The 72,089-nt window shown below is 31.1% G+C and overlaps 1 protein-coding gene across 2 annotated transcripts; it reads right to left on the bottom strand.

Annotated features, from left to right (window-relative positions):
• Nucleotides 1-25,599: 25,599 nt before the first annotated feature.
• Nucleotides 25,600-27,491, bottom strand: LOC118074716 (probable serine hydrolase). 2 transcript variants are annotated; one of them, XM_035096154.1, is made up of 3 exons: nucleotides 27,353-27,491; nucleotides 26,582-26,748; nucleotides 25,600-26,498 (listed from the first exon to the last, which is right to left on the bottom strand). In XM_035096154.1, exons 2-3 carry the CDS (start codon nucleotides 26,724-26,726, stop codon nucleotides 25,660-25,662), a joined length of 984 nt encoding a protein of 327 aa, XP_034952045.1. In that variant the 5' UTR covers nucleotides 26,727-26,748; nucleotides 27,353-27,491; the 3' UTR covers nucleotides 25,600-25,659. The 2 variants fall into 2 exon arrangements, with proteins under 2 accessions (XP_034952045.1, XP_034952047.1); XM_035096156.1 differs by lacking the exon at nucleotides 27,353-27,491 and adding an exon at nucleotides 26,993-27,214.
• Between the last annotated feature and the right edge of the window lie 44,598 nt (nucleotides 27,492-72,089).

Consider the following 72,089-nt stretch of genomic DNA (forward strand, 5'->3'; position numbering starts at 1 on the left):
GAAATAGTTATTTAAATCTTAATCTAGTATAAATATAACAATAGTTTGGAGAATAACATTGAGAATGAATATGAAAATGGATGAAAATGTGTACAGCAGAGATAAAAAAGTATACTAGCAAGTGTATCAAGGAGGAATGCACTAGTGAACTGTGTACCGTGGGGAGCCACAGACTACGAAATATATTATATTACGTAGCAGACGGGTCAGCGCAATGAAAACTAAGTGCATATGAGAATCCATGGGTTATAAGGGGATGCTTAAAGTCGTATATAATGGTCAAGGCATGCCAACAAACGAAACTTTTTTGCTGTCCACTTTTTCTAGTTTATTTCATCCTTAATCTGCAAAGTATAATTTTCTATTTTCCACCAACTTTCTCACGTGAATTATTAAAATATATCAAGCCAGTTATTTTATTCGTAATCCCTAAAACAGCTACTTTTAATGCCAGGACATTTGGAAAGATGAATATCACAAGCTGATTTTTGTAAATGTCTGTATGCGTGAGTTTGGATAAAGTTGGGCGGTGAATTTAAAACGAACTGATAATATCTTTAAAGCGAATGTCGAGGAATGGGGAAAGAAGAGGGTGAGGTAGAACGGCAAAAGAAGGAAGACAACAAATGCAGCAAAGAAAGAAAAATAGAGTAAGAGTGAGTAGACATTGAGGGTTTTGCGTGTGTTCACAAAGTATTAGCGCCTTATGGCACGTGTTTATATTTGTGGCAAGCACATGTAGTTATGAGGGTTCATAGAGCGACAGGAAGTGCTTCGATCCAGACTAAACTATGGCATAGTCTTGATGGTAATTTCAGTAGATTCAAGGAACACAAATCCATACACGATGTTGTGTAACGTATCACGCCAAGTCAGAGTTTATATCAATACTTGGAATACTCCTAGAATCAATTCAAGTATTATCCTTATCTAAAAAGTGATGATCCCACATAACTAGAGGAACAGAAACCTTTGATCCGTCAAGGTCTGGTCGGTCGTGATTGCGGGCTCTTTGTCTTCTCTTATAATTGATATTGGCTAAAGGATGGTGAGAGAGCCAACAAAGTTGTCGTAAAGGGGGCTCTGGTCAGGAAGTAAAGCTTCTCTAATGTTCGATAGAAGAGTAAGAGCAAGATAAAGATGGAAGCAGAAATAGTACAGAGAAACAGTAGAGGGTGAATGAAGAACCAGAGGGAATAGAAGCACAAGGTAGCTCTAATCCCGAATGGCCTCGTCTTTGGAATAGTTGGTAATCCTACTGGATAGTTGGAGATCACCAAGTTACCGGACACTCGAGTGCACGCGGACTTGAGAGAAAGCTAGCTTACCAACCTCTATATTGCTCCAGCTTCAAGATATCACTGGCTTCATTCTATGTCTCTAGGACTTTAGAGTTGGAGAAACTCCAGTTAGCCATCCAGGAATCGAATGTAATGATCATTTGAAGGTGAGCTAACTCTTTATCAATGTTACAGGTATGTATAGTGAATTTCAATCTAGGGTTTATCTGAATCTCATAACAAGTCCTAACTGATCTTAAGCCCTCGACTCAATTCCATTAACTTACGTCTAGTATCTCTTGCCAAACAATTTTTCTATTTTTGGTACTTAAGTTATCTTTAAGATCATCATAAACTAATTGATAGTTTTGATATACATAAATTCTCCTTTATTAGTCATTTATAATATAAGCTTTTTATCAGTTAAATAATTACATCCTTGTTAATTTTATTTGAATTTAAGTTATAAATTATTAAATAATGAATATGCTATGGTAAATTTAGAAATAGAAACTCAAGTTTTTATTAGTATCTGTCCAAATGTCAATCTCTTCAACGTGTAATAAAGATCCTAATTATAATCTTGAACTTTTAATTTATTCTATTAAATTAATTTAATATACCTGTATTATTAATTAAGAATAAATTTTTCGATAATTTTTAATGAATTAATAATCTCCAATAAAACATAACTTGAATGATTGCCCAATTCTCGGTTGATCATCATTGATATTCTTGCTGATGTAAACTAAGTACGTAGATTTTTTGAGTATTATTGATAATTGTAGTTACGATTCTAACTGTAAAATTATGAGAGTGAGGTATTTTTTTCGAAAATTGGCCTGTCACAACTTGAATGTTTAAGTGACTTCAAGTTGGGAATAATTTATATTGTATGGCCACTGGTTTACGTCCATCAACGTTCCATCACGTTATAAACGACATATTTTGTAAAATTAACATTTTAACATCCATTATATGAACTACGTGCTTTGCTCACCGATTCTGTGAGAAGTGGAATATCTGATTCCATTGTCTGCTGAAAATTTTTGAGTGATTTCATAGTATATTCTTATTCAGAAATATACTTGAATTCATCACGTCAACATGTGGTCACCAATATTTCGAAGTATGTGTGAAAAAAGCCTCAACATAAAGAGAAAGAATGGTCTCAAGAGTCCAACTTACTCTCAGAGCTTTCAATATTTCATCTGACATTCATCCCCATAGCCTGATATTCTTTTCCACGCTTGAGATCGCGTTTCGTTTGAATGCTTCATAAAGTTATGTTCTTGAAAAAAAGCTTTTCAATCGAAACCAGGAATTGGCGACGATCAACATGAATTTTGAAGTGTATCTGATAGCAAGTACGTTGCTTACTAAATATTAAATGAAACATTCGAACCGCAATATGAACCCCTAGTATTTCCACCAACACATACCATCACATTTTCTGTAATCCCAGCAGCTGTACCTTACTACATCTACCAAGTTTGCCATTACCTTGATACATTGCCTCTCTCTTTCACTTATTCCATATACCTGTTCAGTTACACGATAGATTTATGCGTAATATATGACAGATTTTGTACATTATTCATGTTCTAAGATGTATTTATTACTACAAAAACTGAATTTAAGGTAATTTTTTTGATCATAAATTTGCTATGTTTTTTTAGATAAATCATTAAAAGTCTATTTTTTTTTTTTAATTCTCATGTACACTAGATTTAATTAGCAAAAAAGAATTGATAGAAATATTTCTACTGGTTTAGAAGTTTTATAAGTATTATAAATAATATACCTAGTTATATTAAATGATAAAGTATTTGATGTTTAATCATTCTGTGCAATTATTAAAAATATTAATAGCAATATGTTCAATTCTATTTTAGAGCAAATTTAACTTAATAAAAGTTATTTGATTGATTGATTTAAATGAACTACATAGATAATTCAACTCATTAAAATGTTCTAGAGACCTGTCCATTTTAAACTTCAAAAAATTAAACGCATCAAAAACATGGATAATTAAATTATTTTTATTTATTTATTTAATTGAGTTAATTGAGATGATGATTGCACAAAAAATTATTGTAAATTTATTATTGTTCTCAATAGTTAAAAAAAGTATTTGTTGGATGTTGATTGATCGATATTCGAGCGAATATAAACCAACAACTTTGAATAATCGTTGGGGATGCTGATAAATATTTGAGTGAACAGAAATATTTGAAGTCTTGGATGCTGAGAACGAAATATTGGTCTTGTTTTCAGGGTTTTCGGATTTATAGAATCCTTTTTCACCCTACCTTGACATGTTGGAATAAAGCTGATTTTTGTGTTTGGAATATCGAGTAGAGGTGGGAGATGCATAAAAAGGGTGCGACTCGAGGGACAACATACCCTTTTTCCTAGCACTTTAAAAAAGTCAAAGTGGTGGTCCATCACACATAATATTCTTCTATTTGTTACTCTATGTACTTTTATATGTTTTTGTGGACTATGCATATACATTATAAAATCGCAGTTTTTCCATTTTTTTACCCTCTTTTTTTTTGTACGCAAATATGAACTCTCGGGAATGAAATGCGATCGATCAAGCAGCAGTAGTAACAGGTGTCGCGAAATCTAATCTTGTGACAAGAACAAGTTTTTCTACTTTACTATATTCTCTTTTCTTCAAATTTTTCACTCTTTTTTATGCTTTATAACCGTCTATCTACCATGTATCTATCACTTTACTTAAAACCTTTTTATAAAAAATTTTAATATTTTGCGAAAATGAAATGAAAATTTTTTTCATTTTTGAATAATTAATTTCAAATAATTAAAATAATGGAGTCATTATTCAGATTATGATTAATAAAATAAATAATTACGAAGAAAAAATCAAATATTTTTTTAACTTAAAATAATTATTATTAAATTTAATAGTAAGTTATATTTGTATACAGATGGAATATTTTATTAATCTACATCAATTTAATCTTAGTTCAAAATAATATGTTGTAAGAAAATGAGAGAAAAAATTTTTTTTCTCATCGTCCCAAATAATTGATGAACAGTAGACAAATGACTGAAAAAAATATGGGAAATAAAATAATAAATTTTCAAGGATTAGAAAATTTAAAGCTCGCAGACAGACCGGTCATTTCGGTCAAGACAATTATAAATGACATAGGAGTAGTGGAGTAACGCTATAACTGGTCAACTATCTCCTACCGCGATGTTGGAGGAACGGTAGTAAAGAGACTAGGCGGTGGCTGTATTGCTATGCAAGCTAGGGGTTAGATTTGGTTTGGTGAGGGAAACTCTGAGGATAGTGGTTTTAGATAGCCATGTATACCAAATACATGTACGCTTATATGTACCATGCGTATATTCAGGGTGAAGCTTGGTAATGGCTCCGGTTTATTAATGACCGGTCAGCTGGGTTGCCAACCAACGTGTATACGTGTTCTACGGCAAAATGTAGCTTTGCCACCTAGGAGTTGACGCCCGTACAATCCAGTAGTCTATTCTCACACGAACATTTTGCCATGTCTCATGGAAGTGTAAAGTCTGCTATAGACCTGCTTGTCAGGATGAACTAAGTGAATTGCAATGAGAGGGTCACCAACCAGCTTCAGCTGAATAAATTTTATTTGACTATTCTAAAGATCCAGAAAATGTTTAAATTTTTTTTATTGTCTTTAGTTTGGTAACTTAAAATAATATGGAGTTCTATCGTGTAGAGGAAAATAGTAGTAGCATCAACACACAACACCCTCAATTTCTCATCAGTCAGACTTTCTTCTTTCACTGTGATTAATGATTATGGCTAAGGTATATTAGAAGTCTGCAGTAGCTGCCCTTGGTTTCGCGAGAAAAGCACTCGTACGTCCCCTTCAAGTACCACAAATTACTGTTATTGTAAATACGTCTGAAGACATGGATAAAAAAAAATTAATGTCCTTTTTTTATTTCACCATTTATTTGGCCAAGGTTGTTCCATCACCGCAATAATAATAATCGTTATCACGTTGTCTTTTTTAATTAATTCTATATACCGCTCATCCGATAAGCTCTCGTGAAAGATTTCTATCAAGTGATAGTAATGACATCGCTCGAAGAATCGGCAATGAATAACCTTGCATCGTGACGGCACAATGACACGACCACTGTTTGTGAACGAAGCTACATCCCGTTATATCGTCTCTCTGTGTCCAGCATATCAACTTTTTGCGCATACCCGACTGTCTCTGCCATCAACTGGGATCGTTCACTTCAGTTGTAAAAATATTAATTATTCTTCATATGACTTATGATACATTGCGAATGGTTGTATTCTTGGAAAATGGAAAAAAAACGAATTTTACATTCTAATGTTCTCTCTACCACAATATGTGAATTAAATTATAACAATCGACTGCTCAAATTTTTTAAACAAATATTTTTTAAACATTTATTTGTTGACATATAGATTGATTCAATTAAGAAAAAAATGATATTAAATTTTAAGTGATGTTTTTTTAATCATTCCTGCAAAATGACTACAAAATTATTTATAAATGAAAGTGAAATTTTTTTCCTGTAAAAGTTTTAAGAAAAATACAATCCTTTCATATTTCGGAGCAAGTAAGTACCCATCACATTAATTAGCAACAGTTTTAATTAGTTAGTAAAAATTGGTCATAAAACTAAAGAAAATTATTCAATAGATTTAACTAAGATAATATATTAAAACTCTAGAACTGAATAAAAGACTTATTATTTAACAAAATGAAAAGCTTCAGGTCGACAAATTATTGCTCTAAAAATTCAAAAATGCATTCATCTATTATTTCTTATTGTGTATTATTATTCAATTAGGTTATGAAAATAAGAAAATAATTGTAAAATAAGTTAAATTAAAAAGAAATTGAAAAAATCTTGAATACGATAATTTGAAGAATGAATTTGTTTTCTTTTCATTGTGTTATAAACTTGAAACTTTTCATTACAAAAATTCGATTAAAATTTCCGTTCTATAATTTTAATTCTCATCATACCACTTTTTTCTCTTCTCTATTACACTTCTCTCTGAATAGCAGGAAATGAAAAACGATGTTAAATTTTTTTTGTGTTCAATAAACTTAAAATGTGATTGTGGATAAGAGAGGTGTGGAGTTAAGGGGGGTTTCGATCCATAGAATGGACATTGGGGAAGCGTAGAGAAGAGAGAAAATAGGGATCTGTGAGATAAGTTTACGCGACTAGGGGATTGCGCGTGCTTCTCGTTAAGATTAATCCCAGGCGTGGATAAAACAGGCGTTGAATACATTAGCTGTGAGTATAAATAAAGCCAAATTTAAGGGCACAATCGTGGAGACTCGAGGGCTCCCAGGTAAAACGAACTCCTATATGGCGGTGAGCAGGATGGAGTGTATAATTATCGTTGCACAAGTTGCTGTACTTGTGTGTTCCGTTTGGTTCCAGTCTGTCAGCTTGAATTATACAAGTTGCAAAGGAAGATACAAATTAGATGGCTACGCCCTGAAGAACTTGGCAAATATTTTCACAACTATGGATAAACGATTATCACTATTTCAAATAAAATAAATTAATGCGGAATTTAAAACTTGCTTTGCTGTGATTTTTTTCCCTAACAAATAAAAGGAGAAAAATTTATGAAGAATTCTTTTTTTTTACTCCAAAATGTAAAGTGGTGTTAAAGATATTTTTAAGGTCGAATGAATAAAAACAATTATGCGTAAAGAATGAAATTTATAATAATGACGACAATTTTTTATTGGAAATGGTGTTCGTTCCAGTTTTCTCTATATTTTAAATTCATTTGATGTTCAGAATGTGTGTTTTTCTGAATATGTTTGAAAATTTTTTTTGTATTCATTCCAATTGAAGGATATAAAGTTTTCTTTATTAGTCTGGCACTTGGTGCATCTTAAAATATATAACTGCATATTTTGTTTTAGAAAAGAAAAAATGTCCAATTTTCCAGCACAAAGGCAATTCAAAGTGAAATTCATCAAGTTTGGATAAGTAACGCGCGAAAACCTCGTTTGAATCTGGGGCGCTAACGAAGGTCTGACGGTGAGTGACTAATTAATCGACGATAGCCTTTCACCGTGGAGTTATTAATGTTCCTGAAACTAATACATGTGCCGTAGTGGACTATTAAAACGCCAGGAGAGAATTTACAAGTCGCGCGGGCGCCAAGTTTACGACATTCTGCCACGACCTGCTATGGAAACACCCGTACCAGTAGCTTCGTTCACCCTTTGCTAAAACACCAAACTAACTCTTGATGAGTGTTTGCATGCAACTAAAATACACTATATGCTATTTTATGCTTTTTCCCTTCTTCCTCACCTTCAACACCCCTCTTTTAATATATATATATATTATAAAATAAGTTATTACTAATTCTATTATTCTGTTGAATAAAGTATTTTTTATCTCTCACCTCGAACGAAAATAAATGCGAATCTTTGTCTTGGAGGCATTCGACGTGACCAAGGGCTGGAATGCTCACACGCCTCTGAAAAGAAGACAGAGTCAGCAGAGAAAGTTGTTGAAGAGAACAAGATAGAGTGTAGTAGGGTTAAAGAGCCTTAGGTGGGTTCTAAAAGGAGGGATAGAGGTGTGAGAAGCGCATTGGTGGGATGGAAACAATGACATCCTGGTTGCTTGCTATGCAAACAAGGCAACTATGCTCTATCGACGTATATCCTTGCACTGAACCAACATATACTTTTGAAAAAAATCATGAAAATTCTTGGCTTAAATGCTTGTGATGCTCTAGAGTACGACAATACGTGAGTGCCAAGTGCCAAGAAAATGTCTTCATTAATTAGAACGTATTTCTCTACAATAGAATATGTAAAGCATTGATTCATGAAGTGAAAACAGTATCTTTTATGCTAAAATCGATGATAAATGTCAAAAGGAAATATTCTAAAATGGTTTGTCATTGTGTTGTAGACTTGGAAATATATTGAAAGAACGCGCTTTCTGGAATATAAAATAAGGCCTCGCATTACAAACGGACTGACCTAATCGAGTCGAGTGAACGCCCGTGGAATTCCGCTCGCTCCATATTTTCCTGTCATGTGGAACGTGTGTCGTTTGTGTCGAGTTTTCGCTTTTAGCATTCGGTGGCTATTGGTAATACCTATAAATGTTTGTTTGTATTTAACTTGCTGAAGATATCAAATTGGGAGATCTTTCAGATTTGAACTTGCTTCATTAGTTTGATTTGGGTATCATCTTAATAATCCTGTTCGGCTACTGGATGTGTATAAAATAGATAAACCGTTCATGGTAGAACGAGTATTGAAGAGAGATGATGGTAATGTTGAATTGAACATTTATCAGTTTAAATTTAAATCATACCTTTGCAAATATTTTCAATTATTATTCCAATCTGTTAATTATAGGTCAAACACTTGATTAAGATAATGATTAAATAATTTTTCGAATTAATCAAATTAATTAAAATAAATTATATTAATAAACATAAATGCAATATAGGAGAATTATTTTAACAATGGGTATTGTTGTTAGAAAATTACCATCAACTTGTTTTTTATGATTGTAATTATTGTTATTTATTATTATTAGTATTTTTGCAATTGTTATTGCAATTAATTGTCAATGTATTTTCACATCTTTAAGGTCAAAAGTTTCATTTACAATCGATAAATAATCATGACATGTAATCTCCGTTGATTGACTTGTTAAAAATAAGTGAATAATTTTTCACCTTAAAGGTCTTCCATGTAGACATCAACATTGGTTATTGTTATACTTATTTATTAGAACGTTGAATAAATTTATGTCTGTAATAGATTGCGAAAAAGATGTTAGCAAGGGTTCGAGAATTAGCAGTAAAAGTAGAGTGAAGACGAGGATATAGAGAGTATCACGACAGTGGGTGCCTATCGGTTGCACGAATAGAAGTCACGAGCAAGCAAGGAATATAAATTTTGACGTTTTCAATGCTCGAATAAGCATCGAAGGCCAAGGGGCCCTTCTTTTTCATAATAGTCTACATATTCCTTCTTAGCAAATGAAACTGTGATTCAGTGAAATTTGATGAATGTCGATCAATATCAGTCATGTCTTGTATCAAAGATATGTTTGAATATTTTCTTACAAATAAATATACGAAAAAACTCATTGATATTTTCATCATATGTCGAAATCAATGATAGGGAGAGAGTCTATGTAACAGAAGAAAAAGTCAAAGTTTGTGTGCACATAAATTGTACGTATACGGAATAATCTATATATCAATAACTTAAAAGATCCCATAAAAAATATATAAGCCCTAAAGACTCCGATATGGACATAAATGAAATAAAATGATATTTTTGATGATAAGAAGTCGGTAGGGAAAGCCGCGTTATTGAGGGGTCAGTGGGCGCGCGAAAGGTGTGGGTGACTCAACTATATATCGTTCTCTGGTTCTTTTGGCCAAATAGCCGAGTACTCCATCAAGTTCTCGTCCGTCTGGGTGATTCTGAAGTAGAGCTTGCCATACGTCACTTTGACCCCATCGTGCTACTTTTATACATCACATATCTCATACCCACTAAAGAAATACTTTTCTCGACACTAGTATAGATCCAATATACCTACACTTCACTTTTTCATTTTATTACATACTTTATTCAGTATCAAAATTCGCATAACTATGATAAGTTTAGATTTCTTTTTTTCTTCTTATTTTCTTACTCGTCACTGTTTTTTCTCATATTTTATCTTCAAAATCATCATTCTTTATGATTCTTCCGTCAACTGACATTTTTGCAGAAGTTGGATTCTTCTTTCTGATGGTTTTGAAAGAATTAACTGATAAAAATAGAAACGAATAATCATGGTGGATGTAGTTGTGTAAATAGCATTGATTGAAATCTCTTTTCCAACTATTGATAATTATATAAAAAGAATTATTTTGATTAATAATGCAAGGAAGTAATCATGTTCATTCACAGAGATTTTACTCATGAATTAATTACAATAATTTTTCCAATTGTGAAGCTGTAGCTGATGATACAATAGCATTAATCATGAAACCATGACAATGCAATTTGCATTCAATTACTTTGATTAGGAAAAAAAAAAAAAATAATTTGTTCGTGTTAAGAATATACTAAAAATTGTAAAAAATTCTGACTGTCATTAGCATTTCCTTTACTTTACATGAAAGGGAAATGAACTACTGGTTAGTAGTAAAAGCTTCTATCCAAGACTCGAACAATGAGTGTGTAAATTATTCAGAAACAACAAATTTATTGCTACTAATAAATTAAAACCAAGAAATAATCCTTTAAGAATATTTTTTTCTCTAGTAAATCAATACTTTTGTTATTTCTATTGATGCTTTTATTTTATTTCACCCATGTAGATACCATGTTTGATTATAATTAACCTAAAAAATATATTTAATAAAAAAACTTTAGACTTGAATCAAATAATTTCATAGTTTTTCATCAGCAGAGTAGTTGAAGGTTTTAGTTTGGTCATGAAGACGTCAAAAGTTCGGAGTTCTAGAAAATTTTTAGGATATTATAATATAAAATTAACAACTGGTTGTAAAATATTGTGAATTCACTTTACTTCTCTAACATCAATCAATGATATGGCAAAGTTAAAAAAAAAACAGATTTAGGTTTACCTTTATTTCAAATAATATACTATCCTAGGATTTTCTAAATAAAATTAAGATAAAAAACGACAATAAGAAGGTTTTCTTATCAAAGCCAGTATAAAAATCTATCTTCAAAGTTCTCAGTCATCCTTAGCTCATAAAAATTTCAAACACTGTCCACCATCAGTGCTACCTTAAAAGCAAAGAGAAAAAATGACACAAGAAAACAAAAAACAAGCATATTCCGTTATTGGCAGTTAGTTGTCTATTCCAGTATTATCTCATCCTCTGTCTTAAGGTAAATGACTTGTCGCAAAATCTAGTGGGAACATTATCCGGTAGTAAGCTTACGTCCGGGCTATGCACCTGCGTGACGGCTATCCTAGTCGTCCGGATTTGGATGGTTATAGCATAAGGAGGAAGCAACGTTTCCTGGTACCTCTACGTTATTGTTGGTAACGAAGAACACGTCGATCTAATGCAGAAACCATGTTGTAGTCATCGACGGGCGTTACTTGTTGTCTCTCTTGACCCCGATAATACTAAGCTTCCTACATCCACACTGCGACTTGTCTCAAGCAACGAACCGAGTGATATGACAGAAAATCCTCAATCACAATACCCATAACCAATCCAAAGTGATGAAAGATCATCGCTCGTTCATCAATGATGAGAGTATCAAGTTCAAAGACTAATTACACTTGTTCAACAGGTTTTATGTGGCTGTCATATACACTAGATGATGATAGATTATCCGAATACGAGTTAATTTTAGTGATTAACTTAATTGAATTATCACAACAATTAGACCAAACTGTAAAAAAAGCGTAAACTGATCAAAGTAGCATGTAGAAGTTAACGTGCAGGTGAAAGTGAAGATGTTGGCATGTGTTTGGTATTTTAGTTATCGCTAGCGGGGATTTAGGTGCTAAATGAATGAGAGGTCAGTCAGGTGCAAGAATATGAATTAGGATGAGCATTGGCTATTTTATCGTGGGTGGCATTCACTTGTCCACGAACCCTCAGGGGCCAGCTGCATTGCAATATTAATTCTTTTGTTCGTTATCCCATCCACCAGGAAATGTATAGCAGGTCATCTATTGCGATTTTATACAACCGGAAGAGTAATATGACTCGAATGGTTGTGTCTAATGACTTTTAATGTTCTGGTCGTTTAAAACGAACGACATTGATACGATATTATGACGCGGAGGGATAGACATGAAGTCAGCATTTTGTGAAAGAGGACAAATTGCCGGTTTCCGTTGGGTCGATTGGCCGAGCAACACTGGAGCGGATGAGGCGTGCCAGCCATTTATGAAGCTGCTACGCCTTGGCGAATCTATTTGGTAAATCCACAAGCATCTAGTTACAACCGTACTTGGAGTCCGTAATTTGATCGTTTATCGGAATTAGTATAGTTGGTGATTATTTATATATAGGAATTCATCTGAACGACTAACATACATTAATACACACCTGTCAACATGATGGAATATACCAGTGTGATATTCCAATAGGCAATGATACTACAAAGTGTATATACCTTTATAGATAGTAACATGAATGTCCAACACTACTGAAAATCCAATGGGGATATAATACAATCGCAACACGTATTGCGCGTGTCTGCAAAAACATATTTTTCATCGCGTTCCCGGAACGCTCTCGCTTATTAAGGATTGGATGGTGCGATGCACCAGACACCCGCATCAATTTCCGAGTAAAGCAAACGTGCGATGAATTACATTGCCCATAAAGACATTCTCCAAGTTTGCAATTTATAACCGTGAAAATAATATTCTCTTGTATACGTATTAACGTCACATATTTTACTATTTTTTTCAATTGATACATACCTTTGTGTTATTCAAACGACTGCTTCGCTAAGGATTCAGGAAAATATTTTCAAGCTCATTCTTGACAAAAAATTTCAAGTTATCTTGACTTTTTATTGAATTATTCTAGACAATGAGAATCCTAATGTCTTTGATTTAAATTGAAGTTAATTTATTTACAGTTTATTTAAACAATGCTATACAAACAAATTGCTTCAACTATTTTTTAAATAGTTATAAAATAAATTCTAAATTGTTGTTGGTGTAAATTAAAAAAAATTATTTATATATTTTATGTAATTAGTCGATTATGACCTAAGTTATTACAAAGAGTTATTAATTCCAGAGAATGTTTTTATTCAATAGAAAAAAATGATTGTTGATAGGGAATAGTTTTTATTAATTGTATGAATATGAGATGTAGTTTATGAATATATTCATTTAAAAGATAATAGACTGTGAGAAAATGAATGAATGTTATTCATAATTAAAAATTTAAAAATTCATAAATTATATTACAATGATTGTAAATAATGTTTTTGATATTTTGATAAGTATCTGAGATAGAGAAATATTTATTTTCGTTATTTTATGAATTTATCTTCACACGATGTGTATATTTTACATCAACACATTTGAAGTTAATTTAATCGGTATTCTCGAACATTAGATCTCCGGTTTTTTATAGCCATAATCGTGACAAAAGGTATTGATGACACTGCCGGCCATTCTCTTAGGTATTATCATATACATATACGTATATATGGTTTCTATTTTCCTGTCGACGATTGCTTTTTTATTCAAATATATTTAACGGAAATCCAAATATCAAATGTCAATTATACTGAGTCTACATAGAAATGTATACATCTGTTCTGAACTTGGACTCATCAATGTTATCGATAAATAGTTTCTTATTTTAAATTTATTTTTTTAATATTAATCAACTCATTAAAGATTATTATTACTCGACAATAATTATCCTGGTCTTGTCGAAATGTCGACAAAAATATTGATTTAAAGGTATGAATGTGTAGATTAGGTAAATAAATTTTTTTTACCTAATAATTAAATTTTTAAAACTAGGCTATTAATTTATAAAATTATTTTTCGTGCTATGTGATATGTTGTTGTTGAAATAGTGAAGTTATAAAAACAATCCCTGCTTAATAACGATTGTAAATGTATAAGTGATCGTCACAATATTGATGATACATTGAAAGAGAAAAAAAATTTTTAATCGCGACATAGTTGTTGACTGGTGTAATTATTTCATCTCTAATAGGAGGTAGGCTTCATCTCAATTGCATCATATCTTGCATCATGATGTTACTGTTGATAATTAATCAAAGCAAGCGTCTGGCTATTTCCGTGGGTGTGCTTTCGCAATTTATAATGGTAATTACTTCTAAATTACATGTATACATAATCATATATCGAAATATGTGCAAATGTAATGGTAGACTTCTCGCGGAAGCAGCACCACAGGAGGTATTTTCGATAGTATCATCTCCTTTTTCTGCATCTCAACGTCACTCGACGCTTATTCCGACGGTGTAATGTGTGTTAATATTGCACTACACCCGCTCACTGCATCGGAATTTAGATATACTTACATGTTGCAAAAGGTGAAAGCTCTTTACCAGCTACTTGCTTGCACGTCCAGTAAAACTTTTCTGTCAGTTTTATCCGTATGTTTTATACATACAGAAGATGCCCCTCGTATAATACTGACATTTATAACGCAGACATATATCTACCCCTTTATTCGTGTAAAGTATCATGAAAGCGCGAGACTCGTGCTCGCGGGCGTTTCGACGCTTATCTAACTGCATGTGAATGTATAATAAGCGACAGGGTTCCGTGCATGCTGTGGTGTAGTGGTTGCCGTAAGAGCCAACCCCCTCAGGGTATGCGTTCAACATGTTTGATCTACGATCTTCCGGTGATCTTTATCCGCGCTTCGTACGCGCTCACTGATCAACTAAATTCTGAACTATGCTATATTTTCTCACAATCATGCTCTGGGATAATTGAGAATGATAAATACATGCGAATCTACTATAAAAATAGAAATAGTATTTTTTTTTTGTTGCCAATTAATTCTTATCAATGTATTAAAATATTTTTTGTTGTGATTGAAAATCGTTTGGGAGGAATAAATTCCCGTAATCTGATTATAAGATTGAATTATTTTGCTATGAGAGAATTTTTTTGATGATTGGGAGGAAAAAAATAATTTTAAAAAACGTGAATTATATTTATGGAATTATTTAAATTGAGGATAGATAAAATTATTCGTTTGTTTTCATTAAAAATAATTAACAAAAGTATATAAATTATGATATAATAATTTGGAATAAAGAAATTGAATATAACGAATAATTATGAAATTGTTTACGGAAGCTTACTATTTTTAGTGCTTTAAGAAATAATTCATAATTAGCAAAAAACAATACTCTATAAGAATACTTGAATATTTGTTTATCAATAAAAAATTATTTAAAAATACTGTTACTAGTAAAAAATTTTTAAATAATTTTACTAAAGTTTCATTTTTAGTCTTCTCATAAATTTTTGAAATAAAAACCAAGACTATGCTATTAACACAGATAAATATCTCATTTTTCGCAATTTGTATTACACATATTTTTTATATGAAATAATGAAAAAATTATAATTCGTAGTAATTATAGCATCTAAATAAAGTTAAAAAAAATTTTAAAACCATGTTATAAAATAATAACTATTTATCATCAATACCAATAACAACACCGATAATTCTCAATTATTCTTAGATTGGAAATCTCGTAGTCGTTTATCTTTTAGCGCATTTGTTTAATGAAAATTATCTTTATTTTCAAGAATTGAATCAACTTTATATTCAAGAGTATTGAAAGTTGATTTACCACTACCAAATGTACGTGATTTGTTTTGACAATAATGTTTACCGAGTTAATAACACGAGTTTATTTTGAGTTACGCGTTTACGACTACAGTCATAACACGCGTACATTCTGAACGAATTAATATACATACTATAGCACTGTCTCTTGTTCGTTCAATGTTGAGTATTTAAACTATTGCTTTCTCATTCCTTCATTTCAATCCTCAGTAAATTTCTCTCTCATATATTCACTCTTCTCGTTGTCTACATCTTGTGTATATGCCTAGAAAGTTTTTAATATAGCTAAACGTCTGTTAAATATCATCCCTCGTGTCATGTCTGGGATATCTGATTTTAGCTAAATGCCAGATGCAGTATCATCATATAATAAGAAGGATTTGAATCGTTTTCCGTAAACGTGAACTATCAAAAATATGTACTTATCTTTCTATCAAGACACTCAAAACCCAAAGAAATAATGAATGACCACATGGTATCTGAAGTGGATATTGCATTGATTTAAATACCAGGTTCTAAAGAGGACTGATCGACTGATTACTGACTATATCACACACAGGACAGCCGAATAGCTGCGCTTTCGGTGCCGATTTAATATTCTAATAGTAACCTGTCAAGTGGACCAAGTCTTATAGTGTTCTCTTCAAATATATATACTCAACTTTATACCACACATCTACCTTCGTGAGAAATAAGGTAAAACCTAGCCTAAATGGTACCTTGAATATTTTTATGATGCTAAAGCCACGGTTATTATATGTCAGGAGGAAACGTGGTTTTTGGCATCATCATAAAACAAAAAAAAAATACGAAGATAATAAAAAATTTGTGGGTATATAATGATTCACATGTGACTGGTTAGTAATAATAATTTTTCTCCGGAACTTGAGGTCATTTGATACTCGTATATATATGTAGACACACGAGGTATCAAGCGGCATATACATTTCAGAAGAAACCATACGTGAGTCGAGTGATGTCAAGAGGAGGCAAACGTCGAGGGTGCAGAGGTCGTCGAGTGTTGAACAATAGAAAAAAGAAGATAAAGAAGAGAAAGTACATATATGAGGGTGAGGAAGGTGAAACGTTTGCGAGAGTAGTAGGAGATGGAAGTGGAGAGGGCATCTGCTTGACAATTAAACGAAGCCTCGGAAGCCAACGAAAGCGACTGGCCACCGAGCAGTCAACAGCTGCGCATCTGAATACTAATTTGAAATGTTTATACAGCCATGGAACACGCGCCCTCAGTATTTGCCCCTGGTTTCGTCTACTATATCTATCGTATGGTGACTGTATGTACATCTCCACCACGAGCACACCCCGCTGCTTCTATATGTCACTTCAAGTACAATTATCACGATGCGTGCAGATACATATATATTATGATGATACGCACAGACATATAAAACGATTCGCTTTGCTCAAATCGTTATTTCCATACCGATTTCACGCTTGTCATTGGCGAAAGGGACGCTTCTAATAAAAACGCGCCCGCGCTCGGGTAAATATTTATGAAGATGTAAGCGTTATTTTGATAAGCGGACACAAATCGAGATGAGCCGGTATAGGAACACACCCCCTTCTTATTCTCGCTTCAGGCGATGTACACACGTATTGGGGGTCCAAAGTGCGAATATAAACGCGTCGACGCGTCTCCCTCGGGATCTTAGCTAAGATCCTACTCCTGTACTCTAATATCAATATTGGGGTGAGCCGAGACAGGGAATGTTATATGCCTTTTATGATGTTATGGGGAGACTTTTCAAGATGATCTTCATTCATATACATAACGCTTATTTATTTATTTAAGACTTTTAGGCTTTTTTAAGCCGTGAACAATTATTTTACATTCACTTGAGCCTATTTCTACTTTTAATTGAGTTTAAACGTTTTTAAAATATTTTAAGATTAATTTAATCAATTTTTTAAAATTTATTTTCAATCATTATAGCACACATTTTATTTATAAAACTATTATAATTCAATTATTGAATCCAACAATTATAAATTAATTTTTTTTTATTTAACAATTACTAATATTTTAATTTTATAAAATTGAGTTATATAGACATATTATTGATAATAATCAAATATTAAATTAAACTGACTCTGTTAAATTGCAAATCAGTGACTATTTATTGATTTCCAGTATCAAGTTGATCAGTAATTCAGTTTAAAAAGTAATTTAAATATTTTATTTAATTATTTAAGCATTAGTTAAGGAGTGTCTTTCTAAAAATGTTCTTTCTTTATTATTTTCTATAATAAAAATAAATCCTAATAAATTCTATAAAAATCTCATTAGATTCAATTATATTCACCCATTTAAACTGTTCAATTTTACAAATATAATCTCCAAAATAATATTATAACAGTATCAGCATAAAAAATTGTTTTCATTTAATGAGCTTACGCCACTCTCTCATCACCTTACCGATAGAAGATTGAAAAATTAAATTATTATAAGGATTCAAAGCGCTTAGAAAATCCGTCAGCCGAGTGACAAATGTGTTTTAATAAATTTAAAGCGGATCAATAGTTTATGCACGCAGAATCGTGGATTTGTCTCGGTAAGCTGAGAATGTCCACGTGCAAGGCGCAAAGAGGGATGATGGAGTTTGCGCATCATTATGTCTCTGTCTTGCTTTCATTCTTTAGCATATGTTGATTTGGTACATTCGAATGTGAAGTTGAAAATATCAGATGAAGAAGAGAGGAGAATATAGCGTAGGTACGAGCCCCTTTTTTCATAGTCTACCCTATCAGCAAAACTACCCCCGTTTGACCAGAAATGGCATGCGTGAGGTGGCTAACTAGCACGTGTGCGCCCGTTCTCTCTCACCCTCGTTCTTTCAATTTGTGTAAGGTGCCACACCGCGATCATTGTGTTTTACACTAGTAGCACCACTTCGTTACCACTGTATCCACCTTCATTCCTCCCTTCTACTTTTTTCTCTACCTTCCATCTCTATGTATGTCGCCGAATTACCTTTATTCATTCAATTCATTTCGAACAACATTAAAATTTATACTCAGCCAATCGCTTTGGTCCTAAATTGAAAGGGATATTTTTTATTGAGCAATAAATTGATTAGAGATAATGAAATAAATATATATTGATAGTTTTGACGCAATGACATTTGCGATACGATGCGTGTCAATTTGAAGATCGGTAGTAAACGATGAAGAAAAGTACTTTACGAGCAATTAACAACGTCCAATTTGGCTGGGAGTTACAAGCGTTATCCATTACCGTTATTCAATGGACGACACGCACGTTAGATGCTCTCCGGATGTATCTTAAGTACTATTTCTTTTATTTGAGAAAAAAAAAAGAAATCAAGGAAAAAATGAAAGATGTTGGGGATGATGATTGGATCTCTAATGCAACGATGACGAACTGATCGAAATATTGGATTAAATATTAATGAAAAAAAAGAATAAAGCGATTTAACTTGAGAGATAATGCAGTTGATTGAAAGTTCCGGGTATTATATCGATCGACTTGAGTAGTATCTGGCAATGCGCAAAGTTGCCAAGTTGTGTTTTTCCTGATACTGGCCATCAATCAATCACTCTCATGATCGGCGGCCTAGTGACGTGTGCATAATGTTGCTATTGACCATCAATAATGGTCGATGACTTTTTTTTTCGTACGTATCAGAATGATTTATAGATTGATGGGACTTGTCTTACCCGCTGGGACGAACGATCGGGTACGAAAAGTTGTCTGGTATGTCCGGTGACTGACAAATAATAAAAATATCCACGTGACTTGGTCGCGGAGTAATTGTATAGTCCATCCGGGACTTTGAAATTCAACGATTTTATTACCCAACCATCAACAACTCCTGAATTACTAACGATTTTTCATCAATTTTATCGGTATTAAGTCGACCATCATAATCACCAAGTCTTCTGTGATAAATAAAACAAGAGGCTCGAGTAAAAAACTTCAAGTCAACTGCAAACGAGACTCATGAAAACATTATTCTTTAATTGATGAAAAAAACGGAGCAAATGCTCACAAATATCAAAAAATTACTTATTTTTTGCTTCAAAGTTAATTGAAGAAAGGTTAATACAAAAAATGTCGAAGATTTTTATTGATTTGAACGTTGAATTTTGTTTTTTTTTTTTGAAATAACTATTTACATCTCGACGAAATAAAGGCTCTAATATTCGAACAATAAAATTTTTCCAGTCTAAACAAAAAATATACACTAGCTGAATAATAATTGTAAACTTCAAAATCAAATAAAGACCTTTTTGTTTGAATAACAAAAAAATACCTATATTGCTTTTTTCAAAAAAGTCGAAAAATTCCAGTGCATTCGAGCTAAATGAAAATCTTTGACTTCAAAATGAAAAAATTTCTGTGACAAATCGAAATGTTCAAATTTTCAGTTTATCTTTTATTTTTATTTTTTTTCTAGTTCTAGTCAATGTAAAACAGGATTACTATATTGACTGTTATAAACTATTTAATGCTCAAGAGTACAATAAAATATTAAATTTATTTTCTATATGCATGTATGGTAATTACGATTAAACTATTTATTATTAATCGTTGCATTCAAATGTGAAAGATGTTGAGAAGATCCGAGCCAATTCGATAGTTGTTAAGTGGAAAAAAAAAACATTCCCTCACTTATTTCAATTACAAGTTTATCTATACATGCAGCAATACTCGACTTTATTCTGCAGATAGGTACACAGATGCAAACGATTTGTCGATCGTTTCTATTTCGTTGCGATTTCCACGTTCAAATCTCTTTATCGATATAGCTGAATGACGAGGGGATAACCTGTGAGTCCAATTGCGCTCGCCATTCCGATCATCAATGCATGCATTTGTGAAAGGCCTCGCGGGTCTTTTCATCTCAGTGGTATAGGAATAAAAATGAGTAAAATAACAAGAATAAAAAAAAAGTGAGCGTTAAAAAAGTGAGAAATCAGCGATATTTTGCTCGATAAAAATAAAACGTTTGACCTCTTCTATATACTTTCAGATACTTTGGTATCAATACCTAGCATATTGATACAAAAATATATTGAAGGGATGAGTAAGTAAATGGCTACCGCACACGGTTTAGTCGTTCAACCTATAGAGGGTGGTTATGGTTTTACTTAGTAGATATATGAACTACGTTCACTACTCTAGTGGTAGTAGACTAATAACGCACTGGACTTTTACGAGGTCTCCTTTATGGACGTTATGAGACTGCAGTACGTTTTTTTTTCTCTTTTTTACGGATTATTACAACTCTATATATTTAAGTACTGCACTTATCAAGTATCAAAAAAGCTGATAATTCCTTTCTGGTTTTCGCTTCATGCCTATTTGAAAACTCAGTCATTTACAACTTCTATAGGCTTTTCTATTCGACTTTTTATTCTTTAAAATCAATTTACATTGGTTTAATTATTTCTTTCAATAACAAGCTGAATAATATGATTAATAATCGTTGTTTTTTAAATTTTTATTGACAATTAAATTCTGAACAATTGTTTTATTTAAATTGTAAAAAATGATTGTTTTTTTGATTTCAATAATTCTTTGTTATATGAAATGAATATTTGATAAAATTTTGGAGAATAATTGAATCTAAAGATAGGAAAATAGAAGTGAGTGAATAGAGCATACAAATTTATTAAGATTCATTGGGTATATGTTCAACAAAAGGCTCATAAATATTAAAAGCAGGTAAATGCCATTACTTATTCGACAATAAATGATTTCCTTAGTTTATAAGAATCTACAATTGGAGATAAATAAATTTTTGACAAAATTAAAACAATAGAATTTTAAATCAACTCCTTGATCGTTGGCAGTTTGACTCTTCTACTATAGTCACCGCATTCGCGTAAACAGTTAATCTAAATCCAGAGCAAACAACGACGTAATGTTATGCGGCGCGCAAAACTCATTATACTTGTAAACCAGTACGGTCTTCAAGTACCACAGCTCAAACGTATATGTATAGATATATTTATATATTTACTCAAGTCCCTTATACTTCAGTGAATATTCGATGGCGTCCCATAGTCCATAGCCATGATTCCTTTATACAACCCCCTATGTCACTTGAGCGATATCCTTTCACCTTCTTCTGCTCTCTGAGTCTCTTTATACACAGCACAAACGCTCATAGGATTCAGACCGACTCGAGCAGGATTTACACGCGGTCGACGCCCGGTACGCTCATTTATTTTGCTCCTTTTTTTTTTTTTATATTGTAGAACAATGCCTAAAGATTTAACGCGGATAAATGCATTTTTACTAGACATGCTTTTATCTTTATTTTCCACTCTAGCAGTTATAGTTTCTATTTCACAAAAAATACATTACAACCGTGGTGTATTTGTGTATATATATCTCGCCTAACCAATTCCTCTTTGTCTCTACTTTGTTAGACACCCGACCCTTGATACCACTGCAACTCCTTGATTTATTTTATATACGAGAAATTAGCAAAGCTAATTTGCAACATTTTAAATGCTCTTATTTATACGTTATATACCTAAATAATAGAATTTATTTTTGTTATCAATAATTAGTAAAAAAAATTATTTGAAAAATAATTATCTTAGAAAAAAACATTTATTTTTATTATTTATTACATAGTTCTTATTTTAAAACTTTTAATTCTTATTTCTAATAGACCAATAGACAGAGATGAAAGGATTATCGATTAAAGATCAATGATCATTTAACAATTTAGAGCCGCAATCATAGCTAATGATTGCATGTACTGCTTTCCTTGAATTTTATTACCATTCATTCTTAACTTTGCTCAAAATATATTTCATAATTATTTGAAAAAATTAAAATAGATACATACATTGCACAAAAAAATAATAAATTTTCTTTGATTTTATTCCTGAATATTTACTATAAATATTTTTGAATTTATTAATATAATTTTCTCAGATAAAAAGGCATAAAAATAAGATAAGACTATTTTCGATTAAAAATTTAAATTATTATCATTATTATTTTTTTCTTTATTTTGTATTTTTTAAATTTATTTATTTCCCGTTGTACTTATCAGATATTGAATGATAGTAGTTTCCACTAAAAATAGAGTCCCATTTTCTTGAAATCTCTAAAATTCAAGAAATTATAATATCAGATGATTTTAACCTCTGGAGAAATAATACATCCCCAAAATCAAATATCAAGTATACTATTATTACTATCATTTGTATTTATAAGATCTGTATCACTAAGTGACGGCGTGCGACGTGGTCAAGGCCTAACATGTCCGGTCTCCACCGTTGACCTAAGAATATATGAATGCATCTGCCCAATTCCGGCTCGACCACTACATCACTTATATGTTTCATTCTATATCGCCTTACACAATATATATATTCTTATACGTTTTATACATTTTTTATTCGCCTTCTATATCGCTATACAGCTGGCATAAAGACAAACGATTTCTATGAATATAAAATACTCACAATTACCTATATACTCGCACGACAAAACAAACGATATATATTACAAATTCGATTCACACTGCCCGCATCTTGACAAAACAATATAATAATTACACATCACTAAATCGTCGAACGGTTATTCATATAGGGGCACCGGCAACTTTTTAACATACTTCTTGTGTGGTTTCATAAAATAAGCAAACTTTAGATCCATTTTTTATTGACACATTAATTTTTTTATCCTCACTATCATAAGGAATGTTAAACAATAAAAATTTGTAATGATTGCATTCCAATCTAAAAAACTAATTAACATTCTTTTCTCCTTAAAATGAACGTGGAATATTTTTGAACATAAATATTTAATCAATTTGACTTTCCTCGATGATTTTTAATGATTTACACGTAACTAGATGTTTTTTTTTTTATCTATTTATTTAATTAAAATTTATGTTTTTAATAAATTGTAAAATTTTTTAATTCAATTTTTTTTTACATCAATCAAGTAATTGATTATTATTAAATTATTTATTGACATCTGCTATTTTAGGTGAGAATTATCCAGACGAATTACAACAGCTGACATCGAATTAAATTAAATAATAAGTTTCATGTTAAACAATAAAAATAAAAATTACTGTGCCTAGTAGCAAACGAAATAATTCATACATTTTATTAAAGCCATTTATCAAGGAGCCCACATTGCTTATATAAAATAAATTTAAAGAAGTATTTATGTGGCATGAAATTTCCATATTTATCCTGGCTATAATAATAATAATGACATTTGAATAAAATCGTGTGATATAAGATGGAAATGTTTTTATTCATTTATCCCGATTATTATAAATTATAATGCTGATTGGACGTTATTACCAATTTAAAACGATAATAATATTAAAGAATGGATGTTATGTAAGCATCATTGAAAAATATTATTTGCTTATCTGATAATAGTATTAATGATATTAATGAGCGGATGAGTAATCAGTGTAAGGAAAAAATACGAAGTAAAAGAAAACGAATAGGCAACAATTAGTTACCCCTGCAGAGTGTCCACGCGTCATTACAATAAATCTCGAGCCAAGTTGACTCAATTTTCATTGCAAGGAGTACGGAAATGGTCCTGTCATAACAGAAGCCGCGTGTCACGTGTTCGCGCCCCCTGTTTTGTTGCTTTCATAACCCTAGTGAGACCCTTATTTTGATGCTCGAATATAAATATATATTTACGATTATTAATCTTGGATTGAAGAAAAGGGTCAATCTGGCTTTTATATCAATTGATGAAAAGAAAAAATTCCTTCAAAAATGTTTTAAATAAAAAATTTTCTATTGACTTTTATTAAAAATTATTTTTTATTGTCATTCTTTTTCCAATAGTTTAATTTAGATTTATACTAGAAAATATTTTGTGAATCAACGTGCAAAAACTAGTAGATTTAAATATAGAAAGAGATTCTTGACGTTTAGAGAGAATTCCTGCATTTGTTGAATCGTTAATTGATTTAAAACTTTTGTAAACATTTTTTTTTAATTTAACTTAATTTAATGATCGTAATTTTTCAATTGAAAAACAATAAAACTTTGAATAATAGATAAGATTATTTTTAGAATTATCTTGAGTAACTTTAATTATTTAATAAAACGAAAAGTTCAATGACCCGTTTTTTTTACGTCAATCTCATTGTTTCTGCTAATTGGATCATTCAATCAGCGTGTATCATTCAGATTTATAGATGAATCCATAAATGATATTACTCCACCAAATAAATGACCTATTAATTTTAATTTAGTGATTTTAAAATATTCTTTAACTCGATATAACACATGGATACTAGAAAGTACAGTGTCTTGCATGCCACGTGGAAACGAGTTTGATAATCCATGCCCAGGAAGATCGAATGCAAATAAAGATACATTTTTGGGTAATCTCGTGGACAGTGGATCAAAAAGAAGAAGCATTATCTCGTCTTCTATGAATGGAAATGATTGGTTGTATATCTGGAGGACCCTAATATTTATCTAATAACAGATTTGGGTGTAGTATTAATATGCCATTTATGTAATAATTCCTTGACTGGAAAATGCGTTTATAATATTTCAAGAACATTCTATTGCTTGAAACTGAAATTGTAAATTTCGATAAAACTATTCCTAATTTTTAATGACAAGCTACGGAATACCTAGAGCTACTAGCTCATATTAAGATCAAGAATCTATGGAGTTTTAATGTATTCGGTTTTTGTTCCGTAACTGCTTAGAAATTCTGGGTCAGAGCATTACCAAACATTACCAATAAAAAATACATACTCCTAAAGTTGATTTTAATTAGAGCCAGATAATGAAATTATTTAACTAATTATTAATAACATAATATTCTTCATTATAACTATTATGATATAATTATTGAACAAAAAAGCTGATACTATTTTTATAATTTCGATTTGTTGAATATGTTTTTAATGGCAGATAATAACAAAATGTTTCTAAGTCAAAAAATCATTTTATTGATGTAGTTTTTTTATAAAATTAATGTATTTAAATTATTCAATCAACATGTTTTAAGATAAATGGATTTATAATTGCGGCAACTTTTTTAGGATTGCCCATATGAAAATGGTGAGTACCAGCTACTGAATGATGTTGAAAATCTTCTGAATGTTTTTCAATTACTTCGAGGACTTCGTAATAACGTTCCATATTATCGATTCGATTAAACTGATCGCCTTTAATAAACAGAAATGGACAATGAAATTGTTTGGCGAATATTTTCATTTGATCTACAGTAGAAGACAAATCAAATGGAAGAAATTTTACTCTTGGATCCTCATTGAAGTATAATGAGCCATCGGGTTTCTTTGTCATTCCTCTTTCCATTAATATTTGACTCGTCGCTACGTCTAATGAATTTTTTGAAATCGCAATCATTTTTTTGATGGCATTTTCATAAGAATATTTTGCTGGTGGATCGGGTGATTTTTCATTTTTAAAGAAAGCTTCTCGATATCTAAGAGACATAGGTAAAAGAGCTGAAGCTATATATGTTATTGGTTTATAATTATCAAGGGCTACGATGTATTTTACATCATTCGGATATATAGATGTGTACAGAAATGATGTTATTCCTCCCAATGAATGTCCCATTAATTTGAGCTTATTAATTTTGAAATGTTCTCTAACTCTGTCAAATATTTGAACAATAAAAAGTGCTGTGTATTGCATGCCGCGTGGAATCCAGCTAGATAATCCATGTCCTGGAAGATCTACTGCGAATAAGGATACATTTTCAGGTAATCTTATGGCTATTGGATCAAAAGAACAAGCATTGTCACGACCTCCATGAATAGCAATGATTGGTTGTACATCTTGAGGACCCCAATATTTACCTGACGATGACATATGAGTTTACTTAATAAAGTGGCCAAACCTTCCTACATTTTAGAACGTGTGATGTTTATTTATTACTTACCACATATTTTACCCCATGGTACTTTTATTTCGACCTCTTCAAATTTACCATTATTTGTAGCTTCACTTCCAACATTTCTCACTGAACTTATTGTTTTTAATTTACTCAATTTTTGGACAGTGTATCGACAGTATTTTAAAAACATTCTTTTTTTCAATGGGTAGAATCTAGAATTCAATTTTAAATTAAATTTTTATAAATATCAATTATCATTCAGAACATTCGTGTTGTGGGTCTATTTTTCAAATGTATGAACCAGTCTTTTTCTATATCTCAAGAAGTATTAGCTCCACGTTAATTTTTCATAAGACTTTTTTCGTAAATTTCAATAAAGAACAAATCTCTTAATATACAACATCTACATAAAACTAATGCTTTATAATGTATTTCGAAAAAATTGATGTTTTTGACCTTTAATCGTTGCTTTTTTTCAACGTCTATACGATTTCGTATTGAAGTTTGGATGCATAACAATATTTTTGATACTTAAATGACCGATATCCTAAAAAATAAATCTTTATCTGAAACAAGACACTTCTTGACCTTGACTGTTGGACAATAATTCCACTCTCGATTTCAAAAAGTATACATTCCTAATATAATTCACGTATGCCTGATCTACCTCAATTTTTTATTTTTTTTTACTAAAATTAGTGCTGATTTTCAGTTCATGTCACAATTATGTTTTATCTAACTACTTTCAAGTATTATCAATACAATATTATTATTGTTTTTTGAAAATTATTACTAATACTATTTTTGTTTACTTACACTCTATTCAATGATTAACACAAAAAGATTGACACTATTCAACAATAAGTTCAAAGTCCATTCGCATGTGAGTCTATTCAATGAACTTTACATAAACTTTCTTGGATCAGGGCACTCACTCAAACTTCGTACAGCCTTATTCATTCCGTTCTTCAGCTTGGAAGTCCCAATCCAAGTCTCTGGCTAAAAGAACGGCCAATAAACACGGCTGTTTGGATTACTGACCTAATCACGGTGTAATGCAAGGCCTATACAGCAGGTATCACGTCCCTGACTTTTCACTAATAGTCAGAATCAACAAGTTCGTTCAGGAGATTTTTGCATATTAAGTTTTGATCATTGTTTTAATCGAAATAATAACAATCAGTATTGATTGATTTCTATTAATCAATGTGTTGATCATAAAGTCTTTTAGTGAACAAAATCAAAACTGTTAGAAAAACGAAGAATATGATTAATTGTATTAATAATCATCTCGTACATATAACACGTGGCGACTAAACGTGAATTTTTAATTAAATCAACTGCTTTAGATTGATTCACAAAAAGTGTTGATTCGCAAATTTAACTTTTTGTTTTAAAAAGATTTTTGAAAACTCTTGGATTGACTATGATGTGTCGAAATACTTTATTTCTTTTTAGTTATTAATGATTTGGTCAATAAATGTTGATAGATTCTTACTTGTTTTTCATGTTAATCCTCCTGTTTAACACATAATGTTTTTTCTGTTCTGTAGGGAATTATAATTAATTAAGAAGTCTTGTAGTTGTTTCATACACATTTTCAAATTCATTGAAGTCTATTATTTATTTATGATATTGTATTTTGAATTTGTATATTTCTAATTACTGCAATCCATTTCAATTTGCAGTGTATACATCATACAAAGAATGTATAGTCGATTGAACAAATCTAGAAGAATTAAAATACCAGATGTTATTGAAATAAATCTATAAAGTATGAGCGATCACTAATTTTTAATTAATTGTCAGTTTTTTATTTGATTTTTCAACAAAATAATAATACAAATTACATTTTCGTTCGTAAAAGTTTTATTGTTGTTTGCATTAATTTATTTTAGATCGTTCAATCAGCATGTTTCAGTATAAATGGATTAATGATGCTGGCAACAACTTTAGGATTATTCATATAAAGATGATGAGTACCAAACACGGTGTAATGTTTAAAGTCTTCAGATCGCTCTTCAATTACTTTGAGGACTTTATTCTAGAACTGAAGAATCGTTAAATCGTAATTATTACTTAATTTCATCGATATTTATATACTTAGTTATTATACAGTATTTTATAGATCATAATTCCGTTTATACATAATCATAGAATATTCTTAAAATCATTTTGATTGATTTTTTTTATAACATTGAGCCCTTATCAATGGGCTTTTTAACGCACAAAGTAATTTTATTCACGCTTAATCCTTATCACTAAAATTATTACTCATATATATCCCACGATGAAAATATCTCGCAAAAATAATAAGACTGAAAATATTCTCAAGGGTCATTAACTTAATGCCATATCCATCGTTGGTACCATAAAAACAAAATTGATATGGCAGTAAAATTCCAAAATGCATACTTGAGTTTTCTTAAAAATCTATTTTTAAATTAATATGTCCTCTAATAAAATAAAAGATAATCTTAATAGGCACATAAACTTAGACGGACTTAGTAATAATATAACAAGTTACCGATTTTTATCGATAAAAAAAAATTGCTTAGTTAGTTGTCAGCCACTGATCAGGAGAAGCAAATAATTACCAAAATAATTGAACCTAAATTGAACCTAGATAATGTTGATTTATTTAATGAAAAGAATCGGAAATATTCACAATAAAATATTTGATTGTATCTAGCGAAATTTTTTAATACAATAGAAATGCATTTTTTCAATGTATTTTTTTTTTCAGTGTACTTATTAAATTCAAAGAGGAATCTATAGAAAGAATTAACTACCTAATTAGGACCTAACAAAAATTGCTACTCAGAAAAAAAATATTCCAAATAAAATGAATTATTTAGTCAAAGATGAATGAAATTTATCGAGTAAATAATAACGTAAGATAGAGGTGATATTTAAGGATGAAATGATTTACAATGTCAACATTGACAAAAGTCAATGGAGTGACACGATGGAACGGAAGTCCAAGCCTCTTGACTTAAGGTCCGGGGATGAGAAACTAAATTTGGACGATTTCGTGCAGCATATAGTGTCTCCGGCACATAGTTAATGACTGAGCGATCGTGAATGGTTGGCTGTCGAGCGACGAGGATGACGCGTGCACGTCGTAGATCTATAGTCTCCCTTTCGATTCTCATTGTCGTTCGTTCGTCGTCGCTCTCGACTTTCATGCATGTGTGTATGTGTTTGTCCGACTGTCTCCGCTCAGGAAACGTTAACGCTACTCGCAACGACATCCGCGCGGGGTCCAATCAATCGTTTCAATTCTAAATAGTCAGTAAATCAGCAAACACCCGAGGAAATTTAAGAGATACAGTAAATTATCTCCACTCAGTTGTGAAACATTTGCTGAAATATAAGAATAAATTCATCTTAGAAATTTTCTCGACTTTTGTTAAATTATATTCAAAAGTCTCGAATGACATCTGTGTCAATATATAAGTGTATGATTGAGTAATTCTCAAGAGATACTGCTGCAGAATGGACCATTGGAGTAACCCTTAGGGAATTACTCATTCAATCATCGATTTTATTTAGTTAATAAAACGATTATCTCCTCCTTTTTTCTCGCCCTCTCTTTTTTTCGATATGCTCAATGTTCATCATCGTATTTGTCACACTGTTGTAAATTCACCCTCATCGTGAGCGCTCGACCAAAAATGTAATTTACATCCTTTTATGTTGACGAAATTGAAATATTTTCGAATTAATTCGATCACTTGGGGATTATGACCATGCTAGGTATTAACATCGTTTGACTCTAAGGATAATTTCTAAAAAATATTGTCTTAGCTCTTTTTATTATATATTCTATAAAAAAATAATGATTGTAATAAATCATTGTGTCATGAAATAAATTTTCTGTTAATAAAACTAAAAGATCTTGGCACCAAGTTTTTTTTTTTTGATTCCATTGATTACTTTTGACTTTTAAATTAAAAACTATCTCACTAAATTTTCTCTAATACAATTTAATAAATTCATTAAACTCAATTGTTACAATCCAAACTAAAGAAAAAGAAGCTATTTAAAAAAACACTTCAACTTAATCAATCGATTAATCTAATAATTCTAAAATACTAAATAAAAAGTTACTGATACACTTTTAAGACTTATAAAACTCCATTACTCCTCGCAGTATTTTTTATATCCCAACAAAAGTAATAATTGATAGTAATAAGTTAAGTTGATTACAAGATAAGTAATTTGTGAGTGGCAATAATTAAAAATTAATTAAAAGTCTTTGCAAACTTATAACGTCGACGTTCAATAAAATTTGCGTTAGTTGCTCCGATTTCTGTATTCAATTAATTCTCTTAAAAATTTGTCGCTCGCATTAAATCTCGTTGGATTAGAGGCAATCTCGTTTTAGTCTTTTCTCCCCCAATAGCTTGGTAGCTTTTATAGTACGCAGCTCAGTTTTCTGCTCTCCCGTTCTCTTTCACCTCTAAGCTATCATCGGACGCGTTCTAAAGTAAAACTCGGAGATACACCGTGCTATTTACTCTACACCCAGTTCCATAGCAATTTATTAGTTTTAATAGAAGCTACCAAGTCTTGGAATAAATATTCATGCTGAGATGTGTCGTATGGTACGTGGCCGATACTCTGAATTTGCCAAGGGGACAAATGCAAAGGGCCATTAGTGAGATTGCTTGTAGTCCTGCTTTTATAAACTTGCTTCAATCAAGCCAAAAAATTCGACCAAATGTAGCATATGAGCATCAGATTTCATCCCTCAAATAATTTTGATTGATACAAAAGATTTTTTAATGATAGACCATTTTGAAAAGTCTTTTTACTTTCCATCAAGAGATTATCATTTTTTTTTCCATCCAACTTTAATTATCACGTTGCAACAAGACAATATGACTCAAGTTTATATAAATTAAATGTCGTAAGAAGATAACTTAATAATTGTTGGAAGCCGTAATATTATATCTTCGGACAGTAATGACAGGGTGCGCCGAGATATGCCTGTGGCTGTGGATCGATAAAGCTTTAGATTGCTAGAAAGATAGTCTCTAAGGCTGAGTTTCATTTCTCTAAAAGACAACGACAGCGTGAAAGTTATTATTAACAATCTTCATTGCAGACTAACGATAAAAATGACTTTAACTTTTTTGACTCAAAAAGTAAAATTTTATTATCTGATTGCATTAAATAATGATCAACAATGTCATTAAAAAATTAATTCCCATAATACCTACAATTAATTTGTAATTCTATATAGCAAATAGTTTTCCTATAAGTCGTTAAAATTTTTTTGATTAAGAATTCATTATAAAATTCAATAAAAGTAATATTAAATTTCAGATAAATTAGCAGTTGTTGAACATGTTTACCATTAATGTACATATTGTGCTAATCAATATTATGAAATAGATTGTAAATAATTATATTCCATGGATTATAAATGTAATATGCTTGACGATTAATGTACGTCCAGTTATATTATAGTTTGTTGTTGAAGTAGAACTTATTCAGAAGTCAGATCTTTCAGCCTCTACTACTGGCGTTTAAAACCACCAACAAGTCGATTACTCACCAACATTGATTCGAAATACGACTCGTTTATAGTTACCTCCAAGTATATTCTGTTTTATTAACAGTTTTTGCGAGATATTATCTTACATCATACAAACTCAAGTTGCTCTAGCCTTATAAAATAGAATAAATATATCTAGAGAATTTTTCCATAATTGATATCATCATCTCATAAATATAATCATTAGATTATTAATATTATTAAATGAACATGACGATAATTTTGTAATTCAGTATACAGATTATTTTGCTGAGAATAATCACATTGATTAAATCATTGGGCATAAATCGAAGAAAACTAGCGGATGTACAATGTTGGTATAACGGCCGTTGTAAAATTAACCTTGATTTACCTGGTGTATGTATTGCAAGAGACTTGCAGTACATTGAGCTAAGGTTATATAGCAACACCGTAATCATATACTCTCCCAGCTCACATAGTCGGCGGCGACAATAATCGTTTTATGCGGCAATATCAGCCGATGTGAGATAGCAGTGCCAGACAAGAATCGATTGCCTCTGTGTTATACCTTATACGCGACTTTTGTTATTTTTGCACACATTTTCCAGAGGTAAACATACGGATATATTATAGTAAATGCGACAGGTAGCTTTCGCCAATCGCCAGCCAAGTGCCAATGTTAAGGAGAGTCGTGGAAAATGAAAAATAGAATAAAATCAAGAGAATGCGCTCTCAGAATTACAGTTTTAATCAATGATTATCACACTTAAGTGGATGTTTTTTTTTCTACTTTGTTTTTGTGGATTTGGTGAATTATTATTTTTACATGCCGTGTAAAATTCTCAGGAGGTTAAATGATTCATTTAATCAATGTTTTATACAGAAAGTTATATCTGATTTCAGTCTTGAATTTTATCCATTTTATCATGACATTAATAGTCATTTAAATATGATTTTATTTGTTAGATTATGAAAATATTTAATTAGAACAAAGTGAATGGAAAAAAATTTTTTTTTTCATGTGAATTGTTTAAAGAAAAATTGTACATAAAAAATAATAGTAAAAAAAGAATGTATAAAAGTAAAAAAAAATAACTTGTTTTTGTTAAAACTAAAATAAAAGGAAGGGTCTATCAACCAGTGTGATTAATTATCATTCAAGATAGAACATTTTTTTATCAAACTACACTAATAAACAGCCATCACCTCTTTAACATTCCATGTATGTAGATAGAATACGTATGCATATAATCTACCTATGTTCCGTTATGATATTACCTGACGATTATGTAAAAAGAAATATGAAGTATACATTCCCATGTACGTGAATGTACGTAAGTATGCATTGTAATCAAATGACTAAAATGTTTTTTATAAAACAAAGTATTTATCCATATAGACAAATGTACAGATGTACAGTTGTATGTATGTATTAAAATAAAGTGACATAAAGTCAGTCAGCTATTTAAAACAAACTCTGAGCTTTATTAATTTGTCTGCACTTCTAACAGCTGGACCATTTTACTCAACATAATTCAAAAAAATCTGACTTGCATTGTAAAAAACCTTTTTATTTGCAATTGCAGCTTTTAGCTCGATTACTCACTCACTATTAAGTTAGAATTTTATTTAGAAAAATAGATTTACTGTACAATACGTAATGAGTATTTTTAGTTTTTATTTAAACATCTATTTTGCCATACTATTTTCCAAATACAGAATAATTTTTCAAAAGCTTTTTTCGTTGTTTTTTTTTTTTTTTCAATTTCAAAATTATATCTTTTTATTTTATTTAAAAAATATATTTGACAATAGATATATACTATGTAAAATATTCAAATAAAGAAAACTTTGAATTAAAATATTTAAAAAAATTGATATAATTGAAAAATAGTATTACTATTATTATTAAAAAAAAAAAAAATTAATAAATAAACCTCAAATATGTGAGAATGTCAATTCTTTTGTTCACTTTTTGGTCCAAACTGAACATTCATAAATAAACTATGACCAAAGTTCATTTTAGTTTTGTAAAATTCAGTGATAATAAAAAATTAATTAGCACCTGGTTCAACCCCTCTAAAACAAATATATTTATTTAAATAACTAAACCAATTTTCAAAAGATCAATTGTCTGGAATCTATGGAATAATTTTGACCACGACTGTATTTTTTCCAACAATTAATTCTTAAACAATACTTCATCGTGCAATGGTACCAGTAGGCGGTAGTCCAGAAAGCCGTTATTGTTCGTTCCATCGGAATTGGAAATAAAACACAGGGGAACATATCAGCGAATGCCATTCTCTTGCTCTCACATTTGGTCTCATTCATCAACCCTCGGCTGTTGACGTGAGTAAGAGAGATAGTACGGCATAGGTGCGTTTTCGTGGGGTTCACCAGAAGCGTCACAGGTTCAATGCATTCAAACGGGAGTTGCTACAGCGTTTGCCGGTTTTTCCAATCAAGCAACTTGCTGAATTTGTTTTCCAAACGTTGGTGTGTTTCAGAGTTATTGATTACTATCCTAACCTACCCACCGCACATATAGACATATACTGTCGTGTTTCGCTATATAGCCCTTTGCTCGTTTCGTTTCGCCTCGTTTCGCTGTCACGTTACGTTATATGTTATATGTTTGTTCACCCGTGCATCTTTTGCATCACAATCTGTATAGAAGTCCATAGAGTTGATTTCCAAGCTGTACTTCTAGGGTGGAATAATAATTATCTCGAATGATTATTTGGACTAGACATAACTTTGCAAGAGTAATAAACGTCATGATTTATCTGGTTAAATGCAAGTTTCTCACCTACAAACTAAACCAAGTCTCTCATCTGTAACGAATCGATTCGATCGAGCACTCGATTCACTTTGAGAGATTTATATTCGATCGCTCTTATTCCAAAGTAGTATCTCTTCTGTTTCACCTTCTTCTTCTGTTATTCCATACCGACTTCCATCTCTTTGCTAATGCTCGCCCGCGCAAATATATATTTGTGCATGCATTCTTTTATATATATATATATATATATATATATATATGCATGTCTTGCATATATACATTCAACCTGTAGATCAAGAAGCCACTCACTCTACCGCTCGACTAAATCGCGCCGTGCATCGCGACGTTTCCTCGTTTCGGTGGAAATACTACGAGACACCCGACTTCTTTTAACGCACCCTTAAAAATTATTACCTGCCCTCGACGTTCAATGCTATCTTTGGCTTCTTTTTGGCTTCATGTCTCCATGCTCCACACTCGGCTCCTTATTGCTGATAGATAACGATTCCTGCAACAATAAATATTTATTCGAACAGTTCAAAAATTCCATGCAAATGACATTAACGAATAGAAAGGTTTTTTCCTTCTTCTTCTTTCATCAGATGTTCATTAGTTTCGATGGGAAATATACCATATTATTTATTTTTTCTTATTAACATTTATTATAAAGAAATGATTCTTTTAATAAGTGAATGGTATTGAATAAGACATGATGTATTGTGAAAGGGATTAATTAAAAATTTATCAGAATGACTTTTATCTTCATCTTTATAAACTTTGACATTTAAAAATAATAAATTATACTCATGTTGTCAACTAATTGTAAGAGTTGATATAAAAATAATATTAATTAAGATAAATTAATCTCCTTGCTAGATGTGACGTTAATAAGCTATTAAATAAAAATTGGTTCGAATAAATGATAAATAGATAAATCAAAGGAAAAAAGAAACATTTCTAATTGACAGCTAATTTCATTTTTAAATAATTTTATTTATTATACTAGATCATATCCAATCAATTTTTCTTTTCATTACTACTTATTCGTAAATAATGAAAAAAAATCATTTCATAATTAATGTCTAAAAAAATAAATTAATAAAAAATGTTTATTAATTAATTAGACAAAATTTTTTTTTTCTATCGAGACTTGGTATACTTGAATTGTTTTTCCTATTTTTTCATGATTATTATTGAGCCTTTATGTTTTTTTATTCCGAAAAAAATGAGTTAACCCGATGGAACATCTATTTCAATCAATTCCTCACATCTGGAGTACGTGTTGCTTTCATATCAGTGTGTTCGTTCCATAACCGATTTTTTCGAAGCTTTCAGGTGAATATTTCTTCTTTCACCTATCACTAGATGAAAAAAAGAAGCTATAAAAATGTTTTAAAAGTTTCAACAGTGTGACAGACAGAAAGTCCGAAGGATACCGCGCGAGAGCAAAGAGACTGTGCGATCCGCGCATTCTTGGCTTGCATTGCGATATAATATACGAGCGGTCAGAAGTAAGTAGTCGGCTTTCCTCAACACGACAAAGGCTTCGAGCTTGCTAACTGACGAAAGACCGAGGGAGTTTCAAGGTTGGGGGGAATAGGATGCCGCTCGGCATATTAGGACGGTATGTCAAGCTCGGTGGTTCGATCGCGGTATATAATAATGCCGGTGGTCTTTTCTCTCTTTTATTTTATCTCTCTTAGTCTGCGAGGAACGGCCACCAGCCCTTGCGTCACCACATGTCATCACGAGGACCGCTGATTTACATCCAAGTGTCTGGTGACTCGATGGAATCTCAAAGAGAGAAAGAGACGAAGAATAAAAATTGGTCAGAGAAAAGAACCCGGTGCTTATACATAAAATATATATGACCGTCATATCGTTATGCTTCAAATGTATACAACCGACAAAGGATCTTGAATTTCCTCGTCTTCGTTCCTTCATAAATTGAAAACTAAAGATGACTTTTGAATCTTAATGGATCCTTTGTCTTGAACTCATCTCGACAACATTCGGTTATCTAATAATTCTTGGATTGATCTACCAATTGATCTTCTTCATGTTTTGTTCCTTTCAACAGTTACTAACTCTCGTTATGGTTGCACGCGCGTGAATGTTGGATGCTGCTCCAATGCAACAGCAGCAGCAGCAACATGCCATATCGGAGACACCTGTTAGTGCCGGCACTCGCGTAGGCTATAAACGTATCGTTGAGTTCATATGAATCGATGTGGAGGCATGCTGAGAATTAAAAACACGTTGGTTATATTATAATGGTATTATGGACAGACCGCCGTGAAGACTTGGAATCAGCAAAAAGGACTTTACTCGTACTTCATACATGTATTATGAAAGAAAGTGAAAAAAAAATGCTACTGCTGCACCAACGAGTAATGACCAAATATCACCAAGTGTCTAAGCTGTTGAACAACTGATCACTCAACGATTAGTCGACTAATGATCAACCTTTAAATTTATTCATACTACTTTTTTTTTCGTTAACTGACGTTTCCTTATAAAGCATTTTTATTACTTATTGGCTCCAATAAACTAATGAGTCAATTATGAGATTCTAAATAATTCTTTAATTTTAATTATTATCAAACTTGATCTCTCTATTTATTTATTTATTTATTTATTATTTCTATATGTTGAGTATTTTGGACCGTATTACAGTTTTAAAAGCAGCACTTTTATAACTTGGATCATCGATCAGTATCATCAGCGATGAAAAAAAAAAACAAGTTTTTAATTTTTTATGTCAAGATTATCAAAAAGGTTGAAAAAATATTTTCAATTAGCAATGGATATTATGATATTTAAATTTCTCTAGTGGTAAGTATCTATTTAATATTTTCAAATGATTGTTTTTTGTTGTAATAGTTTATTAGGATTTATTAATTACATTCAAATGGAAAATTTAATTTTTTCTAATTATTCTTTCTTTCAATAAATAAACTATTCATTAATTAAAATAACATAAAAAATTTGGCAACTTTTTTAAATAAATCTTTTAATTTATGTGGTAAATAGACACCTCTTTCATTATTCTATTGTTCAAAAATCAGAATCGAAATTTTTATTTACTTCTTCATCATTTGTTTTCATCCAATACCAAACAAAAAAAAAAAAAAAAATTTTGGCACAATTTCAAATTCAACTTTTCCCTAATTTATACAGTTTGTAATTCATTTACTAAACTGTGTTCATCTATTGTTCTCTATTGTCCTCCTTTATAGCGAGAAAAAGTACCAAAAAAGGGTAAAAAAAGTGAGAATATAAAAAATCCAAATATATCAAGCATTTTTAAAGTTATTCCTCCGTGAGAATTGGATGCTAAAGTAAATTCTCAGCTAACCCAATTATCAACTGTTTTGAGGATGACTTGCGATGAATAAAGAGGAGTCTATACACTTTTAACAGGACAATAAGAGAAAAATAATGAGGTGAAGAAAGAAAGGCTAGAGAAAGGAGAAAAAGTATGGGAGAACCGATAAAGCTCTTCCTCAGAGGGCTACAGATTCTTGAGCTGCCGCGAGCAGACTAGACACGTTGCCTGGTTCGAGTGCAAACTGTAACAAATCCAGCTTTCACCCAGCCAGACAGGGAGACAATTTATGTGGCGCGTGTTTCGTTTCGTTCGAGGCCGATCCCGGGGATGCTACCGCTTTGCTACAAGGACTCACTCTCGCTTTATGCCAATCTCCAATCCTGACTCGCTAAAGTATTGAATACGAAAGCAAGGTGAGAGGGTAAGTGTCTTATTTGGTATGACAAACAAAAAAGTGCATGCTTAAAATGCAAGGTCGTTATTTTAATATGTCGACCTTGATCTTATTATGCACACGAAATGAGAGTTAGCTTTTCCGATCACCTAGATAGCTTTTACATAGTAAGAATATTTTTTTATTGCAGAGTTAAAATGGGGTTAGATGGGATGACAATTCATTGATAAGAAGTAAATAATAAAATTCATGATTGGATGCAATAAAATACTCGAGATAGATTTTTGAGTGAATAAGGTAATTTAATTAGATCTGCTGAAAAAGTTTTACAACTGATTTTTCGTGTGAATAATTTTTAAATCATTCATTTAAGGTAACAATGGATACTCAGAGTTGAACACATGTATTTGCTTTAATTAACTGTAATGTAAATAAGACGATACCATCGTGGAAAAAATTCTCAGTTTTTTGTTTTGAAAAAAAATTGCAACTATCGAGATACTTTGACTGGAATTGTCAGTTTTATTGGAAAAAAATCCAGACAAGTTTCTGAGTGTAATGGTGATCTAGGTTTTTATTTATAAACTTAAATAAAAATAATTCATTTTTGAGAAGCATTTGATAAAATTTACTTGGGTTATTTTTAATTATTACATTGACCTTTTTGTCAACCTGTACATTAGCTTGAACAGTACTTTCCACACTATCAACTATAAAAATCTGTTTGTTTAGAAAAACCTGAACGAAAACTAAAATTTATAACTTGCCTTCCAATATCTTTTAACATCACCAATTGGAAAAAACAAATGATGAAAAAATTTCGTGAGAAAAAATGAAAGTTGAATCATTTCAGAAATATTTCTTGTTGACTCGGAATAGAAAAAATTTTTATGCGAGTTTTATTGCATTTTTTTGTTTTCTCATTAAGAGAAAATATTTAAATAATATACAATGAAAAATTTAGACAAAAACTGCATAGTGATTGATTGAAATTGCATTGAATTAAATTAAATATTTGAAAGCACATAAATAATTTTCTATGTTGGTGGTAATTTGATGATTGCATTGAATTTTTAAGTTGTTCGCAAAGTGAGCATTATTCGTGTTATAGAATTATAATTAAGGTAGACTGAAGGCCATTTGGAAGTTTGCAGCAGCACATGGTCATTCATCGAGCTCGCGATGCCTCTATTTTACTCGCAAACGGATAAGTACGACTCCCAATTATAATAAATACCAATTAACGAGTTGACGACACCCCTTACGACGAGAGAATCGCGGCTTCTTTCTTATTATTTTTCCTTCTCTTTTTCTATCATTCGCGTGTCTTTTTCTCTTTTATTTTTATTTCAAGCTGCAGCAGCTCAGTAGAGAGATCGAACGAAAGAAGAGAAGAGAAAACAGGATATTATATTATTACGATTCGTCGTCTCCTGAAGCAAACCATAACTTGCAGTCTCCTTACCGTATAAGTGCCACTTGGAAGAACCATGCTCCCGTATAAATACACCTACCAAGATTGGATCAATCCAACGAAGGATTCTGCTTATTGCAATGTGCAGACTCCTGTTCAGTCTGGTTCTCAATTCGCCGAACGCATTTGTAAGTTTGATGACATCCTACTGACAAACAATATCACATTCGTCTTCACACTATTTACTATACTAATAATTACATTGTAATAGAATGTTTCTATCTATTTACAAGGAAAAAGTGAAGCTTCAATAAATTTTAAGATAAAGATGTACTGTGATCAATGGAAGAGATCTTTTGAGATTTGTGAAATTTATTGTGATATTATTTATTTTTATTTTACATCTTTATTTAATATTAATAAATTTTTCATTTAACTATTAGATCATTGTTTAAAAAAATATTTAAAAAATAAAATTATTGTTAATCTTGATGAATCTATATAAGACTGATTCAGTAAAGTTTATTGATAAAAATGGAATTGATTTAAAAAAATTGGTGTTGATGTAAAAGATTGTGATGTTTCAACATTCATTTGATTGATAAATTGTATCAATTTATTTACCCAAGCTGATTTGAACGATGTGATAATTAATAAATTGTCTAAATTCTTTAAAGCATTTGATTCTAGCTATGTGATTATCAAAAAAAGCAATTAAATTAAAAGTTAAAATTAAAAAAAAGAAACTAGGTTCATGCAAAAGATTGCAACTTTGGTCAGTAAATTTCCTTAATTTTTTAAACACTTAAAATTTCATTGGTATCATAATTTTCTTGAAATTACAAAACTTTTTTTATCACCTAAATGATTCTTTTTCATTCTCATAACTAAAAAAGTTTATTTTAAAATTAATATCTAATCAATTACATACATGAAGGCACATGATAAATTTTCCCATCACTCAGTCATCAATTTTTTCCTCGAATCCGAGGAAATGAAAAAAATTAATTAAACGTAAAATTATTATGAAATGATGACAGGTTAGAGATATAAGAAAAGAATATTTGAATTCATGCGTAACATTTGAATATCAGTTCCATCATAAAACTAATTAATATCAGTGGATTAGACAAACAAAACTGTGCTGAAAATACCCTAGATGAAATAGAACAGTCTAGAGTGTTTGGTTGAGCGTAACGATGACGACGCAACTAAATGTTCATAATACCATAATAGGTCTAGAAAAAAACTTGAAACGCGAGATCATTCCTCCGGATCCTGCCTCGCCGTTATGGTTCAAACACTTGGCTATGCGATAAACGGTTCTGATACCCTCACAAGAACATTAACTTCCTGGAACCAATCATTCGAAACGATTAATAAGGAAGAAATTGCTTGTGCGTATAGCTTATGTATACTAGAGGATCATCGACATCCGGTCAATATGATGATCGTCGATGCAATGCCACACGCAGTGTGAAGAACAAATATTTTTCAACTTTGTTAAAAGCTTTGGAGACAACCTTCAGGTAAAGATAAATCCGGAAAATGATTGGGACGAGATTTTTCAAAAGATTCGACACTCATACGACATTTGACTTTGCCTTGAAAAAATGTCAAGAGAAAAGAAAGTACCAAAGTGTCCTTTCTTAGTAACACAATTGACCATTAAGTCTAAAGACATGTACCAGAGATGTTTCAAGGTGTATGTATTGATCTTTAGATATATTTATTCTTAGCATGCTGATGCATAGTCATAAATAATTTCAATTTCAACTGGCAGTTTAAAAACGAAGAAATTGTATGAAAAATTCCTGAATTTCCATTATTGTCATCGCAAAATTGACGTTGATGGTGACACGATCCAATTTCAGCCATCAACTTTGGAGTTGAAAGATTAAATGAATGACAGGCCAAGTAGCTATGGTAAGTAAACCATTTATCCAATAAGAGAAAGTATCGTTGCAATGCAGTTATTAATCATTCCATTATTGGACATTAAAATGCTCCCGAGTGACCAATGAATACGATGAAGCCAAATAAAAAATATGGCTGAATCAAATTAAAGTAATAAAAAATTCTATTTACGTACACTCTTGATTAAAATCATCTTGATCACTTTGATCTCTTATTATACTTATAAGCTAACCGGTCATCACTCAAACACTTTAACGACTTTGCACATAAAAACATAATTAATCAGTTTAAATAAAACACTCCAGGCTAGTGTTGATTTTTATTTCAAAGGACAGTAAATCCATGTTGGAGGAGTAACATCATTTGTAATAAATTTGTGAAGAATTCATGTTGTAGATGTTTCGTTATTTTTCTAATGCATTATTTAAGTTTACAGGGTATTTATTTATTCCCAATAGGAGAAGAAAATGTTTTTTACCATCAAACATTTATGGGTAAAATTGGTTTTGAGATTAATATCTTTCAAATCATCCAAAAATCTACACATTGTTTTCTTATTAAATTTTTTTTTTACACATGAAAGTAATAATTTAAAACAATTTATTTCCAACTATAAAAAAAGATTTCTTTCTCCTTGTAAGCGTTTTTTGAAATCAAAAGCTCATCCATCTTCACCACCAGACTGCTAATTTTAATGAAGAAAAAGAGAATTATAAAAATCAAAGTCTTGGTTTCTCTGTGTCTATATAATACATAAATATATTTAAAGAACAGCAATCAAAAGTAGCAGATTCAGTAAAGAGAAAGATGTCAGTACTGTATATAGTCCAGGATAAAATAGAGAAAAGGGAGTTAGATGTAAAGCGAACAAGCTATAGGTTAGGTATCATCCTTTATTCAAACGTTCTTTCAGCACGCCAGAACACTGCCCCCTCCTCTGTCTTTCAATGAATACTAAAAGTTTCTGAATGCCGTTTCGCCTCTGATATTAGTTATACTTAATTCAAGACACGAGACTGCGAGCTGATGAGGTGGAGTGGAAGAGCAACGAGGCAGAAGCAAAGAATATCGAGAAAAAGGTAAAAAAATCAGTTGAAAGGTTAGCCCCTATTAATGCTTGGAGTCGTGTGATCCTCTTTTATTTTTATTTAAATCCATCACGTCCAACTTATATTTTCATTAGCTTTTGACCAGTCGAATGAGTTCTACTCGTAAACTGCTTCACCTGTGCCCGCGGCGTCGTTATTTTTTTTCTTCCTTCATCCACCTCATCTCTCTGAATTTCACCTGCATGGCTTTCTTCCTTGCGTTGTATCATTCGTTTCTCCCCCGCAAGCAGCTGCTCCTTTACCACCTTGAGGCTTTCCACCTCATCTGCACCCTCTCATACCTTTTCTTGGCGCATAAAGATATCTAATGATTACATCTATGAAATTGTTGGCATCTTTTGTTATATGTAATAAGCCTTTACGCTGAACTTGACTAATTCCATCTCTTTCTCCTCATTTCACGCTGCACTGACGATTGATTTTAAACTCTTGGCAATAATGTTTTATGGACTCGTTGGAGATGTAAATGGAAATTTCGAATTTACTTTGCGGCAAAACATAACGTGTCTTGGTGAAGCATTCCCAACTTTATCTCTCATTCTGCCATGAGCACAACGTTTAATTTTCATTAAATACTCATTCACTTTAACCCTTTCTCTCTTCTGCTCATCATGAGTAGTCCACCCTCATTCTCGCGAACGTCGTCTATCTCAAGGCCCGTCATTCACACGGTCCAAAGTTTAATTGATCAATGATAAAGTTTATCGATCATTTCAAATTCATTTAACTTTAATATAGTTTATATTACGGTATAGTATACTACACAAGACCGCGTAGACATTATTTTCTCAGCTATGCACTAACTAACAAAAATCCCGAGAGCCTGTAAAAAATTCTGTTAATTCATTTATTCCAATTAACTACTGCTGCTTCAATAAATTCATTTAGTCTTAAAATTTATTAAAACAGTTACTTTCATTTTTAGTTTTGGAGTTTTTTTTCTTTTATGAATTTTAGAGAGATATTCTAATGGTTTTATTATGAAAAAAAAAAAAAAATTATCTTAAAATTTTAATCTTCTTGAATAATCAGTCTTTAAAATCCTAAAAATAATTTTCCAAAAATTTAATACAATATTTTATTTTGAATATTAAAATTTTTTTTTTTATTGAGTGAATCCACGTTTTTTATAAAAAACACTTGATTAAGAAACTTTTTTTGGAGGTAAATTAATTTTAATACATAATATAAATTAGATTCTTCAAAAATCAATAATTAATTTTTATTATATCAATTTTAATATAAATTAAATAACAATTAAATCTATTCCTCATCATGAATAATTGATAATATTATTGATGGAATAATAAATGAATGAAAGATAAAAAAGTGTGAGTTTTTAAATAATTATTTTTCTGACAAATCACAGAATTAAGATGTCAAAATAATTTTTTCTAAACTAATAATATTGACGATTGCAAGTTGATCTAGTAAAGGTTTGATATTGTTCGAATGCACGCGAACCAAGTGGAGGCACACGCTGAGAGCTTAATTTGATGTTATGTCTTCATCGTGGTGGGCTGAGAACCGCACATTGAACCGCAACACGCCGTCTATTGCTCTTGCAAACAGGTTCACATGCTATGACTTAATATTGACAAAACTCGGTAACTTAACAAAATGATATGATAAAATGAAAAAATAATGATCAATAACTCAACAAAGTGTACATTTAAATAACTTAATAACTGAATAAATAGGGAAAATATAATAAGTCAAGGTGTGGTGTTGAGATGAAGTAGACATGTAATATAAAGAGAGACAAAGAGAGTGAAAAGAAAAGGTGTGAACAGGTTAGAGGGAAGAAAATAAACGGTCATAGTTAAGTATATGTACTTAAGTATACAATATACACATAAGAAGTATATATTCGTGAGAAACTCTTGTATATGTACGAGCGGGACCTCGTATAATATATCCAAAGGCGTTAGAGAGAACGTCCGTGGACTATGTTGTTGTCGCGTGGGCGAGTCCCGAGCGTTTTATATTCGTCCCGTGGAGGTATCATTTTCACGCAAACTTTTAAAATGCACAATCGAATAAATAATCCCGTAGTCTTAAACTCTTATCCAAGCTCGCCAGTCGTGACAATAAATATAAGCGGAAACACATTCTCTTTCTTTGCTTCTTTTCTTAGTTGAAATATTGAATTAAACTATACACTGATGGCTGCTGTGTACATTATTTTATTTAACGCCGATCAATACTCATTTATCCATGGATCGAAATCGGTACTGAGTAATGATAATTACGATTAAGTGTAGATTGATAAATGATTAATTGAATATGCTCGTGAGCAGTCAACCAGAAATCGAGTGATGTTCGTTCGTTTATTATTCAGCGTGCGGGAGAGATGTTTGCAAGAGAGTGCCGATTCCAACTCCGGTTTTTCAGGTTTTGCGAGAGTCACTCTGTGCTCGCATGCAGATGCAATAACGCATAGAGATCTGATCCTTGAATTATTTGAAGAATTTTTTAATTGGCCAAGAGAGAGAAAGATGGTATCGTGACGAGTGGGAGTGAAAAAGTGTCGGTACCATGCCGATTTCTTCAACTTATATACATTTTTATTTATTATTATATTCACTAATTTATAAGTCTATAAATATATTTATGTTCCTGCTTCTATTTCAGTGATGACTACAGACATTTCAGAAATTATTTTTCCTGTTTCCCATTCTCTCATTTCTTTCTTTCTTTCTTTCTTTCTATAACTGTGGATTTGAAAAATAATAGTACGATAAATGCGAGGGCTTTTTGAATAAATATATGATGACAGAAAGCCTACTCTAATGTAATTTTTGTCTCTCTTATAGTTAAATTGGTAAGGCGCATGCAGCCGTTTCTTGTCCGCATACTAGTCGTCGTCTCATGTCCGCCTGCAAGAACACATCCCCGCTTTTTAGGGAGAGATGCCTGCTTTTCACCAGAGATCACTAGATTTATGACGGTCTGCCTTAGCTCACTTTATTTTTAACCTTTCACCCATTAACGAATTTTATCTTTCGCCCGTATTTCTCGTCTTGATATATATATATATATATATATATGTACCTTTTTAAGATTTTTTTCTCTCAAGGTCCTTAAAACTACACACCAACCTACCTATGACTTTACGCTTTATATTGCGCTGGGTTCGTTTGTTATATTTTTTAGAGCTTTTACTTCTAGATCTCCTCATAATCAGTTGTTCCTTAAGCACCTACAGATAAGAAACAGGATTGATTCTTGTACTGTACATTAAATAAGATTAATATTTGCTGATTTTTAATGGTTGCTGCTCAATAATCAAAGAATTTATTCTCTGATACAGTAATAAAACCTGCTGCAGTAGAAATATTCATCCAAAGAGAATAGTGATAATTGATAAAGATTCTCATAAAATGTAGTTTATGATTAAGAATTTTATGCCATTTTTAACAGCTGCATTTAAAATAAATTAAAATAAACTTTATGAGTTTCAAAAGACTTTCTGCTTCATTTTCTTTCAACAATTGAATTGATGAGTTGATGTAAAGTCAAGTTGATTACAAGAAAATCTTCACTTGCTGATCTATGTTAGTTGATGTAGAGTTAAAAATACTATACTATTTCATAAAGTCATTTGAATAAACTCATGGTTCTATTTGGTTGGTGGTGGAATAGTCTAATGATTGACGAGAAGTTACATGATGTGCTCTTTTCTGAATGTAATTCATTGACCTGTAAATTATTTCTTATTCACGTTAATTAAATGACTAATAATGTTTATAATAATTTAAACTGCGTGAAATGTATATGGTCTGAAGTTACAGGCAGTGTCTTCTTGGTGGAACTTACCAAGCTGGATAATAATGTTGACATTAACTGCATAATTATGGAACACCCTTCTGGCATTACCGTGAAGCTAAATTACCAGAGGTAGAAGTAGTTAGGAACGAGCTTTATATTCATAATACTCGTTGCTTTTAAGCTAATATAGAGCAGAAGCTGCAAGTTTCATGATAGTTTTGCATGTTAAAAAGTAAGAATAAAAAAGTCATGGAAAGTACAAGAGTATCATCAAACTTTTAGTTGAATATAAATTAATCAGTTGATAAATTTGTCGTTTAGAAAGACTTGGTTCAGAAAGTACTATCAGCTGCCTAAGAGAAAATGGATCAATTAAGAAAAGGATCGAAGATACAGTTTCAGAAGCAGCATTCTGTGAACAAAGACGTTGCTTTTCTTGTCGCTTGGACTGAGAATCCCAATCTCTTGCAACCCCAGTGCTGAGACTATCTCCAACCCAAGTTATTCTCTCCGACTACCATTCGCTGCGATCCACTTCTCGTCCAACCGAGTAAATGTTTAAATTCAAGACAAGTTAATTAAAACTGAGCGTAATTATAGCCGCAGTCTCGATAAGAAAACCAACATAAGCAAGGAAATATCATGCTTCAGAGACCATTGTCTAGTCTTTTGCATTAAAAAAAAATTTAATCACTATTTCTGCATATTAATTTTTGTTCTTAATTACTTTTTCTCGCTGTTTACCATTTATTTGACTACTATGTTTATAGATTCAAGTAATGCATTTTTATTTGCTACAATATTCATAAATTATAATTATTTCAGTTTGTGTTATTTATTTTAAAAAATTTTTTTAATTAATATTGATTTTTTGATTTGAATTTTTAAAACATTTATTACTGTCTAAGCATCCCATCAATGATGAAGTATAATTTCTTTTTTATTGTAATTTTGTTGGCCTGAAAATAATTATTGAGATCATTGCTTTGTCACTTGGTTTTGTTAAAACAAAAAAAAATTTTTTTATAAATTCCATTTCACTCGACCTTTATTGTAGTTGTCACTAGTTACATGGTTCATTTTTTTCAATAATTTTTTTTTAAGCTTTAGATATTTCAGTGTAGAGATTTTTTAATAAAAATATGTTTAAATGATTTTATCATGAAACTAACAATTATTTTCTCCAAAAGTCTGTAACATTTTTTCTTCAAGTCAATCGAAAAATAAAAACCCAAAAAAACTTTTTTTTATTCAATAAATGAATAATTCAGATAAATTTATCAATAATTTGATTTAAAAAATGCATTCTTACTGTAAAAGCATATCAGATAAATGTAATTTCAAACTTGAATCATATTATTGGTTTCATTCTGTCCATAATTTGAACATTTAAAACCTGACCATCACAATAGATTCTACAGCGTCTCCACCTCTAGTATTCATGCTATGAAATCCAGATTTCATTTTCTACGCAAACATCTTGACTCCATTAAATACACAGTACATTTCTAGAAAAAAAATATTTCCCGCCTCCATTTTAAATAAAAAGGAAAAAAAAAAGTGATTTAAAATTAGACGACTGCATGAATTATATCAAAAGCATTTCTTCTGAAATAAAAATGTATTTATGACAGATGCAGCTGTTTTTTAATATTTCTTAAGAAATTGTTATTTTTTCTTCTGGGGTTATGATGCATTTATAGAATAATATACAGCCAGATTTCGATAAATTGAGAACGGAAGTAATTCGGAAAGCAAAGTAAGAGGAGAGGTATAAAGAGACGCGGAGGGAAAGGATGAAGTCGAGGATGAGCGAGAAATGGCGGTACGGAGGAGCATAGCGACTACACAAGCATTACAGACATTAGATTGGGACACGATCGCAATAAACCTATCTGTATAATCTGCCCTGTAGGAATTAACAGCCCTCTGAAGGTAGCCACTAACGAAGTAATTCACTGGATGAACGTGGGGAGACGTTCAACATGGAGGGGATATCCTAGGCCCTAGATTCTAGGGGTTTTGGCACGGAGATATATATATATCGAGCACTAGAAAATTAAGATTTACATCAGATCACAGTAAAATACTGATCTGATTGTGAATCACGTCTGTTAATCCGTAATTTAATGATTTTTCTATTCACTCGTTGAGGTAATGAAAGTGATCGGAATGGTTTTGTGTGAGACCAACTCATCATAATTAATTATTCATTAAAGAAAAAACAATATAGCAAATTGCAAGAATAATTCAATCAAGAGATTGCTAAAGATCCTTTATAATGAATTTATTATTTAATTAACCAAATAGAATAAGTATTACAGTAAATATAATAATAATTATGAGAAAGGATTAATTTTTAAAAACTTAATATATTTTAATATTTATCATTATCAATAATAATTAACAATAATTTAATAACATTAAATAAATCATTGATGTTCGGTATTGGTTTTTTGAGTTGAATTTATTATACAATATTTAATTAATTAAAATATTTTGTAGTATTATCAATTTTAACTTCGTTATAAAAATGGTTTTTTTTTTTTTTTAAATATTTCAATATTAGTGTTATTTAGAATAAATTTTTGAGTAGAAGGTGAGAATAATCTAAATAAATATTCTTAAAGTCAAATAAACAAGCACAAACAAATAGGTATATATTTGTCGTATTACTAACTTATGTATCTTCTTCCTACTTACAACTTCATAGCTCTTATATTCTAGATATTTTCACGCGAAACCCCTGGCGAGCCACAAATATATTTATGTCGATAGTTTCTTGATTTGTCGACTCGCTCTGCTCATCAATATCCTCCCCCAGGAGCTCCGAGATATTTGGGGTAACGCATGGAAACCCACTCCAAGGGTGAGCTATAACTTGTCCAACTTACGGATGCAGAGGATCGATTTGAATCATCAAATCCAAATATACGAATGGATCGTATATCACTATAAATTAGTTCTATATTTTTATTTTTACCCCTTAAAAAGAATTAACAAAAAAAATACCCATCATTTTTATTTTGAAAATAAATTAACTATTTACTAAGTATCATTCTGTTTAGTTAATGAGATTAAAAGCTTACACAAGTTATTGTCCTTTCTGCTCTATTTAAAAAATAATAAGACAGTGAGTTTAAACCTCATGGTGGCTTTATAGAGAGAATTAGCTTACGATTTTACGACCTCACTCTATTCTTATTGGTAGATTTAGCTTCAGTACATGCCACCCACGTAAAAAAATGAAAAAAAAAAAAAAACATATTTCAATAAGGTTTTCAATGTAACTAAAAATAATTCATTTCACGACACCATCCGGTCAACATTCTTTCACGTAACAAAGTCACAACTTTTTATACTTGACTTTTTACCTGTTGCAAGAAATGCCCCTAAACATAGAGAAAATTCAAGGCTTTACTTGTAAGTATCTCTGTAGATACATTAAGTATATGAAAGCCACTAGGAGAGGGGAAAGAAAAAGTCTAGTCGCAATTTTCAAGGAAACAAGGGTGTCCTGGTGCATTTTGGTTATCGGAATTGTCAAAGCAATAGACCGTGACACATAAGTTTACGATCTCGTATTGAATATAATTTACAACGTCCTCATGCTGTTTTTGTCTACTGCTATAAAGCCAATTCATTGTTGCACCCTATGGTGAATTTTTTAAACGTTGTGCCTGTGTAATATTTACCTCTACTGGGTCACTCACTTTCTCGTAAGAATCGGTTTGAGCCTACCTTTGAGTCAGGTTCATTCAAGGACACTTTTTTTGCGGTTGCAAAAAATTATAGTAGCGACAACTGTCACAGGAAAGGTATTACGATGAAAATAAAAGCGATCAATTGTTTGCTGGATTTCACGCTTCATGGGAGAAAAAAAAAAACATGAAAATATAGGAAGAGTCGTAGATTTTTTTCTTATTGTGAATTTGAGATTTGTTTGACTTTGGGAGTTTAAGAAGTAAATTAAATGCATAGAGTGATATTAAGGGTGGTGGAAAGCAGGTTATTATAGACGAAATTTTTGTCCAGGTGTTTGTATAATAGACTGTGAAATTCTTTACAGACAACATATCCTTCCTGATCTTTTTTATAATGAAAAGGAAACATAAGCTTTTCTATAAATATTTATGTTTATTTATTTATTGTTGTCTTTTTTACTTAATCACATGATTACATTTTATGTTTAAATAATTTTTTTATATAAAATAAAAATATAGCAAAGATTTCCAGCTTCAATATTTAATTAGTATCAATTTAATTAAATATTTGATTCAAGAATAATGAAATATTTGAAAATCAATCATTTTTAGAAGATTTAATTGAATTTAAATAAATCGAAATCACCAAATTCAGCATCAATATCCACATTGTAATATATTTTATTGTTAATAATTAATTAAAATATCTTATCACTCCATTTTTAATATAATCAAATAATCGACAAAAAAATTATGGTTCAAAGTAAAATATTTTTGTAATCTAGAATTGAAATATTAAAATGACTGCTAGTGTATCTGTCAATAAATGAAACAGCTTAACCTTTTATATCACTCCAAAATCATTGACCTTCTCTTTACGATTCCTTCTGCGAAGCAGGTCCATTCAAGGGCGACTTTCAGTTCATGAAAAAAAAATTCTAGTTACTCAAAACAAAAAAATAAAAATTGTGAAAATTCCTCATGTGAAAGCAGAGTAGATTCTTGAGTTGCTTTTGAGTCTAGATTTTTTTCTCACTTTCTAAAGCTCAAGAATACGATCTGGAACTGGATGTATTTGCAGGGCAAAACGAATAGTTAACTCAGATATATGGTAGACAGTTCGTAATATAAGTAAGAGTTGGACAAAGAAACAGAGTGAGGAGGAAAAAATGAAGAAGGCATAAGAGTGAGTAAGAAAGGTAGACAGATTCATCTTGAAATTGTATCGGCATCTCTACGGCCATTAGCATACTGGAACTGACGTATCTCCAAATGTTCTCATTAGCCGAAATTCATGGGCGGCTTCTCTCTGGCCAGCAGTGGCTGCGGGTGCTTCTCTATATATCTATGGGCTTTATATCCAACATTTCTAAACATCCCGACTCTTTTTCCTGCTAAATCTAAGATGCATATACGCATTATCCATGCTGAAAAATCGAGTATTCATCCGCAGTATTAACCTGCACTCTCTGCTGTAAATAACAGAAAAAAAGGGGTATAAATGGTGAACTAGTAAATGCATGCAAAATAAGGGAGTAAAAGAAGTAATGAAGAGACTATTAATTTTAATGATGAACTAGAATGGGTTTTGAAAAGAGCATTGACCATGATGTACGTTGGTGAATAATCAATTCGCGTCACTGGCTCAATGTCGGATATACTTGAAGAGATGAACGAGAAAAAGTTAGCAGGGTGGTAGCTTTCTACGTGCCTCAACGTAGATGGATATAGATAGAGGTAAAGAGGTAAAGAGGAACCAACGCCAGCAAATCATGTACGCAGATTGTTGGCAGATCCTGTCAACGGAGACTTACAGTTATATGGCTGCGACAGGGAGAGCCTGCGAAACGAAGGAATGCCTTTATATGCTAATAAGTTGAGTGGAGGAGAAGGAAAGCTGAAGGTTGGATGCATCTTAGCGGGGTAAGCTGGCCGTACGCGAGAGAGGGATCGATCTGGAGATATGGATTCGCTCGCTACTGTCTTTTACTCTGTTGGTGACTTGTCTCTTTTGCTGTGTGCTCATGGCATCTTCTTCGTCGATGCATTCAACTTGAACACTGTACTATGTATCTACTGCTGGAGATGATGATTAATGAATTATTAATGACCATAGGTCTAGGATCCATCAATGACGATTACGTGACAACGATGAACCACCAAGTAGGTGGGAGTTAGGAACGACATTTCCTATATTAAAATGCAGTAGCTACAAATAAAAGCCACGCGTGTTGCATGGATGGATATAAAGTACATTTACGTTGGTAAATCACAATAAACAGAGAGATTGGAGGCCAAGCACGCGTGTGATTAAGGGGGAATCTAGATAACACATGGGTAAGTTGTCTTATATCCCTTTCCTCTCGACCATGGTGGCCGATCGTTAGAAAACTGCTTAAATAGTCTTCGATCTTATAAACAGCTCATTCAAGTTACATAATTGCGTTCCTTCGCACTTTTCCAGGGCAATGACTTACACTCCCTCGCCATCGTCGTCGTCATGTCGCCTCTAGCCGGGTTCACATCGTGCCATGCAAATATATTTACATCGATTGTCTACTCTGCTCGCGTTTTCGCAATTTAACTTTGCCAGATAATGAAAATAAAACGACGAAGCTCCAGCAACAAGAAATACGACGTAGAAAACCTTACTGCAATAACAAGCTATCTATAGACGCATAAATACCACTGTATAGAATATAGCCAAGACCAGGGGCTGCATTCTCATTGCAGGGTGAATTTTTACAATCAAATAATCAAACAATGTTTACTGTTTACACACCAGTATTTCTATGTCTATGTATTTAAGTGTAACATTTTTTGACCCGAGATCTATACAAACTGACTTCTGTAGATCCACCATCAGACAGCCGATCAGTCTTTACGCCCACGCTGATTACCCTCGAGAATTAATTTGATCAACTATTACGTCCAGGCTTACATTCATTCTTTCTCAATGAGGCTAAGTCGATAATTATACCAATTTCTCGTAAATTAAGAAGCAAAAAAATATGTCCTGTAATGGTTAAGTTGCCACTGAAATACGCGTTCATTATTTTGTTGAAATTCATTAATTAAAAGGATTTCTTGCTTTTATTGTTTTGTATATCTCATTACTATTTTTATTTTAATCATAACAATAAATTAAAAATATTTTTTAAAATGTTTCAGTCATTTGTAATAGTTTCATTCTTATTGGAAAGCTTTTTTGAGAAAATACCAAGATTTTTGAGCTTTGGTATGATTGAAATTTTGAGGTAGAATATTAGAAAGAAAATAAAGTTTATTACACAATGATTAGAATGCTAGGAACAATTACAGGCACTCATTAACTATCTCATTCTGACCAATTATTTTATATTGGACATACAAAGGATTACGAGAAAACCAGTGAATGTATCAATTACTTGAATCATTTTTATCGTTATTTATATTATTTAAAATTTTAATTAGCTCACTAAAAAACATTAGAATTTTTAAATTAATATTAACAATTTAAATAAAAATAATTAAACAATACTTTAATTCAGAATGAATTATTAATTATTTTTAAATATTTATTTTAATTCAACATTAAATATTCATTTATTTATTTATTATTGGAATTATATTAAAAATTGAAAAAAATGTAAAAAAAGAATATAAGCCAACAATTTTCAATGAATTCTTTCCTAGGTGTGTGCTTATCATTATAATTAAAAGACTAAGCGAAATATTTAGCATCTTTAATCGCAGTCGTGAACAAACGAATGATTGGCGAATGATTGTGGAGTTCAGTGGAAATAAGGGGAGAGAATGTTCATGGGTCATTCACGACAATGCACAGTATGCATGAGGGTCGATCATGCTCGTCTTTTCTAACAACACTCGCCCAATTTCACTCAAACAGAAGCCGATTAATTCACGGCATTCAATTTAATCCATCCGAAGGGAAAAATCTATATGACTGTAGATAGGGTCCATTCAAATATGTATAGGTTGAGCTATTATACATATTTTTAACTGTCAATCTCTGATGACTACAACGCGCTTCGAAATGTCGAGACGGGATCAAGTGAAGGGCAGGGTTAGATTACCTCTAGGACACAATGAGGCCATACAAAGGACATCGAAGGGTAAAATAATACCGAGACTACTCATTTCAATACGCATTTTCTTACTCTTATCGATTAAGTATATTTTTATTAATTATTTCTTTACTTTCTTTGGCGAATAAATATTTTTTATAAATTTAAAAATTAAAAATAATTTATTTATAAATCAGCATTGATAATAATCAATGTTTTTTTTTTTTTTTTATTTTATTAAGCTTTTTTAATTTGAAAAACTAGGATAAATTTATTTTTCAGTAATTTTTGTGGAAAAATATTGCCTGTTACGTAATGTTAAACATAACTTTTGCATAAAACGCTAGAACAATACACAATATATTTATCATTTGCATTTCTATCACCAGAGAGAATAACCCATGAAACAGCCAAACAGCCGTAGGCATCTCTGTTTACAGGGAATTTACAGCCCAGCATGTGGCCTGTAGTAGTCATACGTACACAGAAAACCGCGACAATATAAAAAAAATATCTTTCGTAGTCAAAAACTCAACCATTTTCCCCTATATGTTTTTGTTCCCCTTTTCCATGATACTGAAAATTTTATGAGATTTGATATTGTATAGAAAATAAGCAAACTCCATTTTCTTCAGATTGTCCTACTTTTACGTCTCCTCTGGGCTTTTTTCCCCTCAAATTGCTCGGGGGTGTTTCACACCTCATAAAGCATAACAATAAAATACTATATGCATCTACCAGCTAATCAAAAATATTAAATATCTCTCGAATAAAAGTCAAAGCTACTTTTATTTATTCCACTGGTATTATTATCATTATTTTTCGAAGCTTTTCTTTTAAACTTTATCTATATTGTTTCCACTTAAATGAATTTGATTAATGTATTTAAGGATTTTTGGGTTTGAAAAATTATTTTTTATCACAATTCATAAATTTTATTTTAACTTAGTAACATCGTAACAAGTAAGATAAATAAATCCCATTTATTATTGTTGATAAAAATAATTTTTTTGATATAATATTAAACATCTTGGTGATTATAAGTTTGTTCTTTTCTACTACATTTTTAATTTTTACGATCATTTATTCTATTAAAGTCAAAGTAACTTATTTTTCTATTGATATTATTAATCAATAAATAAAAACCAGCTGACATGAAAATATCTTTATAATGAACTTTTCAAGGAAACTAATTTTATAATCTCTATTGTTTCCATTGAAACCAAAAATTAATTGAAATGATTAAATAATTGATAAAAATAATTCAAAACTATTCTTTGACATAAATAAAATTTTTAAATAAAACAATCATTGGTATTTTAATATTGGTGATAATTTCTCGAGTAAATAAATCGTGCGTCTATACTCATTAATTGTAAAATAATTGCAAATGCATTGCATGGATTAGTGCGAGACTAGAATGTTTGAGTTGTGTGACAAAGACGGACTATAAACATCAGACAGTAGCAGTAGATGCAGCAAGGTAAATAAATAAATAAACAGAGAGACTGAGTTTGATTGTAGTTAATCAATTAAAATTCTTTTCTATTATGTAATTAATGATCATTCCAAAACAATCTGAGAACTACTTCTAAAAAAATTTTGAAAAATATTCAAATAATATATGTCTACCGATGAAATACAGTCAACGTGAGTAATTCTTTAGGCAAATGTGTCTATTTGATGAACATGATGACAGTGCGAATTGAATATTGGCAAGTAATATTCCAACGACGTGTGTGTGTGCGAATGAGTCAAGTTAAGAGCCTTGAAGGGTAAGGTGTCTGAAAATAGAGGGAGGAAAACGATAGTAGTTAAGTTGGTGGATTAATAACGCGTGGCACAGGGGCTAATAAGCAGACGGTTTCGAGTTCACATACCTTGCGTGGCAGAAACCCTCATCATAATACGATATTCGCTTTGCCAAGTTCGTATGTATGGTATAAGTATTACCTAAAGTGATCATTAACATCTAGGGTTACGCCACTGTTATATGATTCGACGTAAAATGATAATTGTAAAACCATATTACGATCATTTTTATTGATAATTATTGTTATCATTATTATGGTAATAACGATAGTTATTTTACTCTGTGAATTCAAATTTGTTAATTGAAGAAGCTTTTGTTATAAATTTCAAACAATTACTTTTACTAGACAATTAATATTTTTTATGTTAATTATATTTTCACCATCGATGTAGTTCTTTTCTATCTTTGATGTTCTAAAATTTTATTTTTTAAGTTAAACTTGGCTCAAACAATTTTAAGTTATGTTAAATTATCGAATAAGGTAGTGGCAAATTCAAATAGAAATTTTATTCGTTATTGTTTGTGGTATATTTTCACAGGACAGGCTGCATTCGAAAACCAATTCAAAACATTTCAATTGAAAAAAAAATTAAACTTTGGTTTGTAGACATTTGGCAATAGTATACATTGAAGAATCAAATTGCTTTTCACATCACGTTATGCAGTTTTTTTATTTTATTGCATTTCACAATGTTACTCGATAAGTTATTTTTTTTTCAAAATAGTTCATTTACAACTAAACAATAACTTTCAACCCTTTGCCAAAAAAAAATCTACTCTCAATATAAATAATGTTTTTTTCTCTTTGCCAAATGGATAAAAGTAATCAACTTGAAAAATGATTCACAGTTATTTATTACTTTTGATTAAATATTTTACGTTGTTAGCTACTAATGGGGAATAATATTGCTCTTAAGCAACAGAAATTTAAGAGCAAAGTCCTAATTATGGCATCTGATAAAAATAGAAAAAAGTATTAGAGAAGAAAATTTATTAAATTTACACAAAATTACTATGTTAGTCAATAGCATTAATTAATATTATGTATAGCAAAGGTCATAGTGTTTTGTCTATTGTTAGTCAAATCTTTAAATAACTACGCATATCAATACATAAATCATTCGATTACAAATATATAACAATAATATATGTAAATATTCTTATTTTAATTCTGAGTCATTACAATTTTTGTCCTCTTTGTTTCATTGATAATTATCAAGTTTAGTCTGGTTTCAAATTTAAGCCATTCTATGTAATAAAATTTTTGCATTCTTAGTTATATTTTTTCCTTCAAATTAACAAATTAACAAAAAAAAAAATATGAAATTTTTTTTTTTTAAATATATTATATTAAATTTGAATTTCAACCATAAATAATAAATCATAGAAGGAAAAATTATTTTGAATAAAATAAAATCACAATAAATTAATTGTTGTTTAAAATAGAACTTTAAAAAAAATTGTAATACCCAAATCTTACTTATTATTGAATGATTAAATTTTTTTTCCGTTTAATCTCAATGATTTTACTAATGTAATTATTAAATCAAGTATTTATAATTTCAAAAAAGAAAATAATAATACTAGATGATGCGGTAAGTGTCCTGAAATTGATAGTTGATGAGAGTTGATTGAAAGTTTAGAGGTGATAAGACGTTGAAAATGGATCATACAGTGGACGATATATGTATAGAGCATAGTTGGTTAGAAAGTAGAAATTGCAAGGGAGTTTTCGTCAGGGCATCCTTGATGTTAACCCCGCTGCGATGTTGTTGAATGCAATAAAGATACCTGTTTGGCTCTGCAGCGGCCACGGCAACGGCGGCGTGAAAGTCAGGGGTAGAAGGATAACTTTTAAATTAGAAAAGTTTTGCTACGTCGTCCTCGACGTCGTCGACTCGAGTCAGGAGAGGTTATATTACGTGGATAGAGGATAAAATGCTGCTACAATATATATATATATATATATATATATATATATATATATATATACTAGAAAAGTCGGAAATCATGAATTCAATTTCATTGGAGCGGAATTTATATTTGAGCACACAAATAAAATCGATAATTCGATAATAAGTATATATTGAGTGTACTATATGTACCTCTCCGAGTGAAAGATATATTTATTCATTTTCTATTGACAATGGAAATGTGTAAAGCAATGATTAATGACTACACATCAATACATTCTAATCATGAAAAGTCTCTTGCTTTTCGAGAAAATTTTATTACTCAAAATTGACGAATAATTTTTATTTTTCTCTGAATTAGATTATCCAATTCTTTAAAATATATTGAATATTAATGAGTAAATTATATTTGTTATGTTATTGATATTAGAGAGCAAAGAGAGCAATTATTTGAGACTATTTTATCAAAGAGAGCAGTTGATTTTTAGGCACTTCAAATTATATCTAAAGTAAAAAAAGATTATAATTATGTAGAAGTTACATTTATTCTTTAAACTTATTTTTTATATAGAATGTAATAAATAATTATAGCAATAAATAAATTACTAATAAAAAAATGATATAAAATAGTGTTTGTTAATAACGTGGAGTTATAATTCATTCGTTTCGACATTTACCCGGACATTGTATAATTATTATTCATACCAATTTATTAATATTCTGATAGCACGACTATAAATCGTTGTCAGCCTTATTTTTAAATACAAAATTTATGAAAGTTAAGTAGCATTATAATTCTATTGAAGTGTATTATGCACCGATCTCATGCTCATATCTCTTGAGAATAAAAAAAAATACAAAGAAACATTTTTATAATAGATGCAAGTGAATATTTATTAGACATCATCAAGCATGAATCGATGACAATTGAAAAGCCATAAATCATCTAGTGATTGTTTGCTTTGTAATTTTTTGCTTATGCTCGTTTAGTTGTGACATTAAAGTTGTGCGGTTGTATAGTGGCGGCGAAAAAAGGGATATAATCGGTGGGATCGGCGACTGTTTCATTATGTCCTCGATCGGTCGCGCATAACATAAATCGATGAGCCGAGACGCGTAAAGCATCCGTGCTCTATCAAATTGAATTTATGATCTCGTCGATGATGGTTTTACTTGGAAAGTAATCGGTTGGCCGCAACTGTGGCTGCGCGCACCTAAGACTTCACATGCTCTCTTCCAGATAAGCTTCGCAAGGTTTCCACTAACAAGTACCAAGTAACGGAACATGATTAATGTCCATCGTACATAGAACGAAGGACGATGTTACATCGAAACGATAGAAATGTTATTCACATCTTAGGTATATATCCCAACCAATAGAGTCTACATTGCGTAATGATCATAACTCGATGAGAAGGATTTGACAAACATGATCTTGCTATGACTATAATTCACACAGAAATCCTAAATTACAAATATTCCAATGATGTTTTCTCATCTAACATCACATATAAAAGCATGGACTGCTTGTGATATCGGTAAAACCTCAGCCACGACAACGACGACGGTTTATGCTAATTCTCAGCACGTATCAAACGTTAATATCGAATATTTATGATCGTCGAAGGCAAGACTTATGTTTATTACTTTCACCTCCAGTATCACGATAACCGTGTCCCCGCATAGCTCGCCCGTCCGAATGGCTAAATTATGCAGCACGTACGAGGATATAATTACCAGCTAAAGAATAATTGCTCTTTTGTTTCAAGACGATTGACTTAACTCGCGACACCGCCACTGTTGTTGTCAATAATATTTTTACATGGTTTACATTTTATTCAACAGTCGATTCCTATCTTACTTCTACTGCTTATTATAATTATCAAAATAACTCATGTTTTTCTTACATGCCTGTCAATGAAAAAACTCCTTATCTAGTACATGCAGCTGTAATCGAGCTCTTTAAATAATCAACCAAATTATTTGGTATAATACTACCTCTTACCCTCATTACGAGAACTTGTCGTGATTGGATATTTATTTTCCCCAGCAAATTCAATAAAATATTTCGTTATTTATGGTTAGATTTTTTTGAACAATAAAAATTAAGAATTATTATTTAGTAAGGTTGAAAGAATATTTTTGAATTAGTTCTCATTGCTTGGGGGCAGTGATGTTCTAATTTAAATATACATGTTAATTTACAAGGAAATGGTCAAAAATGATTTGTAGCAACATATATTTTATCACATATAATCATAAAAGACTGAATATATGTTCTTATATTTTTTATATAAACTACAGGATAAAGATAAATCAAATCATGAACGAATTAAATTAAAGGATAAAATGAGATATTAATGTAGAGTTATTAATATCGTTTATAACATTGTGATAAAAATTTATGAAAACTATCACAAGCTCTAATGAAATTTATCGTTTCCTTCTGGCATTGATCAAAATAAAATTCTATTGATTTTATGTAGTCGTTTCTCAATTTATTGAAATTTTCCTTACTTTAGTGGCAACTAAAATCACTATTATATTTTACATTACTTTCGGGAAACATTAAACTAAAAATAAGTATTCATTATTACAATAAAAATAATTTTCATCAAATGGACACAGTCTGGGTTTAGTTAAGGCGAATAAATTTAAGTTATTTTCGAAAAATTTTTAATAGCATTATATAATATTGAAACTATTCTATTCCCGCGTCAGCAAGGGTGTAATGAATACTCAATAAGTGTACTTAGATACTGAAACCGTAACACTTATTACTGGGTCATTGTCGAGAAAATAAACTTAATCATTTAACTTTAGAGACACAAAAAAATTTGTTAATTCGTCAGTCTAAGTAAGCCTCTTTAAGGAGATAGTCTTATTTATTTTTATGTTATAAGTCTGTCTACATAAAGTCTAAATATTATTTACTTTGTAACCTAACTAATTTTTACTCCATCCTATTTCCTCTTCAATTCGTATTCGTCAACATAAAATATTCCTAAACTTCTCTGAATCGATTACTCATTTTCAGATCAAACTTTTTAATTCATGATTACATTCACAAAATTATTTTCCATAAAATAAAGATATATTCAAATAAATGCTATAAATAAGAATTTTTCTGTCAGCAAAAATAATTCAATCTGCCATACCTGTTAGTCGTAATAAATTTTTCAACGATCGAATTTTTTTTAAAACAATTGATTATTATCGAATATATTTTATTGTAATTAGCATAATAAAGGCATACTCGTAACTTGATCGTGGTTTAATAAAAATCAATGCATCTATCTGTATGTCTATTAATAATGGATTCTTCGTATTCATTTCAATTTAACGCACATATCCTATCATTATTATCTCTAAGTCGAGTTCTCGCCAACAGCCGCATTCACTGTTTAAGGATTCATGGATTCGTTATGCGCACACTCTCGGGACGCTATTGATGGTATGATTTAAGCGGGACACTTGGTGATTGCATAAGTCAACTCATACTTGTGTTTCGTTGTGTATATCTCGCAATCGTTACCTGTAAACGATAAAACTAATTGCGAGATTGTACCCACCGATAGAAAACATAAGCCGTGTCCAGTGTGTTTGTGCAAAGCAATCCACAAACTTTTATCTCTTGCTTTCCTTTTTACTTACAAATTTTATATCCAGGATACTCAGTACCTTTTTGTCAATTCCGGAATAACAAGTTTGATTTAAATAAAATTCCTCGATTGTCAAAAATATATATATATATATTTAAATACCAGATATATATTCTCTTTTTTATCCCAATGCGATGAATGCCATGGGAATGTCCTTTTTAATATCTGACTACTATCATGGTGTGTTTGGAGAATAAAAGTAAGTGTAATTCATATCCTTTAGATGCTTACTTTTATTTTTATATGCAGACAAATACGAGACACCACGGGGAACATGATGTTACATGAGGGCCGTCTAAGTGGGAAGTTGCTCCTTAATTTAGTCTGGCTACTCTCAGTAGATATATGTACCGGTGATGCAATTATTATTAACTTATTATTATATAATTGAGCTTGACTAGTCAGAACTTAATGATGGCTCTTGAGACTACCAATGCCGCCAGCACAGCCCACTTAACAACATCAAATTCGTTCATTTATTGAACGTACTCCATTCTGAATGCTTTGCTTTTTAATGAGGATATAATATACTAATATATTATGCAAAATTAATTCATTATTTTATTTTGAATAAACTCAAATTAGCTCATGCTAATTCTAGGACGATTATTTGAAATGTTACTCAAGAATTAATACTTTCGAAAAAATAAAAAACGTTTTTCTTAATAAATTTTTTGATAATTAATATGATTAATTATTTTAATGACATTTTTTTCAAATAAAAATGTCTCGCTTTTAAATGAGTGACTGTTGATTATTTTTCAAAGAATTAATTAAAGGAATAATGGGGGGGGGGTTTTTTTTTAAATAATGATTATAGTTTTTAGGAATTCTAATTAATGTGTTAATGATTATGTTTGGATATTTGAGTGTTATTAACTGTAATAAAATTTATATGAAAAAACAGCGCAATCCATCATACCACACAATTCAAAAATACGTACGATAAAGATAAATCGATAAAAAAGAAGTTTTGAAAGAATTTTCACGTAATTAGTAATAATCGTGAGAGTGATTACGATTATAGTGGTGTGCAAATTCCACGCTGGCAATTTTACCAGTCGAGGCTATGAGGACAGCAACAAAAATTCCGTTTCGTGGAGATCCAATTACTCGAGTGATCACGGTGTTATTGCATTTTTGAATTCCACGGTGGTTAAAATTTTACGGAAATCAAATTCTCCAATGCTTTCTCCTTTTTTTTTTATGTATCAACATTATGAATCCATATATGTACTTATTTTTGGGTTAACACAATTAACAGTCAATTAAAAAATATTTTGATAAAATTTAATAAATAACTCGGTTAGTAATTTATAAAATAATCGGTCAGTATGAAAAGATACAGAGTGACGTAAAGAAAAATTATTGCTACAAGTTTTACCTTGAATGAATTTATAACGATTAAGAGAGGGTTAATGAACGTCAACGCGCGAGAAAGATGGACAAACGGATGTTGGGTGACTTCTCTGAAGCTTCAAGATCGGTGGACGAAGAGACACCGAATGGAGACAAAGTAGATAGAAAAGGAGAAAGAGAAAATAAGAAGGAGTAAAAGGGTGAGGTTGGGTATATTGCTGAATTGAGGAAGGCGGTCTTACAAAGCGCCCCGTAAATCCGTGCCGGGTTCGACACCCGACATTCCCTCGGTTTTATTTCTCAGCGTCCCACTCGATGCTTCTTGGTCTTCTTCACCTCCACTAGACCTCTCTTCAGCAACTGCATACCTCTCCTCGCTCTATCTCGCTCTTTCCACTCACTATTTTTTCCTTTTGGCGACACTACGATCCACATGGAATACGTTAAAACATTAAAAATAATAGGAACTCGACCCAAAGTGCATGCGAACCCTCTCTACTTGAATACAATCACCAGATTCCACTGATAAAAATTATTCTGACACATCATTTTTTGATTATGGTCCATTTTATTTCACTCAAGATATCCCAAGTAGATTTAACTCAATTACTATAACGATTTTGCAGTCCATAATACATGGACTGTTTATTCCAGAATCTTGTGTAAGGATATCAAAAGGCTAAAGCGTGCTCGTTAAGATAACGTTACTGTTTTTGTTATATTTAAATTAATTTTTAACGTGACATGTATGTGAAAATAAAATAGTATCGGTAGAATCGAGAGTCAAGTGTACATTCAGAGAATAATATTTCCATATAATAATTTTTTTCAATCGATTAGATATTAATGCTAAAAGATTTTTCAGTACAAGATTTTTGCTGACCTTTTGCAAGCAGAATAATGTAAAACACTAGTTTTATTGATTTATTATTTGAAAAGTAATTTTGTAATTATTCGTAGTTTGTTATTTGTTGAAGACAATAAATTTTATTTATTTTAAAAATACTGTAGGATATAATTTTAGAATGGAGAGATATATTTAACATTTTATTTCAATATTTTTTATTTTAAAAATATCAATTGATCATAAATTCGAGATAAAGAGGGAAAAACTTTATTTCCCACACTGTAAATATTTAGAAGAATGTGGGAGGTGAATGGACCACCACTAACAAATCATAAAATTTATGTCGTTACGACATATTTAAATAACTATATGGACAGTTAAAGACCTTTGATTCGATTACAAGCTTCATATTATTTTAAAATTCTTAAATATATTCGTGTGAATACAAATTCTAGTACTATTTATAAAACTTATAATTATTTAGAGAAGTATGTCTAATTTTAATTAATTTTTTTTTTTTGTAAATATCCAATAAAAATATTATTATTTTATTAATTAATTTTAATTGATCTACAATTCAGAAATAAACAAATAAAATATTAGTTTGTTAAAGAACTACCTGAAGATTAAAAATGTTATTTTCTAAAGTCTATTTAATCTTTTATTTTACTTATAATGTATAATTAATTTTCCCAAGAACGAATTAACACTAAACGTTGATAGATATTCTATAGAATCATTTTTTAAAATTTTATTTAGCAAATTGCAAAAAAAAATTTTTTCATGATAATATAATTTAATTATATTTTTATTAATACGTGACATAATAAATATTGTTTTATATATTAGTATTATAATGTAGTTAAAAAAATTAAAATTCATTACTTGGTCTAAAATAAAGCAAAAACTAATGCACCTGAGAAAAGATGTAATATTTATTTATCAATATAGTTTTATAAGTCGCACGACGGACAAAGAAATGCGAATGAAATCGATGCATTCTGTGAAGTAAAGAGAGACGACCTACGAGATAAAAAACATCTATTTTATCGGAGGATTTGCTCAAAGACACGAGTAAAAATCGAATATGTGGTGGTACATAGAGACAGGAATCGGATCGTGCAGAAGCTTGGAAAGTTGCCAAGTTGAGTGACAACGAGAAAGAACGATTGTTGACTCGTGTATAAACCAATAGCATCCAAGTTATTTCTTACTTCTTCTCTTTATCGATGAGATATAATACTAAAGCCACAGGAGTAAACGGGTATCGTTATAAACATATACAAATTCGTCAGAGGCTACCGCAAACAATGGGCCGTTTAGCACACGAGATATATATCATCATGCATAACCGACTCGAGAGTTCGATTCTCTCTGTTGTGGGTTATTTTGCCGCGTGCGCATTTGTATAATAGAGAACCGAGAGGGTTCCAAATCGCACGCAACTCATTCCAAAATTTCTCGCGAGCCTCTTAAACAAAACAAAATCAAAAAATAAAAAGTAAAATGTCTGCATATATTCTCACGTGTGCTTAATCTATATATACGTACATATACATATATTTATGTATTTATTTTTTTCAATATAAAAGAGAGCGAATGGAGCAATTTATAAAGATCCGTCGTTGGAATCGAGGCAAGATATTGATCAAAGTGAAATCAAGAAAGAGATCCCCGGTGTTGATATAAACACTTGATGCAAAATATCGTTGCGAATATTCGCGATAAGCCATTGTCCATCTGGTGTAAAATAAGGAAATAAAAAAATACCACCCGTATTTATTTACAAGTATCTAGATATTCTAAAGTAGAAAGTGTCGGTGAATCTAAAAACAATCAAGTCAAATAAACGGAGGAAGGGAGGAGGGGGAAGAAAAAAAATATTTGACGATTTTTAGAGCATCACATGAACAATTCGAGAAAGCTCCAATATGTCATTGATGATGCAGAAGCCGACGAAAATTGTAAGAGGAAACGTTCTCTGGTCTCTTTAGCTCACTGATGGGGAGCTCTGTCGGGAGAATCGGTAGAAAAGAATGCCGCGCGCGCTGTACGGATCCCTGCGGTTCTCGCAGGTGCTGGGGCCGTCGATAAATATGTCAACAAGCAACACCGCGAGCGCCGAAGACCGCGCGGCTCTCCACACTCCTCCAGACGCCTCCTCTCTTACTCCTTCACTTCTTCTGCTTTCTTATATACCTTTTATCCACATGAAATTCGCGCATTTTATACATTTGAATATTATGGAAATGTCGACGCGTCTCTTCGTCGTCTCTGAAACTCGAATTGCTGCCGTGCCAGAGATCGGCGTGCGGCCCAAGGAAATAAGAAATCCAAGACGATCAAAAATAAAATAAGACAACGCATTTGAAAGAATGAAACTCGTGAGTATTTTCTCAGTTTTGTCACACGTCATGTGGTTGATTCAAAAATGCATGTGTGCTAACACCATTGATGGATTGGGTTGATCGGTACTGAGAAAGTGTTACCTAGGTCGTGACAGTTTAACATACGGAAAATAACGTGTTGCCTGAATAATATCATGATGTCGATATGATAACAAGATGACGTAAAACGACTATGTATGGAGCGTACAGTTAACAGAAGTCTGGAACCAAAAGAGATTACATCGCCGGAGAAGGATGAAACTAGACGATGTACCGCACTGCAATAACGTTTGTGTTCACCAGTAGTTCCAATAGACACCAATGTGATAAGACTACCTGATAAACTGACTATTGAATGCTGAAATGAATTCAATCAGGCTTTCAATGAGGCCAATAAGTGTGCATGTATGGATATGTATACATAAACTATGTATTACTCTTACTATCTCTATGATATAGATATTTTATTCATCATTTACACTTCCTGCTATATTTGATTAATCTCCCATGTTGCTATCGAGATCAACGCGTTCTCATATCTTTATTGAAGATGTAGTTTTATTATTTAGATATGATGTACCAAGATTGGAATTCAGATTATTCCACATTTTTAAGATGTTAAATATTATAAAAAAACTCATTGGAACTGTTGGAATGTTGATAAATATATTTTATGTTCAAGCTGGAGTGGTTCATTTATTAATATCATTTATTTTATTCAAGGTAAAAATTTTTTTTAAGTACTCTAAAATCAGTATATTGATAAATTAAAAAATGAAATTAATGGTTGATTATTATTGTGATTGATAGTAGAATTATAGCTAAATTGGTATGAATTGATAAGATTCAAGAATTTTCTTTATTACCAAGAAGAATGTAGAATGGGAATAAACTATGTGGTAGTAGCATCCAGTACACAATCTACTTTATGCAAACAGACAGTTTGCACCAAGATGGATGAGTTTAGTACAGTGGACAGTACATATGTGCGCGTAGCAAACAATGTTGACCTGGAAGCCTAGAGCTTTAGAAGGTTCCAAGTCCTCCCGGCTCATGTACCATTCTCAAAATTGCTTACAAAATCTACTTGAGCTAAGCATACAATTTTCTGATGCACTTGCATCTTCCTCAATGATTTTCTTTTATCAATGGAATACCCTTGAGAGTATCATAAATAATAAATTCATCAAACTCCAATTGATTTAATTCCATTTCAACTTATATGGCAGATTTACATCAAAGAATTCTGGTAATTTGACAACGTGAGCAAGTTGAGTGTTTGCTGGCAGTTCTAGAAGATCTTTATACAGGAGTAGAGTGTAAGAGTGTCGAGCAGTTTGACCATTCAGAGCTTCAGATACAACGTGAGTGTATAAATAAAGCAAGAGAGTAGATTGTTTCGAGTCTCTGTCTGAATAGCTAGAGTCCCTTCCGGCCACGAAGCAACCCCTCTGGTTACATCGCCGAGGCAGCTCTATTGCGGACAGTAGAGCTGCGGCGATACAGAGCTTTGGTCAGTTAAACATGCGCATATTGCATGAAACTGGTAGGAGCAGAGAGTCTCGTGCTGGAGATCGAGTTCTGTATTAACACCTCCGTGTTGCTCTGCTATCTACACGAGTATTCGCGCTCTTGCTCTTGCTTTACTGTCGTCTCTATCCTCCTTGTATGTGCTAGCTCTCAATCGTTTGATGCTCCGTGTGTTGCTAGTCGTCCGTTTGCTTCAATAGTTCGTTCGATAGTTGGACCATTATTTTCGGTAGGAAAAGGGATATAACGGTAGAATCGATTTACATCCAATTCCTGGAACTACCTACTGCCAGTTAGCACGACTGCTTTGCACCGCCGACGCGCGTCTCGATGACTCACCGATCGCTGCATCGATTCTCAACCATTCTCATCAATTAATTTCAATCTACTACTAACCCATACATATGCAACTCCGAGTTGCCGCTTGTACTCGACTCGATCGAATTCATAATTTTCCATGCCGATCGTTTACGTCATATGATTCATAACAGTCCGGTCAATATTGCCTATTAACAAGCCTATATTTTATTTAACATCCATTGCTACCGATCATTTAGATTATATCTGCTTATTTATGGGATTATTAATGATAATTATTAATTTCATTATAACTCCTTATTGGTATTATTAATTGGCATCATTAATCAACATTATTTGCTGATCATTTAAAGCTTCTATATGATGATAAGATTGGTGATGAAAAATTGAATTGCTAATAAAATTTGCAATTTTATCATATTCTTGCATTACATGATTTTTATCGGTTAAATCTCACATTTTTTTTTCATTAACAACAGAATACTTGATTGCAATTAATAATAATAATAATAATAATAATAATAATAATAATAATAATAATAATAATAATAATAATAATAATAATAATATTAATAATATTATTATTGTTATTAATTATAATGTATTTTATTAAATACTATTTAATCATAATCATAATGATATGCTTAATTACTTGAAAAATTTTTAAGTCATTCATTAATAATTAATATAATTTACTAATAATTTTTGAAAATCAATAATTTTGTTAACCAACTATGAATACCAAGCTGATTACTGATTCATTTAATGATACACCTGGTACTGGTGATCAATGAATAGCAGTATTGAGTGGCACTAATTTTTACTGATTCATTTCAAGATAATATAACAATATTAAATGATTCATTAATATTAAATATGTATAAATAAATTGTTAAGTATAATTTATGGCTAATTAAAAAATCAACTATTTAAAATATTTATTTCCTCATCGATGTTGAAAAAAAAATTCAATGATCACATAAATTATAGCTCCTACATGTCAATAAAATTATTAAAAGAAAGAAAAAATGACACAACCAATAATTCGACGTAATTCTGTTATTGTTTACGTCATTTAATTTATGATGATTAGATCAATACCGTGCCTATTAACAAAGAAATATCTTATATCAATAGAATCTACATACTTATAATATTCATGTTTTTTATTCTTGTCAGTATATGACATTGTCATTATTAATTAATACTATTAACATGGCATGGGAAATAAAAAATTATTTACCGATCACTTGAATCACAAGCTTCATATTAATATGGATTATTAATCAAAAGAGGGAATAAAAATGTTATTGAGTAGAGCTTGAATGTGTAGATCGAAAAGAGGTGTACGTTTATCACATGCAGCCCACCAACACGACGATCGAACTCGTACCAATTGAAGCCGACATGCCACATCATTACGCTCAGCTAATTAATTGTGATTTATCGGCTTCAAAATGGTCCATGTACCTATTGGGGGTGGCTCGAGAAAATAATACTTGTGATTTCGCTTCTTCGCACTCTCTTTCTCTTCTCTGCAAACCAAACGAACATGCATTCAATGTCTAAATATTCTGTTTTCAATACCGATCCTCCCTAACAACCCACCGCAAAGTCCGTGTATTTTTAATAAGAATGAAAATAATACAAACAAAAATTTCTATTACATTCAGCGGCATCGAGTATGTATTTTCAGTAGGAGAAAGATGGTATTTTGTCAAAAGCTAAAAGAATCTGGAACCAATAGTTATATATATGACATGTACCTGGATCAATGCTGTAGGGCTGTAAGTAAAAATTCTAAGGACAAATCGTGGATTAAGGATCATCATCGTCATCTCTCAAAACTCCCAAATACACGCGACAATATTTTGAACAATCTTGTGGACCGTAAGTAAGTGGTTTAAAAGAGGTGGTCCTTGTCCTTACGGAAATACTTTTTGTCACGCGAATAGCATGAGTAGAAGAGGAGCGAGAAAGAGGGCAAAAATAAAAAGGTCGAGGGATAAAGAAAGAGACATCCATTCGCTTGGTTGGCTTTCTAGATCGGTAAGTAGGCAACTTGTTGCACGAAATTCATGCCTGAAAGACTACAACTACTCCTTATAATGACATGCTCATGCTTCATAATATTCTGTAGTAGTTGTCGCAACGGATAATCGTAGCAGCTGCCCTTCTCGCCAACTTACCGATATTCCTTACAGCTAATAATCCCGGAATAACAGAAATTACGACGAGTCCAAGTATCCTGGGAATGCTGGGAGGTTTCCGTCACAGCATGAATACATCTGTCAAAAATATCATAGAAATATTTTATTAGATTTTTACTCAGATTTCATTGAAATTTATGAATAGTTCTGAAACATCTTTCGGATTCTCATCAATTACCTAAGCTTCAATTTATACATTTCCTTTGAATTTATATCTTTTTTTCCCACTGATATATAATTAATTTAAGAAAATTTAATTGAAAAAATTCAGACATCAGAGATGATAAGAGTTATTCTTTATTTCTTAATCATTGAGTTGATATAATTTGTTATAAAGATTATCTTGAATTTGGTCAATCACAAAATTGTTCTAAATTTCATTTACTTTTAACTGTAATAATTACCTAATAAAAAATTACTACTGATTAAGGAAAGGTTGGAAAATGATTCATCGCAATTAAATTAATTAACCGATCACAAGAAAGCAATTAAAAATGTCATTATCTATTTAAATGTTGCAAACAGTTCGGAGAAGAAATTAATTCGCTATTCAAGTATCTAAATTTCATTCAAACTGAGTAGAAAATAAATTGTTTGTGTCAAAAATTATAAGACACATATTGTGCATAAAAATTAGTCAACAATAAAATTTATAGATATGTCTACACATTCAACTTTAACTACTTTTAATTTTTTCAAAAAAAAGAAGGAGAGAAAATTTATAACTCTCCTCAAATTTAATACGAGACCATAACCTTGACAACGTATGTTATATCTTGAAGGTCGTCGTGTAATAATAACAACAGCTGTGACATGATGTAGGCCTATGCATTTTTATTAATATCTCGTCTAAAAAAGTAGACAATATGTATTAGAGTTGAAAGTTTGGCCTATTGGATTTCATTCGGATTATCATGAACTCAGCAACATGTGTCAAGGTTGACGTTTAAGAATTTTTTACCCATAGTTATTTTCACCTTAAAATACCTAATACTGTAGTCGTAATAAAACAGTGAAAGTTACTTATTGTATGCCACCCCTCTGCTACTCTATGGGCACAACTAAAAATATGTCTTGCATTGTCGTATCTTCATTCTTAAAAAACTTTCAGAGGATTTATAATGTTTTATTATCAAACTTATTTATACTAGAGCTTAAAAAAGTGGTGTTCAGTCAATCGCAATGCTGTTTCAATTCTTTAAAGGATATTTTTATATAAAACAGCTTTTTTCAAACTAACTAAATTTAATAATTATAATAATAATAATAGGAGAGAAACAATTTTTTTCAAATAAATTTTTGATTTCTTTAAAAATATGATGCTTAAAGATTCAATTTTGTATTTCTATAGATAATTTATTTTTATCATTTTCTTTTAAAATTTCATTATCTACTCTGTGAAATTTTGGAGTAAAAATTACTCCAAGTTGATTAAAAGTTACTTCAGGTTAATTTAATTTTATTCCTTCTAAAATAGTTTGTCTCGGAAGTTACG

The sequence above is a fragment of the Chelonus insularis genome, unplaced genomic scaffold (assembly GCF_013357705.1).
Source record: "Chelonus insularis isolate UGA/USDA-ARS -01 unplaced genomic scaffold, ASM1335770v1 contig_139_pilon, whole genome shotgun sequence".
NCBI classification, from domain to species: domain Eukaryota; kingdom Metazoa; phylum Arthropoda; class Insecta; order Hymenoptera; family Braconidae; genus Chelonus; species Chelonus insularis.

Coding starts and splice junctions, on each gene's coding strand:
- LOC118074716 (XM_035096154.1), bottom strand. CDS start 26,726: ATGTTTTTAAAATACTGTCGATACACTGTCCAAAAATTGAGTAAATTA. Junction 26,499..26,581: donor ACCATGGGGTAAAATATGTG/GTAAGTAATAAA, acceptor TGTCATCGTCAG/GTAAATATTGGGGTCCTCAA.